Source organism: Ornithodoros turicata, chromosome 2 (assembly GCF_037126465.1).
Source record: "Ornithodoros turicata isolate Travis chromosome 2, ASM3712646v1, whole genome shotgun sequence".
Lineage (NCBI taxonomy): Eukaryota > Metazoa > Arthropoda > Arachnida > Ixodida > Argasidae > Ornithodoros > Ornithodoros turicata.
Window position 1 is genome coordinate 95,190,234 of NC_088202.1, and position 72,089 is coordinate 95,262,322.

The 72,089-nt window shown below is 46.1% G+C and overlaps 2 protein-coding genes across 3 annotated transcripts; both read left to right on the forward strand.

Moving 5' to 3' along the window:
- The first annotated feature begins 36,769 nt into the window (after positions 1-36,769).
- On the forward strand, positions 36,770-41,402 carry LOC135383853 (membrane metallo-endopeptidase-like 1). Of its 2 annotated transcripts, none has more exons than XM_064613151.1 (2): positions 36,770-36,986; positions 39,307-41,402. In XM_064613151.1, exons 1-2 carry the CDS (start codon positions 36,984-36,986, stop codon positions 41,353-41,355), a joined length of 2,052 nt encoding a protein of 683 aa, XP_064469221.1. In that variant the 5' UTR covers positions 36,770-36,983; the 3' UTR covers positions 41,356-41,402. The 2 variants fall into 2 exon arrangements, with proteins under 2 accessions (XP_064469221.1, XP_064469222.1); XM_064613152.1 differs by having other exon boundaries at positions 39,722-41,402.
- A 2,273-nt stretch (positions 41,403-43,675) lies between these two features.
- LOC135384886 (putative nuclease HARBI1) lies at positions 43,676-44,128 on the forward strand. The gene has a single exon (XM_064614067.1). It carries the CDS (start codon positions 43,676-43,678, stop codon positions 44,126-44,128), a length of 453 nt encoding a protein of 150 aa, XP_064470137.1.
- The last annotated feature ends 27,961 nt before the right edge of the window (positions 44,129-72,089 follow it).

A 72,089-nucleotide genomic window follows, 5' to 3' on the forward strand; every position in this document is an offset into this window, starting at 1 on the left:
CCGACAAAATAAGATTGCGATCACAAGAGTAATATCCGTGGCTTCTGTGCAATGTCAAAACTCACAGTAGCAGAAAGCAAACAATGACGGCGCTATTGTGGCGCCACCTGTTTGCCACTGAACCAAGTGTGCGGTGAAAACGGTCAGACAGGCTGCACACTGTCGCGAAGCACTGGAGTATCGCTGTATAACACACAGTTAGATCCGTGCTGCACCACTCGCTCTTCCCGTAGTTTCAGTGGTCCCAAAAAATCGAGGTAGTGTCGTTGACAGCCTTTAAATCCTCCGTTTTGGACATCATGCAGCCGGAGAACGCCTGGCGTCTCCGAAGCGGTAGCAGGCGCTCCGGCCTACGTGGTGTTGCTCACCTCGATCATGTGATCCCATCAGGTCCAATGAGGAGCGTCCCTACCACTCACGTCACATAGTGACGCGCGTTGCGGCGCTCATCACGTGTCTATCGTTGTAGGCGAAGGAGGGTGTTTCGCGCACAGGAGATTCGGGGGACTATTGCAGGCGTCGCATTTTCGCTGCGGTTGCTAATTGTGGGGAAAGTGTTTTCGGGTGCCTAACATTCCATACCAACCAAAAACAGAAACAAAGTTGTATGCCTCTAGGCTGCTCCTTTAAGTTGTAGCGCAAAGTAGACGTCTGCGTATCCATTACCCCAAATGATATATTTCTGTGCGAGCAAATTATGATTCATTTGGAAGCGCAGCTGAAGTAGAGCTTCAATAATGGACTACGCGAAATATGGACACGCGCGGTCGAGTGACCGTCTCGTGTCCTGGCTCCCTTGAGTAGGTACAAGTTTCATACGTTTGCGTCTACTCTGCGCTGAGCTATGTTGAGCGCATGCAAAATGCTTAGCATTTCAGTGCTTGAGTGTGCTCTTCTTTGGAAACCTCGTGTACATCAGTGTCTCGAATTGTTAAGAAATATATTCTGATTAGAAACCAAATTTTGGCGACACGTGAATTAGTTGAGGGCTATCATATCAAGAAGATAGGGGAAAATATTTCAGTGACACATGGCGCAGTGCAACGCGCTGGCGAGGTGCGGTTTCTGGACCTATGTCGTGTAGCATGTGTATACAGGATGTCCAAGAAAACGCGTCATGAAATTTTAATAAAAATTACGCCACCTAGAATCACACGGTCAACGGCGTTTCTTCTTACAAGGTTTTTGCCACCTTCTGAAGTGAACACCATATATTTTAAGTTTTATTATGTAAATTTTTACTAACTGAGCTCGGAAACGTGCCATGCAAACTCGTTTTTTTAACCCACAAATGTGAAGCGCGCGCCGAGTTTCCTTAAGTTCGTGATAATTGACAGGGATATTGATGGCCTATTCCATCGAAAAGAAAAAAAAAATAGCCGAACATCATGCGTTTCGGAGAGTCCAGACCCAAGCAGCACGCCAATATTGGTCCAACATTGGACCCATATGGGCTGCCAAGATTACCAATATTGGTCCAATGTGGGCTGCCCATCTTGATAAGCGCATTTTGCCGATATTGCGCCAACATTTCCGTGATAACGCCAACGGGGAGTCCGTGTCCGGGTGAGTGTGTCTGTGTTTTCCGGTACCTTATCCACAACTGATATTACTTCTCTCTTCTTTTTGCTTTTCCAGTTCTGCCGATCTTTGTATTGCTGACTGATTAGATGAGTCACAAAATTAGTGAGCCCATCTTCCTTATCGTTTTAGCCTACCATTCCTTATATCCTTAATTTACCGATTCGCTTTATTTGCCCCAACCAAGTCAACAACTGGGCCCAGTTCTAAAACTCTGCCGATCTTCTTATTGATCCACGTTGCATATCGTTACAAAAGCAACACTGAGTCGCCCTAAAAACGAAGCTGAAGGACTCAAGCAGTCTCACGGAACTGCCAATGCCAAACATCCCTCAGAAGCCTTCATTCGGATCATAATAGTGTATGAACCAAAAATTTCCAAGCCGCTCCTAGTAACTTGAAAGCGCCTAGCGTTACAGAATAGACAACCCTTCCTATCAAACATTGTGTTTTTTACTTGACCTGCCGCAATTCCGTTGTCATTAGAGCAACCAGCGACATTTTAGCCCGAATGAAACGTCTGATCCGAGTGTCGCGCATACGGATTAGTTGTAGGACGAGTGATTTCGCTCAAATGACCGCGTCGACCGATTGGCATTGGCATCGTGAAGCAAGATGGCGGCTGTTTGCAGCAAGTGGAAGGTTGAGCTGCAGTGAATATTACAGTAGGATTGCCACGTATTTTGACTGTTTCGAACAATGTGTATCATCTGCGGGACGTTGTTGGATGTAACGACGTACTGAATTGGGTATTACACGCGCTTAAACGTCCAGTCTTCCCGTGCTGCTTGGGCGTTTGTACAACACGGATACGTACCATTTTCTACATTTTCAGTGAATATGGGGCGTGCACTTGCAATACCGTGATATCCTGGCAAAATGGGTCCCATATTGGACCCATATCGACTTATCAATGGCGAGCCAACATGGGTCCAATATTGTGTGCTGCTTGGGGAGCCTAGCGCTCGACCACTTTGTGCGCCCTGCTTTCAGAATGACGAAAGGAGGTTGCAAAATCCAGCGCTTGAAATGGGGAAAGGGAAGGCATGAACCCAGCAGAAGTCGGATGCGACAAGCCATGCCTGTCTTATCTTTTTCTAGTATTCCTGTGTGGGCTCCACAAGGCGCTAGTGGTGGTGATGGGTGACCTCACAATTGTGATATCGCGGCACGATTGCGGCCGGTTGTTTAATGCATTCAGTCATCATGCTGCATCTTCGTGTACAGTGTTCGCCACACTTAACCGTAGCGCGCGAGCGCGTGGCCTACGTGTACGCCAGCGCCGCGAAGCGGGAACACGCTGTCATCGCGACACTCGATCATTCCACAGAAGCGCCTACTTCCGGCACGTCTGGGTCTGTTGCTTTTGAGTACCTCACTTACTCCCATTATCTACGCCAGAAGCGAGCCACAGGGTGCGCACAGGTTTCGTGCAGAGAAGTGGTGGGAACCAGGAAGATACGCTGCTAGGGTTCGTGAGCCTTTGTGTTTGATTTCGACACATCATATGTCTCCGTACTAGGTATCACGCGTCACCCTGATACGCTGCCGGTGTTTTTATCTGCAAGACAAACTTTGGAGGTATAGCAAAGAAACTGCATGTGCACCAGAGCAATCACGCGCTTTTTGCCGTGTTGTTTATTTTAAGTTTTTTTTTTTTTCGGTTTCGTGACAATGAATTAGTATCACGTGCGTCATGTGTGATGTACTTTCTGGCTTGGATCTACGGGACAAATCGCTTTTTGAACTGATTTCATTTCACTTTGCGTGTCGCAGAAATGCGGCAGAAAGGTGTTCAAACAATTGCGCGCCAAAAGCATCGTTCTCTCAAAGCTGTTTTATTTATCTCACAGCAAGCGGTGCCGTGCATCGCGTGTTTTCAACTCAATTCACGGTCAAATTCCACTCATTACTTGGAAACGGCAGTCTATTGCGCGTGCAACGACTTGCAATGTGTGCAGCATACGTAATACTATAGGCAGCACGAGCAGAAAGGGACCGATGGTGGAACCTGTCACCGCCCCAAGAGGCCGCTCGTGACCTTCGATTCGTGCGGCAACGCACTCGCGCGTTACGGTTAAGTGTGACCAACTCTGTACGAAGTGATATCACGATGTTCCGAGATTGGTTCTGTAGCTCGAAAACGGTGGGTAGCACCAGGATGCATGTGCAGTGGTTGATGTCACTGACCATAATTGGTTTTTATGCTGAATGGCGTCTTTTGGTGAAGATTGGTAGATGTGCTATACTATTTCTTTCTGTGACCACGTGCACAGGAACATTTGGAATTTTAGTATGGACTGCAGACTGAGGCAGGGAGCTAACATCAAAATATGCGACTCAGTAGATCTATAACGATGACCTTTAAAATGAATGAGGAGGTTTATGGTAGGGAAACAACGAGTCGTATGAGGTGTCTTGCGTGGCACTCGTTTTACAAGAGTGGAAGAAGATCACTGGCAGATGCCGAGAGGACAAGCCGACCTCCCACGGGAGAAAAGGACTTCCAGGCCACTTTCCAGAGGGTGGAAAAAGAGCTGGGAGCGGTGAGTCGCTGTACATGCTGACTACTTTGAGGGAGGTTAACCTCCCCCAAACGTGGCCAAACTTAAGTAAATTACGTACTTTGTTCTATACAGGGTGTTTTTTTTTTTTTGCACTATATTGTATAATCGTATGCTTTTATGAGTGATCCTCTGCAATAACGGAGGACGAAAAATGCTGCGCGACAGCTGCGTCAATCGCACACTGTACCGCATGGGACCGTACATCTGTGTCCCTCCGTAAAAGCGCCCTACCACTATTGTTGGCCGCATATTGAGATAAGGCATTTGGAAAGCAACTTACAACTTATTGCTATTGAAATAAATCAGTAATCAGTCAGTTAAGTGATCAGTGATACTTCTTTGTTCTTGATATACTTGATCTTGTGATACTTCTGTGTTGTACTTTGTTCGTATCGGGCTATCTTCTTGGAGTTGTACATACCTTTTTCGAGTGGTAACCATGTTTAATTTGTGCATGTCGAGGCAATGTTGATGCGGGCAACAAATCGAAATGCAGCTGTTTGGCGTTTTTTCGTTTCTATTGGCTGCAGCGCATCCGCGAATTGCTGCGTGAAATTCAGGACACTCTTGACGGGCCGTTCCACTTACTGCGTGAATGTTCACGCGCCTCTTCACGCAGTATGTGGGTTGGCGATTAAGATAATCCCCTTTCAGGTAAGGTCTGCTTCCCAACAACCATCACGGAGACTCCCAAGTATACAATTCACGACGAGACCTAAACGCTAGGGATGTATAGGTCATCAACTATGGAAAATACAGTTTAGGTAGTTGTGACAAATTTCTGCAGTTGTGAATCGAGGTGTACGCGTCCTTTGTGCAACAATTTGTTCGCGCGGTTCAGTCATGTGCCACCATCAAATGGAAACATTTTATAGTATAGAAGCAAATGCAACCGCTTTTATTCTGCAACAGACACTGGAGCATCAAGCAAGGTGCTGTGCAGACCGCTCGTCAATAGCCCTTTTCGCAACACAATTCCAAATACCACTTGAGTTGTAATCGACAGAGCCCCCGACCTCAAGTTTGCCCCCTGGGCATGGCTGCAGATTGCCAAATGTGCTTTCACGAGTCACTAAGCGTAAACACTGGCGCGATGAAGCGACACAAACTTGGATCGAATCGGAGTTGGCGCTACGGCGAGACTGCATCCTGCTGACTCATCGAGAATCAATTTTCTCCAAGTGCAACATGTGACGAGCAAACGCAGCGTCGTAAGGAGATAGTGCCTTCTGCTCTTCCTCGAGAAATTTGCATGCGTTCTGGTCGATGTGAAAGAGACTGCCTACGTCTTTCGGTCGACGGGTGATATTCCCTTAGCACATGACAAGAGGGATGGATGTGAATAGGAGGTGGATGGAGGGATGGAGTCCTTTCAGGGACTCGTGGCGACGGTCCTCCACCACTTTCGTGCTATTGAAATGGTCTCTTGTGTATTCTTCCGAGGAGACTGATCAAAACATGCATTTCGCATTAAGGAAGGAATGGGATTCGTTCAGACAAGAGGCTGTCGTCCGGAATTTTAAGGTCTGTCACTCGTGTTCTGCGGTTCATGCATGCGCACTTAGACATATTCCCGTCCGGCGGCGCATATGTGAAATATGTCCAGATGTTTCTTTACGCAAACGCAGTCGAGACCTTCTCTGGAGGCCCAAATAGTTTTTCCTCAGAAGTCAACCAACTTTTGGCGGAAAGAACGAAAGGCAAAAGGTTTTACGCGTGCTGTACCGTCGCAGATCCCGTCTTAATCGCGGTCGTTACATTACGAAGTGACGTAGCCGCGTTGTGTGCGGAGCGGTGAATAACAAGAAATTATGTTACTGCAATGAATTAAACTTTCAAAGTAAACTGAATGTTGTATTTTGATATTTTCAGAAATGAGCAACCGCAGCTGTAACTCAATTACGCTTTAGCTGTAACTTGTGCGAGAGGGACATCTAATTTCCGTTCTGTTTCAAACCTGTTATAGTTGTGAACTTTTTGTCTGCTGTACCGTCCGTTCTACTGCCGTTTTACTGCCGCTCAGACTTTTCTACTGCCGTTCAACGTTTACAATCTTTCATCTAGCTGCCAGTTTTGCGCATATTTTAGCGTTCATTTAGAACATAATATACTCAACAAGACATTCCAGCTATTAAACGATGTAGTATCTTAGCTCCCTTTTTCATAGCTCGATTTTTATGGATGGGTGGGGAATTTGTGCAGGATTTTCATCCCGAGGAGCTGTTGAAATTCCGTAGGGGTGCGTGTGCCAGCTGCATCTACTGACTTTTTGGGCTTTTTATCCTTTTTGGCAAGAATTTTGTGGGGTGAGAGTCATAAAATATTTGGGGGATGGGGGGTGGGGCGGAGCTATATCCAAGCTGTCTGCCTGCCGGTGTGACGGCATGTTGGTCGGGGGGATCATGCGCCCTGGGCCGACTTTGGAACTGTGCCTACATTAATCTTACAGCGTCTGAGGAAAGCTCAGGAAACCCCCTTGGTTGTAGGGGCTTTAAGGGGGGTGTATGGGTGGTTGGAGGCGACTGGAAAATCCCTGGTCTGGATGCGCCACCTTGAGGTTGAGATTATTGGAGTATTTCCACACGTAAGGTGTGTCAGCCTATTTGTGTGCCGACATGTTGCACGTGCCGCACGGTAGTGCTGCGGATAATTTCGACCACCTGGGGTTTTGTCGATGTGCGCCGGAGACCGCCGACACACCTTGATGCTGAGTAACGTGTCTAATGCATTAGAACTACTAATTTAATAACTAATCTTAGGGGGTAATATTTTGGGGGGTAGTGGTGTGCTTGTTCTAGAATTACCACCTTATGAAGAGAATGAACGGAACTTACGCTGGTAAGTAGAAAGGTGTTGTTTAATATTCCAATTTACTCAGACCAACAACAACAGCTAGGGAGAGTGGATGAAAGCACCCGGTCATTGATGGTGGCTCTAAGGACATGCTATGGCCTGGGACGTGATCGGTTCGAATCCTACCACCGGCTGTGTTGTCTTAGGTTTTCCCTGGATTTTTCGCCAGACTCTCCAGACGGATGTCCGCACAGTTCACCCTGAAGCAGGCCCAAGGGCATATACTAATCCCTCTGTCCCCCTTTCCTTTCTGCTGTCCTCTCTCCATCTGTCCTCATCTGTACGCCGAAAGTGTGAAACAGACTGCCTACGACTTTCGGCCAATGGGTGATATTCCCTTAGCACGTGACCAGAGGGATGGATGTGAATAGGAGATGGATGGAGGGATGGAGTCCTTTCAGGGACTCGTGGCGACGGTCCTCCACCCCTTTCGTGCAATTGAAATGGTCTCTTGTGTATCCCTCATCTGTCCTCATCTGTGCGTATGGCAGTTGGTTCGCTTCATTAAGAAGGAATCGAAAAAAAAACGTCGAATGCGGCGGCCATAGGTATCGACACAAATACAGAAGCTGCAGGCGATCTGAACACGCGCCGTCCTTCATCTTCATCCTGTGGTCATCACCATGGCTCCAGCACCACATCAACCAAAGGGCCGTGCCAGCACAAAGCTTAGCTGATTTGCATGCATGATGAAACTGCAACATCCTTCCTCTTCTGACAGGAAGGACGCTGCAGATACTATTCACTGTTTTCACGCTTCCAACAAACGTGTGCAACAACCAGTCTGTACGTCGATAACGAACTTCCAGTACATGTAAAACTCTAATATCAGTTATTTTGTGGGAGCCTTTATGATGTATTGCAATTTTACACGCACGCAAGCCCGATGTATACCTCACACTGTACATCGTCAGTTCTGCACAGTAAAATACCCAGAAATAGAGCTGTGGGTGAGGGTACCGAGCTTCCAGGAGGGGTGGGTGGGTATATAGGGACACAAATGTTTGTGAGTACGTCCATTGGTTGCCGAGCTGTATTGGCAATCTCACAAATTTTAGGGGGTTTGCAAAAAAACCAAGGGGGTGCCGGGAAATCTAGCTCTGCAACTGGCTACAAAATTACAGTGTAGTTTCAGCAACTTTTCTTCGTCTAATCTGACTGGGGGGGGGGGGGGAATATGTTTATTCACTACATTCACTTAACCATTTCGATGCAAGACAGGCCTATCCAAACTATCATATTTGCCAAGAGCACTTCAGGAATGGGTGGTGATGATGATGGTAGTAGAGACATACGAAGATGTTGGTGCAATGCAGTCATCTCTCTTAAAATGGTGTTAGCCGTTTGATGAACGCGGTCTTCGGTACAGCGCGAAGATTGTCCTCTGCAATCTATGTTCGTATGCCCCGAACTTCAGCCATGTCCGAAGCTGGGGTAGAAACGATGAGGTGATACGTGGTCGCCTGATTGTGATCTTGCCGCTGGCAAAGTCAACATGCGGCAACCAGAACGTTGGCTCCACTGACCGAAAAAATCCGAGCTCAGTGTTGTCTGTGCTCGGGATCCCAACCTTTGGGGTTTAACGTGAAAATACGGACATGTTGTCCGTGATGGCTTAAATCATTTTGACTCCTTTTGTAGTGGTCACGCCCGACGACGATAACCTTGTTGATGTAGTGTCGCTGTTTTGCGCGAGCGGCCTCCTTTTTCTTTCTCCGTCTATCAAGTCTATAACGTTCTGCAGCAGTGAGTGGCACCTTTTTACATTCCAGAGAGTTTGGTCTTTCCTGTAGGGCATGTTTGCTTTTATTTGGATTGTATGGGTGTAGTTCCGTATCGGGACCACTGGTTTTTGAAAAGCAGTGAAAGCGTTAGGAAAGTAAATATTGCATATAGAAGTGGAAGAAGGTCATATACTGAATCTAAAAATGTGGGAATTACAAAATTTTGTGGACTAGAAGTTTTTTTTATATGCATTCCAACAACACCCATCTGATGCACTTCTAGCGCAGGAGAAACACGGGAATGCTAAGCCTAACGGATTCGAAACTTGCATCTTGCAAAAGGTAGGGTCGTTGAATTGGGCTAAATCACCTCACTTTAGTGAGGTTAGTCCAGGTTGGGTTCTACAGATTGGAAGCGGGGGGAGTGTGGGGGTTCGCTCCCCTCCTCAGGCACGCACTAGGCAGTTCGGGCAACGAAACTGTGCCTCGGGTTAGATCAGAAGGTCATGAGTAAAGATGGCGGATCGCCTTCAAGAAACGGGCGATACCTTCGGCGCACCATTTCCTGTACAACTTCGAAGTGCACAGATTGTTGTTATGTTGACGAAATTGTTTTGACGCGGCTCCCTCGGTTATGACAAATCATACGTACTGCAAAGAAATATGTAATTCCACGTCGAAATGTCTTGGGATTTGTGTGTCATAACGCGGTTGATGAAATGTCTAGGCGCTGGAGCCAGGAACCTCCGCCGTCTGTTCGGAACGATCGCTTGTTTGTGTATACGTTTGGTATTCAGGATATATCCTCGTTCTACTACTGCTGTTGAAGTACCAGCTAGTAGAAACGCTTGATGTTCCAACCAGGGCTGCTCACAGTTTGTTTGCACTAGCGTCCCGTTCACCACTCGGGAAGAATCGGATATAAGCAGACGCGACCACTATATGAATCACCACGCTAGAAGAACAGAATGATTTACGCTGAAGGCGCGTGGGTGCAACACGACGGTTGGGGACGGGGACTGAGACGCTACAGCCTGCTTACGTGGGATTTACGCTGTTCTCACCAATGTCGATGTCTTCATGGCTCCACTGCAGGCTTATGCTGTGCCCTTTTTAACAGCTGTATTGTACGCCCCTACGATACCCTGCACAATGACGGCTAGGCAACTTGTGTCAACAAGAAGTATACCGCAGAGGAACTACGAAACGAGCTTTCCCGTTTTTGTTTGACAGAAGGGATGTTCCTGAGCATACAACATAAGTTTTGCGTTTGACAAGCGAATGGTTTTCTCCCTAGAGTATTTAAACGAAATACGCAAGTTACGCAGAGGTGACACCCCTGGTGATGCGCCACGGCGAACGGCAATGGGAGTGCCGTCGGGTGAAATTTGACTGTCACCACTGCCCGATTACGTCGTCGGCGAGGTCACCGAATCGAACACGCTGCGAGTCAGCGAGTGTGTGCGTTCGTGCCGTATGCAAGCCCAACGTAAGCAGGCACATGGAACACGGAATGCGTCTAGTTATCAGGAAACGAGAGGAGGAACATGGTGGGGAAAGAGGAATGCGGAGCTGGAGGAGTTCCTCAACAGAAAGTACCGTTTTCAGCGAAAGTTTTATGGGGTGGCTATTTCATCGTCCCATTAAGGCTTCCCGTTGAATGACTGAGTCGTCGGGTGTTGCTGCATTGGCAAAATCCAACATCCTTCTACATTCCGTAGAGTGCTCGTGCAATGGTTTAAATTATCCGTAGATTGGGAAATGTCCATCATGGCCGCCTAGGCGTGCGCTCTGAAAATGATTGCGTGACTTGTGTGGAATGCCTTGTTCACAGTTTTTTTTTAGGTAAATTAATAATAGTGCTAATGTACAGCTCCCCGCAACCTTAACTTGAACGCCGCTGCGCGTGGCGGAGAAGGAGGAGAGACACCCTAGTGGGATTCAGCAGAACTATTGGGAGAGCGCGTTTCGGGCTGTTCCACTCGCGTGTAGGGGTGTTTGGTTGTTGCTCAAACGCCTCGAAGGCAAGCGGGCGTTGCTTTCTGAAGACGCCGTTATCGGAATGGTGATTGTTTGTGTTGCTTATTTGAGATGTACGCGATATGGCGATATTGGAGGCATGGCCGCGTTGACAGCTAAGAATGACTGTGTGCACCCGAATGGACTGGCAATGATGCTGTATCAACTCGAGACGAAATAAACGAGGATAAAACAACTTTATTTTGGGATTGTCATTGGACAGTTTCATCACCTTGTGTGGCGATGTTCTACACCATTGCTGATGGTAACATGGTGAAACAAGGATAGAAGTGCATCATACATTTATTTCACTCAGTGAATAATGAAATTAAGTCAGCCGTAGTATGTGGCAGTTGAAACAGGACAACTTGTGCCTTTCCTTTTCATGTCGCTACATTTGCAAGTGTTCTTGACGGTCAATACATCCTTGTACATATTCGGACTGTCCCGGAACCAGCCCATGCCTTGAGGTGCTGCCTAGCAGTTTGGGGCGTTCACCCGTCGCCGGGTGAAGAGCTTCAAGTCCTTTGGAACAGTATGTGTTACTTTTCTCTCTGAAGTCTTATGTTAAACGTTATAGCAGTTTATGCAGACTACAGGTTATATTTATGCGGATGTTCGTTATGCAACGATGTATTGACTGTCAAAAACACTCGCAAGTCTAGCGACATGAAAATGCACAAGTTGCCCTGTTTCAATTGCCGTTTCGGTACCCTATGTCATAATGCGCAGATCACTGCTCACACCTACTACGGCTCACTTAATTTCGTTATTTCCTGAGTCAAATAAATGTATGATGCACTTCTATCCTTATTTCACCATGTTACCATCAGCAATGGTGTACAGCATCGCCATAGAAGAGGATGAATCTTCCTAATCACAATCACAAAATAAGGTTGTTTTATCCTCGTTTATTTCGTCTCAAGTTGATACAGCATCATTGCTAGTCCATTCGGGTGCACACAATCATTCTTAGCTGTCAACGCGGCCATGCCTCGCATATCGCCGATATTACCGATACCATCCAGCGTACATCTCGCATAAGCAACACAAACAGTCGCCATCCCGATAACGGCGTCTTCAGAAAGCAACGCCCGCCTGCCTTCGAGGCGTTTGAGCAACAACCAAACACCCCTACACGCGAGTGGAACAGCCCGAAACGCGCTCTCCCAATAGTTCAGCTGAATCGCACTAGGGTGTCTCTCCTCCTTCTCCGCCACGCGAAGCGGCGTTCAAGTTAAGGTTGCGGGGAGCTGTACATTGATTACAAGTTGCGAAAAAGAAGGCCAGTGACTTGTGGTAAAAGATGTGTCTATCAGTCCTTGTTTTTGCTCGACCTGTGTTTGTTACACGTATACTTTCCTGCATGGGCTCTAGCGAGTCTCCAGTACACATAAATAAATAAATACATAAAACGCGACTTTTTTCTTTTTTGCTTTTTTGTAGAAATCTGCATTGTCATATCCTGGCTTCGACTTACCCTCAAAGCGCATATAATGATCGCTCGACTGTACGTTCACCATGATCATCAGTGGTCATTGTAACACACCGGAACTTCCTTTCCAGGGCGATGCATCACTATTCCGCAGTTCCTGCTCGCTGAGACATTCCGTCCAACCACGACGTGAAGGTCGGCATTGCTCGAACGCTATTCATCTTCAATTTCGCTAATGTGAAGCACGTCGTCAGCCTTCGCTTTCGGTTAAGGCGGAAGGACAGCATACTCGTACATACGCTCGGATCCAAAGTTCGTGGAAAGCCTTAGAAAGACGTCAAAACTAATCGTACTTGGCAAGAAACACTTTTCAATGTAGCAAAGCCATTAAGCAGTACGTATCCTCTAAGGGATCAGTTGTCACTGAGTATCCTGGACGTGTCAGTGGCAATGGACAATTGCGGAAGCGTCAGTGCAAATGGACCATTCCCATCTTCGCATCTGCAGTAGCGGCGGAATGTCAAACGTAATATTTTACCCCCAAATAAACATGGCGACGCTTCTCGGACTGCCACTTATTCGCATGGGAGAGTAGCGAGAGAAGATTTCAAGAAGAATGCGGAAAGAGCGAAAGCGCATTGTAGTGATTACGAGTACAAGGTGTCTTCAAGTCTCGGCCTGAAACATCCACGTAACCTTGAAATCGATTATCTCTCCCAAGCTAACATGGCAGCCTCCTTCAGGTGGCTGTGCATGCGCATACGCTTACTCGGAAAAGGTCCATCCAGCCTCTTTTTGAGAAGCCTTTTCGTGCGTGTGCGAGTGTGCTGACGGGAATCATTGTATGTGTGAAGCAATAAGATGTCGACTGTGTGCAAGTTGTCTCAAGATCTTCAGGCTGTCGACAAGATGGCTGGCGTTACGATTGTCCCTCTTGAGGCAATACTACCAAGGAATAATGCAGTACAGTCTGAACCGGACTTAATCATGGTTGTACTGGTCGATTTTTTTTCACTGTCAGAGAGCCAAAGGATTGCCACGCGTGTACATTTTTAGCGTGTATGAGGAGGGCAGGCTTCGTCTAACTAACCGCTAATTCTGTAGCCGTTCTTTATCATCAGTAATTATGGGTCAACTGAAAGCAATCCGGAGCTGCTTCGAATGTCAGAGGCCCCATTTATTTGACCATGTTGACAGCCCTAATAACAGCCTTTCTGCCACGTAGTCTAAGAAAGAAGTCTCGACACAATCGATGTGGAGCTATCGCGCGCGAGGCCACATCCCTGCATCGACCTATTTCGCGTTAAAATGCGTAACTTTTAGTCGGAAGTAGTGATGCATGGTAAGCAGTCGCAAGTAGTATGCAGTTTTTTTAGGGCGACTCCGACGAATGGAATGCGTTAGAAATGATGCCCGTACCGACTGAATTCACTGGATGTTACGTGTTTATGAACACGATGTGCTCATTTAATATGGAACTACTCGGAACAGTTGTAAGGGAATGGCAAGGACGGAAAAACCTGAGTATGACGGTTATGAGAAAAAAATACTGCACTTTGACCCGACGTCATTTTGTATGAGTCTTTTTCTACACGTGTCTCAGTCATTCAAAACCGGCCTCGGTGGATCAGTTGGTAGCGTGTTCGCCTACTGATCCCAAGGTTGCGGGTTGGATCCCGGTCCAAGATGCTAGGTGGCAGGGTACAAGTTGCTTAGGCATGTCGACTCTCGCGAGGGTCGTTAAATACGTTGTTGCGTGTGCTGAGCTTTCGGCGCTCGTTAAAGAATCATTAGGTGGGCATCCATAGGTCGACGACTGTGGCGTCGATTATGAGTGTAGCTGTCTAGCCAATAATAATAATAATAATAATAATAATTTTCAATTAAATTAAATTAAATTAAATTCAAATTTTATTAGTCTGTTTAACAAGATCTCGATTATAACAGTACCCGCCTAAGCCTTGAGGCTTGTGGGCAGGTAACAGTCAATGGCGGGCTCAACACTTAGAGTAAAACACTAATAACAACAGTAAAGTAAAAAAGGAAAGAGCAAGCAATAAGATACAGATAATGAACCCCCAATTAAGATACACAAGAATCCTACGAACCCTCAGAAACACATGGCAAAGGGAGAGCTCAAATAGTATTTACGGTACCTATTACAGAGCACAGCAAAACCTTGAAGGCTTTAATTGAATCTAAATCAAGGGAATCATGCGGCAAAGCATTAAATATGAATGGAACATAATATTGCCGCTGTCCTTTACCATAATTCGTGAAAATTTGGGGCACGGTGTACACTTCTGGATTTCTCAATTGCCGCATGCAGTGCTTCATGACTTTAAAATCTTTAGACCAATAATGCTTTCGTACAACAGTATTGACAAATAAATCAATAAAATCAGGAAAATTATTAATAATATTATAATATAATATCTTAATAAGAATATTAATTGATAATTGATTATTAATGGCACCTTTGAGCCAGATACCCGAATCTCTTAATATCGATCGCGACCGGAACCACATTACGTGACAACGTTCCTGCTATTTTTTTTCTCGGCTTGAGTGCGGCGACGAAACACTGTGCTTCACGTGTGTATGACCAACAACGACAAAACATTTTCGGGGTATGTGGTCTGGCCACTGCCGCTAGGTTTTTCCCTGAATACGTCTCACATGCGAGAATGAAACAACAGATGAGTCCACTTTACAACAGATCACATCAAATGGACCTTTTTCACGTAAGCGTCGTATCCTAGCGGCTCTTCAGCGAACTATGCTCGGCGCGGGTCAAAACAAATCCACGTGGATAGCGCAAAGGACAAAAACCGGTCCGGAGTGGGACCGACGACCTCGCGCCGTTCGTGCCGTCTCCTCACTGGTCCCCGCTTCTGTCGTCCCCAAACTGTGCCATCTAATGAAGATGGAGATAACCCTCTCCGGGCCTCAAGATCATGCGCATGCGCATAAGCCGTGGTGAAAAATGTCCTTTGTAGCCTGTAGTAGTGTGTACTTTCGGCAACGGAAAAGAGACAGCTGCGCTCAGCACGACGGCAGAGTGAATAATCCTGTTGACACCAAGTTCGAGGTCGAGGCCGGTTTCATCATGGCGTTCAACCGTCCAGATACCAGAGACTAGGAGCTCAAGGTGAACTCAGGGGTTCTCAGGAACAGCAGGTACTGCCGTTTAACTGCGCGCGGCGTAGCCATGGTGAGGCGCACGTTCCATCTCGGAACACAGGAACTTAAGGGACGTGGGACCAACTAATACATTCAAAAAGCAGTAGATTAATGTATGTGCCCCCCGTCGCCTATAGCCCTGGCAAAGTCGGAATGACCCCTACGTTGGGCGCCTTGGTGTGAATACTTTTCTACTGTAAGGGTTGGGGGCGAACCCCCTGCCAGACAGCCAAGGGAAGGAGGACACAACAAGCTAGAGCATAATCCCAAAGCGCTGGTATAATACCTGATAACCAGTGTTCCCCGTACACAACACATAAGTCAGTCGTTCCCCAGAGTCCGGAACGCTCAGAAAAGTGTCCCAAGATGTCCGCGTCCGCTGTTCTGCATGTGACACAAGTTGCCAGCTCGAACCTTTCTACTATGGTGCCGAGCAGGGCTGCCCTTTTCTCGTGAGTTCCTGCACACCGTTCATGGGCGTTTATGTTCATTCGCTCGGAGGCGCTCGGACTCAGAGCGAATACACGGCTCGGAGCGCCTCCGAGCGAATAAACATAAACGCCCCTTGCCGGAACAAAAAAAGCAGTTTGAACAGCTGACGAATATAGGAGTAAATGCGTGACATATTTAACACCGCTAATATGTTCAAACCAATCAAAATGCGAACACATATAGAGAGATATTGTAGAGATGTCATGCCTCTTGGTCACATGACGATGGTGAAGAGCAGAAACCGAGAAACAATGAAAACAGTGAGCAAAAGAGCACTCGCGGGCCATGCAAGTTTCTTTGAGATTATTGTTGCAGGAGCTGAATAACAGCTTTCAATACCAACACCGGTATTGCGATCCGATCCTCTGTCTCGTAGAACTGCCGTACGTGCGTGTCAAATCGGTTTCCGGGTGAGCCACGGCTCAAAGTGAAGTGGCTCATTGGGAAATTTCAATAGTGGTGGTGCTTAGAGCAAAATGTTCCGCAGCACACTTGTAGCATCCTCGCACGATAAGTATCCTTGAATGGCAAAGACTCAGTTACGCAGTATCGCGGTTATGACAAGACATCGTGGCTCTCCCGAATGTCAGATCTCACGATACGTAAGATTTCTTGTTGTTCTCTTTCTCGAATCTAGCTTGCTATAACTAAACGTTGCTAGAGCCTTATTTATCCCCAGCAATGGGTATCTCAGTTACACTCAGTCCACACTCGAACTGTTCATCAAATGCCGCACATCAGCCTTGCTGCTTCGCATTGTTCGCAAGAGATAAATAAAAGAGAACAAATACTATCTCACAGACTCATTTCTGTAATACTTAGTGACTGTGCAGAATTCAAGAAGGGATGGCTCACTTCGCGCGACAAACGCAGTTTACATAGTTCCATAAAAGTGGCAACGCCTTTGTGTCACCGTCCATAAATCCTGCCTCATGATACGCGACGAAGATGATATTTTGCGGGCGAGCGGGCGGCGGAATTCTTTCCTCGAGGCAGCAGATAAACGCTGTGGGGAAAAGCGATCGATCTGCGAGTGAATCGACCGTTGAAAAAATCGCAATGTGCCGCTCAGTGGGTTCGCATTTTATCCCTGCTTTCCCACGCAATAAATTGCACCAAGCAGACACAGATCGATGTTCACGCGGCTGTCTCATCACTTGCTTCGACTTCACCAACGATGGATTTACCGGAAGAAGTTGATATGTAGCAAGCTTTTATGCACTGGGTGCTTTTTGTAAGAGCAGCAACCCCCGCCATTTGCAAGATGAAAGAGCTACGTTCATTCTATACCCTCTGTCCATCATTCCGGGGGAATGAAGCGTCTGTTGCCATCCCTTCAATAGCATAGCTTCCATTGTTTTTCCCACCCGATTAGTGTCATGTGAAACATTTCACAGCGCACACTGCCCAGTTGTGAAGTTTACATGCTGGGGTGATAATTGCATTAGGGCAATTGACTAAGGGATTTCATACAACCGGTTTCCAGTGCACTTGGTAATACACGTACCTGCCACACTGCAAATTGAATGATATTCCCAGCGAACGACATTCGCACTGAATGACATTCGTTCCGTGTCACACGGTCAAACAAAATGGCAACACATGCGAATGAGTTCGGGGAAGTCATTCGCTTTTCCCTCTCACACTGACTGCGTACTCTCGAAGTAGAGATGCAGCAAAAACAACAACGATAAACTTTTGAAGAAATCAAAGACGAACGAAATGTTGCACTCCAATATTTTTTCACGACTTTTGACACGAGGGACGAGAGGCTTAACACTGTTTTTCGGAGAAGTATCCTCATTCCCAGCCTCCTTGTTGCCAAGTGTGGTGCAGATGGGCTTCTTACTTGTCTTGGCTTGTGATACTTAGCCAACTAAATGTCGTCGAAAACGCAATGATTTTGTGAAATAATCTAATGTTTCGCTGGTTTCGAGAACAAGAAATAAAAATATAACTAATGTACCTTCATAATGCTTCACATGTTCGGCCTTGGTGTCTTAATTATTGACAGTGACATGTAGCTCGATGCAATACAAACGAGTGACATTCGGTGCGACTGTCACTTGCTGGGAATGACGTTCGGTTTGCCGCGTGGCAGGGGTATAAGTGGTGGTAACCGATCAAATGCTAGTTACCCACTTTTAGTAGTCATTTAATTGCGATTGTAGGATTGTCTCTAGTACAATTTTGTTCATGATTACACGCAGTGTTAGGGCATCCGGGGTTCAAAGTATCATCCAGCACTGGTCTTGCCGAATTAAAATAGAAGGAGAAGCAGAGGACATCATAGCCTTTACGCAAACTGACATTATCGATGTCACAACATATCGTCTCAATGATGAACTGTATCCCATATTCGGGTCAATGGCCAGAACGTTCTGCGTCTCTTCTTGCGAAGGGAGTAGTTACTCTGGAATTATCAACTAGTTATTACTTACAACTGACCGAAAGTAATATAACATTCAGAAGTCTCTAACGTCGAAATTCACCTTGTGAAATGCGAAGTTGAAAATCGGTGAAATAGCGAAAATATTCTATACTAATCACGGCCGTGAACGGCGGTGATACGACCCACCTGCGACGCGAACTGGCCGTGACATCATACACACAGGATGTCATACACAGAGGACGCGGACAGTCTTTTGCGAGCAAATTGCAAAATTGGCAAGCAAGCTTGCAAACTTCGCCATGATATGTTTTAGCTTGACCTGGAGCTAAGATCGTATCTAATCGTTGACACAGAATCCTCCCAGAAGTGTAATGTAGCCGTTGATTGTCAGCATGATTGCCGTATTGCGGAGCACGTCTTCCTCTCTGAGCTGCTCCTTCGTCAGAAAATGCCTCTATCGGTGGCCTATTGGGAGCAACTGCGTGCAGAACGATTCCTAGACGCTGTGTGCGTCGTATAATCTCTTCCTCCATCGCTGACAATTTGAGTTTCGCCATATTTCTACTGATGTAGACGGCAGGTATACGACATCGTTGTCCGAACTGAACCCATGCACTCACGTTATCCCACGGAGTGTGTGCACCCGGCCGTCCAGAATTGACTGAGAGGACTGGACGTTGATGACATAGGCCCGCTTCGAAGGCATGTATCCGGTGGTCACGCCCCGCTATTTTTGCGTGGTAACTGCGCTCCCGGTGCACTGAATACGGTTAAAGGTCGATGTGTGTATGATAGTGAAGGATCATGAGAACCGCTTCCGGCAGAGTACTCGGAATTCGCGAAAATCATTTCATGGTCCTTTTAACAGCTCTGTCGCTGTCGTTCATTTGATGTCACTGTAACTTGTATCATATCTGCCTTTTTCTTTTTCTTTTATCCCGCGATTTCAAGGAGATGCAGCACGTGCACTTTTCATGTAAACGTCTGCACTAACTTCAAATTTGTCTCTGAGAATGATAAAAACAGCTGCGAACTCCAGGTCACCTTGCTGCAGTTAATGGCTTGCACGTCTAATGAGCTATCGAGTGGCGGGAAATTCAAAAAGACGGGCACGGTGACACATTGCGCGTGACGTATGCAACGGCATTCACGTATCGCGCGAAGGGTGCCGTGCACGTGTTTTGTCACGTGCCCTTCTCGACGAGTGCGCCGCCCCTCGTTAGCTCGTTATGCAACAAGTGATCAATCGTTTTCGCCGAAACCCAGAGTTTCTGCGGCTGTATCACTCCGCTGTTTCTTCTATTCGCTGCATTCTCTGTTCTGGTTTTCGTAACAAGATGTCGGTTCCATGGCAAGATATAGCTTATGTCACGTGGCTTATGTTCACAATGCTTCTTGACATTGCTCTACTGTGTGGGTGGGAACAAACGTGACACCGTGTGTATCCGAGTTACATTTGCACAAATCAACGTACGCAGGCTCCGCGCGCAGGAGAAAATTTTGGTAATGCGATGCACTGCTGTACACTTTCCATTCCAGTGAATGTGTCGTAAAATGTAGAAGCGCACACTTAATTAGTGAGATTCATGTATCTCCGGAGGCCTAGAACGCAAACAACGGGACCAACATAATGATTGTTCTAAGCTGGCGCTGATTTCATGAACTGTTATGAGTTTCTGTTACTAGTGCGACACACGCCCCTGATTGATGTTTCTGAGAATCAAAAGGATGCCAAAAATGTTTGGGATAAACTGCGCCAACGAGACTTCCGCGGCACCTCCTAGACGCCGGGACCTAGAGCGAACCGTTGTGCCGGGGGTGGGCATAGAGAAACCTAACCTATCCTAACCTAACCTAACTTGAGGTAACCCAACATTGCACATGGTCACGTGAGCCGCCGCAGCCTCCCTGTTGCTGCCGCTGGTATATAATTGCCGTTGCCGTAGTAGCAATAAATGTTGAATATGATACCTGCTACAAGAAAAACTGGTATTTCCATACATATGGTTCAAGGATACAGCTACAGAACAGTACATCCTTGCTTTATCGGAAAGAACCTAGTCATAAATCGATTAGGGGAAGCTAATACATCACCATTCGTTCTAGCAGAGTATGTGATGAGGACGAAGGGATAATAGTACTGCCATGTTTGCAAATCTAGCGCATGAACCAGGACGAAACCAGAGCGAAAGGGAAGAAACACGTGGACTTTCTTTTACTGCCTTTTGCGGCAATAAGTGTAGTTGAGAATTTGTCCCACGACCTCAGCAGGTCAGGCTTTGTTCAGAGGCAGACCATCCATTCATCTCAGAAGAGTTGCAGCCTAATAGGCTACAAGTCATCGTTCGCTTCCGCGAAAGTGAGGACCATGTTGAGCCTAAAAGGACACCGAGAACACCAGTTAGCGGAAAAGTGTGATCTAAGCCTCCGAGTATTACACTGGGCCCGAAAGCTCCCAAGACAACAACAACTTTATTTCGAGATGATGAATGGGGAGTTTCATCGCCAGGGGCGATACTCTACCCCATTGCTGGTGGTGATGCGGGGAATGAAATAATGAGCCCCTCCACAATATGGATCGAAGTCCTACGGTATCCAGAAAGGTGAAGAGAGCTTTGAGGGCAGAGCGTTGGTGGGCTGGATGTGCCCAGGGACCAAGCAATGTTGTGAGAGAGAGGGAGCGAGAGTCCAGCTCGTTAAGGGACCCGGAGAGTATGGTTCTGGAAGGTAAGCTCCCAAGAAAAAAAAGAAAAGAAAGAACGCTCCCAAGAAAAAAAAAGTGCCACATTTGAGTCATCTACGTGTCACATTGGAGCTGTCTACACGGCCCAAAAACTGTTACGCACAAAGAGATCCTCTTCGAGAAACAGTTATAGCGTACCTTCCTCCAGTGCGGTTTCAAGCTTTGTGTGCACCATTCATGTGGAATCCGCTACCGCTGTGTGTTCGAGCAAACGTGTAGAAGATATCTACTTAACGCTGAGGTAGTTTGCAATTTGATGTAATTTAAATGTACCAGCAGGTGATCACAGCAAGCGACGCTAGCCATGGACATTACACTTTTTCTGTTACGTACATGCGTTATATGGCTTTCTAAATAACGGCAGCTTTGAACCAGGTATAGTGTTCCTGAGGATTAAGGAACACCCTTCGTCTTTGAAAATTTGAGTGCATACAATAAAGCTTTGCAATGGGAGGTCAGGAATTTTTCCTCGGAAACTGGTTTTGCATACGTGTAACGGCCGCATATACCTCCGGCGTGCAGATGGAAAGAAAGCACATCACGTAAAACATACTAATGACCTCACACAGATGGGATGCACAGCCAAGTCTGATCATCCAACAGTTTGCTTCTCCCTCCTTCCCTTTCCTTTTTTCTTCTTTCTTTCTTTTTTTTTTTTTTTTGTTGCTTGTGCTAGATCTCCCCTAGAAACCTTGGCTTAGCTATAGTACTGTAACCGAAGGAAAGTTATCTGCTGTCCATTTAAATATGTCAAGTCTACGTAAGCACTTCGACGAATTAAAATCTATTGTGGATACCGCTGAATCACGTATATCGTTTATTGCTCTCTCTCAAACCTGGTTGACAAATACCAATGATTTATTCTTTTCTGTTGAAGGTTATAATGCAGAATTTACGCATAGACAAGCTCATGCGCATGGTTGTGTTGATTTATATGTAAGAAACAACATTGCATAGCTTCCTCGATCTCACTTTGCCATAAACATGGGCTGCTGTGAAAGTTTGCAGAAATTCCACTATCTTTGTCTATAATGTCAAATCGCGACCTGTCCCATTTAGCATTCCCCAACCGTCCAGTTATGATTGGTGTGACGTACAGATCTGAATAATGGCTCCTTGATGAGTTTGATAGGATTTTTGTATACCTTTAATCACCACAAACTCGGTGTTATCTCGCTGGGTGATCTGAATATTAACCTGATGTGTAAAAGCACCACCACAATCCACAAAGAAATTTGTTCTAATTATGCTTTTTCTCAGCTACTGAACACACCGATAAGACCGGGACCCTTGGGGAATGATACCTTCACTGATCACATTGTTAGGAACCATGTAGAAGAAAAAAATACATGCGGAGCTGGCTTGTTCCGTGTGATATTAGCGACCATGGTTTAATATATGCATTATGTGCAAGTGATCACTTACATGTGCATACTCCTGAGACGTGTACATTTTTGCATCTTGACAGTGCTGAATGTCTTCTTCTTGCACACACATGGATTTGTTGTAGATTCAGCTGTGTCCAAGATAAATACAGTTCTTTCATTTGTCAGCTACGGAAGAATATATTGAAAGCTAGTAAAGTTCATCTACCAAATCAGAGGAACACTGCCCCGAAATTATGGGTAACAAAGAGTTTGTTAAAATATATAAAACCGAAGAACAATCTGCACTGCAAGAGTCGGAAGCAACCGTGTAATCTTGAGTTACACGCTCGTTACATGAAATACAGTAATAATTTAAAAACTGTATTGAGAACGGCAAAAGCACAGTATTTTTCCCATGCGCTGGATCAGTGTGTCGGGGATCAAAGGAAAATTTGGCAGATCTTCAATGGTGATTTCAAGAGGCCTTCTCCGACCTCAGACATGGTGTTCCTCGTGGATGAGCAAGGCTGTTTAGTTCACAGCAAACAGCAGATAACTAATGTATTTACCAGTATTTCTCTCATATCACGGATCACATAAGTTTCCTAGTCGCTTCCTGGACAAGACCTCGATCATCCTCATTTCGTTCATCCTGTGTCATGCTTCTTTGCTTCAGTGGTTCATGAAGTTGTTTTCTCAGTGTTAAATATGTTCCATTCTAAAAAAATCCGCTGGTCAGGACAAGATTCCAATAACTTTCTTGAAGAACTGCCGCCACCTGCTCGCTGATGTAATGTTGGTGCTTGCTAATGATATGTTCGTAGAAGGTGTGTTTCCCAAAGAATGCTGATTTTGAAGGGACGAGTTTTTTCTTTTTTTCTTTCGGGAATGCAATCTCTTTTTTTATGCTCAATTTGGGTTTGGAAATTACAGGTCAACAGAATTGGCACTTAGCAATGTATCAGAGATAAGTAGACGCAACATAGATGCAAAATTATTAACAATGGGTATTTTCATCGACCTGACAAAAACGTTTGACCTGACCGACCATGACCAATTGTTGCTGTTGTCGAGTGGTACGGTGTGCGTGGCGTGGTGCTCCAGTTAATTAAGAGCTGTTTGAGCAGTCGGGTACAAATCGTGGCCATGGGATGTTCTCGGTAGGAAAACAGTCCTTGTGCAGTCGGTGTTCCACAAGGCTCTATTTTGGGACCTCCCCTTATTTTTGTAAACCTTAATGATCTGCCCAACCACTTATCGGAAAATGGAGAAGGAGCTCGAACGGTTTTGACGTGTATCTTTCGGCTCCGAATTATTCGTATCTAATCTACTCGATTTCACGTTTCTTGACTACACAGTTACCCGGTTGGGTAAGCTCATGGAAGAGCCGGTTGCGGACTCTGAGGTCCGCGCTTCGGCTGGAACCCCGAAAACTCCCAACCTCCTTGCAGGAAACGGGGAGGACTCATCCGAGACAGCAGTGCATCCTGCTAAGCGCCGCAGGGAGGAGAGTGGTTTCACTGAGACCAACGAGATCACTGAGATTATGGAGGATGTTGAACTGGAGTTAGATGGAGATACTACGAAAGCCGGGAACGGTGGTTCTGTAGGTGATAATAATGGCGATGAAGGCGGACCCTTTCAAGTCGTGATGCGCAAGAAGAACAGAAAATCCGGTGTACTTTCGGACGGTGGATCCTCTGCAGTCGTTTTGGACAGCTAACCCAAACTCTATTGCAAAAGATATCGTCAAGGAGACGCAGGAGAAGATCCTACGTCATCAAATAACCAGGGATGGCAATCTGATAATCGTAGTTTCTTCTGAGGGATCCGCAAACAGTTTGCTTTTCATGATGTCCGTGGCAGGGGTGGAGGTAGAAGTATGTGTGCCGACTGCCTATCTGAAGACAATGGGAAGAATAACCGATGTTCCAAAGTGGTACACGGAAGATCAGCTGCTAGAGTACGTCCTTCCTTGTGGAGTAATAGCAGTGAAGAGGGAAATGTTTTTTTCTCGACAGGAGGACGGCTCCTCCATGCCGTACACCAAAATGAGCGTCATACTTTCCTTTCGTGCGGGTCAGCATCTACCTCGGGAGGTAAAGCTTCGCTTCAACTGCCTCCCAGTCACAGACTATGTTCCCCCATCAGTACGCTGCTTTAAATGTCAACGTTTTGGGCATATTGCGAGGAACTGCAGGGGGAACCAAAAGTGCAAAATTTGTTCGGGGCCTCACGATTTTAAGTCGTGCACAGCACATCGAGAGCCACGGTGTGTCAATTGTGGAGGACAGCATGTGGACTCCTATAGGGCATGTAAAGCGGCCAGGTCTGCTGCAGCAGCCATTAAAGCATGGTTGTTGAAGGGAGTGAACGCGTTAGATCTTCTGCGAGACCTAATCCAGATTATGTCAAACCAGAGGTCAAGCATCATTCACCAGTGCACAACGACCAAGAACATCAACGACGGACGGCATATGCAGATGCGGTCAAGGCAGTATCGGCTCCTAGGCCACTGCCGCGGAGAGGTGTAGCCAAGCAGATGTCCCGCCCTGCGGCTCCGGAAGACCCCGATCAAGTCAGTGGAAGCGTACATCCGAGTGTGTCCCGGGGTCCTGAGCGGACTGCACCGCACCAACCTAAAGCGAACGACGCGACATCAAGCGGGCAACATCAACGAAAGGGCCTTCTGGAGATGGTAGTCCCCATGCTTTTTGCTGCCCTTCATGCAATAGTAAGCGGAATACCGCACATGAGAAATTTACCTGAAGTTCAAGCGCTTTTGCCATTTGAGCCACTGCTTACACGTGTTGACACTGCTACTGTACTTTATAATGGTAATGGCAAATAAGTGTCCTCAAACTACGATTCTTCAATGGAACTGCAATGGGCTTTCCTCTAAGCTAGGAGATTTCAGAAATTTTGTGCATCGTCATGCCTTTCCGGTGGTAGCGTTGAACGAACCACGAGTGCCTGGCACTGTGCGTATCTCGAACTATGTTATCCATCAGTCTCAACCCCCCGGGGGCAGCGGCCGCGCGATGCTTTGCATACGGAGGAATATTGCACATGACCTCATCGAAACGTCCAACGGATGATCAGTTTGAGTACGTCGTATGTTCTGTTCTACTGGGATCCCGGAAGATAACTGTGGTAAGCTGCTACGCTGCGCCTTGTGTTGCAGTTACTGAGCAACAATTCCTGGACTTGTTTGCATCGCTACCACAGCCGTACATTGTCTGCGGAGATTTCAATGCGCATAGCGGATTATGGGGAAGTGAGCATACCAACGGATGCGGAAGGTTGTTAAAAAAGATAGTAGAATGGACATCACCGTGCTCAATGATTGGTCTCCGACATTCTTTCGCGGGCCGACATATAGCAGCTGTTTGGACGTTTCATTATACTCACGCAGTTTTCCTCGTTCAATATCCTGGATGGTGAGCTATGATGCTATGGGAAGTGACCACGTCCCTGTGCAAATTTCTGTCCCTCAGGGACAAATGCTAACGCGCAAGATTAACGTTACTGATTGGTGTCAGTTCAAAAATGGGATGGAGGCTAAGGTGCACAGGGTCACCTCATTTGATGGGCTCAGAACTACAATAACCAAATGCAAAGACCATGTCACAAAGTCAATCACCGCACCTTCGCGATATAGTGCTGTGGACAGTGAATTCGAGACTTCGCTCCATCCGTCGGCGAGCAGAAAGAATGTTCCGCAGAACAGGGGAGTACGTCCACTACAAAGAAGCCTGCAGACTTCGTGGGATCATCCGACGTCATCTAGCGCGGCTAGCTCGTCAATCGTGGAGGAGCTTATGTGCGTCACTAACTCCCTCCACACCGGCTACACGGATTTGGCAGGTGCCAAGAGTCTGGGCACCCCTGTTACTCAAGTGAACCCTTTTCAGGCCCTCGCCCTGCACAGCGGATTGCATGAACGATCTCTAGCAGACCTTCTGTCAGTTAGTTCTCAGCCCATCTGCCGCATCGTCTAGCAATGTCTGCGTGGAATCAGTGGTCAAGGAACGTCAAGAGTTAAGAGCTGCAGTTGATGAAAACCGCAATGGTCCAGTGGACACAGACTCTACGCTATGGGAGTTGGAAGCAGGAATCCGTTCATGTAGGACACGCTTTGCACCGGGCCCGGATGGGATTACCCACAAGGCGATTGCCAGCTTTGGCCTTCTGGCGTTGAAATTGTTGTTAGAATTGATCAACAAGAGCTGGCGTGAAGGCGTCCTCCCCGAATCCTGGAAGACGTCGCAGATCATTCTAGTCTTAAAACCAGGCAAGTCTCCACGAGAGCTGGGTTCCTTCCGCCCGGTCAGTCTGACAAGCTGCCTGTGCAAGATAATGGAGCGTTTAATTCTCAACAGAGTCGAATGGTACCTGGAGTCAAACAGTTTCCTCCCGGACTGCATGGCAGGGTCCCGGAAGTCCCGCTGCGCAATGGACTGCATACTCGACCTAGTTACAAGTATTGAAGAAGAACGGGCTAACGGACGCCTAACGGTCGCTGTTTTCCGTGATATTAAGAGTGCCTGTGACAGTGTCATACACGTACATGTGCTAGACTCGTTGTATAACGGTTATCGGTATAACCGTATATCGGTATAACGGTGTGTCGGTTTAACTGGTGTTCATTTCGTTGGATTGCGGCATATCTGCAGGATCGCAAGGTGTTCATGCGCACAGGCAACGGGGACAGCCACTATCATGCGCAGGAAACAGGGGTGCCTCAAGGTGGTGTTCTTAGCCCTTTGTTCTTCAATGTAGTACTCTCGTTTCTGCCACAGTTGCTGTCACGGGGAGTAAAAATCGGTTTCTATGCGGATGATATCTGCCTTTGGGCTTCAGGGAAGCAATGGCCGGCACTGCAGACCCGGCTGCAGGGCTCCCTTGACCTGATGATGAGGTTCCTCACAGAGCGGGGGATGAACGTATCTCCGGTAAAGAGAGTCTTCCTTCCGTCCACGCGGAAACGGTTGCCGAGGTTACAGCTGGAGGTAAATGGGCATGCTATGTCACGAGTTACGCATCACCGGTATCCTTGGAGTCATCGTGGATGGTTCGCTCTCATGGAGACCTGAAGTCCTAAGCCTCAAGACCAAGTCGCATGCCCGTACAAATATCCTACGATTTTTGGCAGGTTGTCGACGGGGATCATCATGTACATCAATGGTTACCCTACATACTGCATTGGTAGGGCCTCCCCTCACGTTCCACCTCCCAGTTCTTCATGATCTAGCGCCGTCGTCGGAAATGATTCTAGGACGTGCGTTGGCAAAGAGCATCAAGATCTGCCTTGGAGTTCCCAGAGCAGCGCCCAATGCGGCTGCTATAGCCGAGGCGAGACAGCCCCCACTTCCTGTGCTACGCATGGTAGAATCGCTTCGCCATTACGTTCGACTAACAACGAGACTTCGCCGGCACCCGCTCCCAGGAACTATTTCGACACGAAGTTTTTCGAGGTTCTATCAAGCTATTATGCCGTGCCGCACTTATGTCCCCCGGCATAAGCCTTTGCCATTGCACTCCAGTGATGCACTCCAGCATTGCAGTGATTCACAGACCGGATTGCGAGCATTACAATCACCGGGCGGATCAGCAGGTCTTGCTTTAATAGTACACGACGCCATTAAGACTTACAACGCGTGTGTAGTACAAGGACACGACATCATCCTTCAGTGGATCCCTGGCCATTCCTGCATACCTGGGAATGACGCGGCGGATGCAGCGGCTTCCTGGGCACATCAGTCCGGTCTGGTTCGTAAGGTGTATTTTACTCCCTCTGACACCCGCTTAATGTTGTCTGCTTTGACGAAGAGACTAAGCAGAGACCTATGGCACAGTAATTCTGGAAGGCCGCCACTGTCCAACATAGCGCCAGACTTTTCGTTCGTGGTTCCACCCTCGCTTCCTCGGTCCATGGATACCGTAATCCATCGGTTTCGTCTGATAGTCCCATACAGCAGTAGCTTTCTACACATGATCGGGAAAGCAGCCTCCCCAAACTGCTCTATGTGCGGTGTTGTGGAAGATGTAGAGCACATTTTGATGTCCTGCGTACGATACACTGAAGCTCGTCGCCTTCTACAGTCGGAGCTGGCAGCAGTGGACGGCCGGCCGCTCAGCGTTTCAAAAGTACTTGGGCCCTGGAATCACATTGTCTGACACAGGGCGTTCTCCGCCATAGTGAAATTTTTCCGGGACATTGATGCAGACAACAAGTTTTGAGCCTATGTGTGTTTTGTGGGTTTTGCTGTTCGACTGTTTGCGTGTTGCGTGTTTGCGCGTTCTGTGACATCTCAGTGTGTGTGCACTTCCTTTCTGTCGCAATCACCACCACCCCCATCACTAATCATCATCATCATCATCGACATCTTCCTGCTCACCTTCATTGGCATCATCATTGGAGGAGTTTTCCACCAAAGTAACTGGTGCAAGTGATGTGGAGTTGCGGGCCTCACATTAGTGAGGCCGAAATCTCCATTTTATTTTTTCCTTAAAACCAACCAACCAATGTATCTTGTGCGCTGACTCCACAAATATTTTCGTTGAAGCTAAAACTACAGAATAATTCTTTTGTGCTAATGTCAGTGACAGTTGCTTGCTGAGATGTGTTTTTATTCAATTCAGAGTGTATATTTGTCTAAGTTTTATAATTTTCTTCTCGTAAGACTGCGTTATAAAATCTGTAATATATTGCGTTAACTGTGGAATGCAGTACGGTCATTTCCCCGCAATCCATTTAAAATGTTGTTGTTGGCCTGAACAGTAACAATAAAAATATATTCCTATTCCAATGAAAGCACATACATATTCTAGTTATTTCTAGAATTTCTAGTTATTTCTAGTATTTCTAGTTATTTCCGCTATAAGCCGCTATTTTACTGTACTTAGACATATCACCTTTTTACCATCTTTCTGGGCCTAAGGTTCCCGCATACAGGCACCCTATCTGGGCCATGTAGCAAGCGCCATTGCGGTAAGTAAGTCAACTAAGTACGGCAAAGGTTTTCAATGGGATAATCGTGAATCTTTCTGGCCTCGCATAATACATGGAAGCCCAGGTGTGATACCCAGAAAGTTCAACAACTCATTCGCATTCAATGGAAGTGTTATATCTGTGGTTGTAATATGATTCGGGGGGATTATGACGCACCTGTACCAGTGTTGCGGATTTGAATCCACGGATTTGATTTAAATCCGGATTTAAATCCACCGAAGGGCTGGCGGATTTGATTTGCGATTTGATTTACGCAAAAAAATATGGGCAGGATTTGGATTTGGATTGAATCGCATCCTTCACTAATGATTTCGATTTGGATTCAATAGCATTTTCCAGGTATGATTTGGATTTGGATTCAATCGCATTTTCCACGAATGATTTGGATTTGGATTGAATCGCCCCTTTTTCAGCGGATTTGCGCGTGGATTTCGCCAAGCTCCCTCACAAGATGCATGGATTTGAAAATGAGCGATGTGCCGTTTCGCATTCTACGCGAATTGATGTGACCTTGTCTGAAATCTGCACACGCACTAGCGGCGTCCTTTCTCCAGAGCGACAGGAGTAGCCGTTTTGTTCCAATCACTTCCCCTCACCGCACCGAGGGATCACCAGGTGCAGTTCTCTGAACGCAGTTAACGTTATTCTGTCGATTGGACGGCACCTTTCCCGTGGACCTCTAGCTGAGTCTTCAAGCACGACCCGTTTCAAGCTTGCCAAATCATGTCGCGAAATTCTTGGTCTTCGCCATCATATTGAACGCATATAGGTATGCGTATTCACGTCAAAACAAAGTAAAAACGAACAATAAATACATGATGAAAGATGGTCTTTTGAGTACTGATGGTAGAAATCGACGCAGGCGTGTGTTTTTGGGCGTAGCTAAGCCTAGGCACGCGATAGGAGTTCCTTCACTCAGGCTTGTTCGCCCGGTGCTAAATGACAAGGAGGTTCCTGACCCAAAATCCGCTTTTGGGAAGGTGTACCATACCTACCAACTCCACACTGTTTATGCCCCGTGAAGCCCGAGTCAACACCAACACGATACATGATGATGGAGATATATGGGGGTTCTGCACCGCCCCTCCCAGAGTGAGCCAGTCATCTACGATTCAATACACTTTTATCAGTATCACTTTTTCTATTTTGGTGTAACACAAATATTTAAGGGCACTTAGCGAATTACGTATTGGCAGTGCAACAGAAAGTGCGGCTGATTTTCGATAAAGTTTTACTATTTTCTTTCTGGATGCCTTCAACTCAACTCCCATCATTCATTCATTACGTGTATTTTCGTTGGGCTTCTCTTTGCGCCCCTCTTCCACTGGCATTGCGCAATTCCGCGCGGCGGAGTGGCCAGCTGTCGGCTACGGGTCTAGGACATTTCGGTGCAGGACATTTCGGTGCGCGGACATTTCGGTGCACGGACGTTTCGGTGCACGGACAGAGCCACGACAGACCACGACAAGCCACTACAGACCACAAACACATGCAGATCAGGTCTTAAATCTATAATAGTGCACAAAAAATACGTAACGCACGTTCTTCTCTATGTAAATCAGATTTCTTCAATTTCTCTTGACAACACTACCTTCGATGCCAACCGCCCTCTTCCCTTTGTTTTATTACGGTATGTCGATATTGTGACAGCCATTCCCAGGACCATTTTTCCGGGACCTCTCAGCAACGTTTTGCACCGAAACGTCCGTGCACCGAAATGCCCGTGCACTGAAACGTCCGTGCACCGAAATGTCCGCACCAAAATGTCCTGCACCGAAATGTCCGGATCCCGTCGGCTACGCGCCGGCGAGGAGAGCCGTCTGAGCCAACGGGGAATTAAATGACGGAGGGCGAGTTTTTTTCGTGAGGAGGAATCTAATGCTATCACACTGCAGGCCGACGCAGCTCTGGGCTCGGGCGATGCTCGGTACTGCCTAGCTCTGGGGCAAGTACCCATGCCCTCCAAAACGCGGTCGGTGTTAGCTTCCAGCTAATCGTACGGCGGCTGGTCGCGCGTGAAATACAACATCCACATTCAGCGATCCCAACGATCCCAAATGGCTGCGCGTCTTCAACCTTTAAGAGGAAGCACGCTCGGCATGCCCGTTGCCCGCACGAGGAGTGCGAACGCTAGAGGTGACACAGTGAGGTGGCCTTCTGTCCACTCTTGGGTAGTTCCATTTTAAATCGACAAGGGTGGGAAATTGACAATTTTTAATTTCCATGAAAAAAATATATGTTATATTTAGATAGAATCTCGATTGATGACAAATGCAACAATTTCGAGCTCCATCCGATGAACCGTTTCCGATATGGAGAGGCGGAAGGTTGCGGCGGCGAATTTTGGTTCGAATTTTTTCCCAACCTTGACCTCATAGCAACGCGTTTCTCGTTTTACCACATCCTTCAAATTTGGCTGATAAAAACTATGGGTTCAAGACAGCACGCGGAAAAAAGTCCCTTGGCTCCTACTTTAAAGGGGCGCTACGAAAAAAATCCCCAACACAGCACTTCCGGCAAAAAAATGTACGATTTCGAACTTTTATTGTTCATGAGCGGGTACACGCATTCCCTTGAAGGTAGATTCATTAGAACCGCTAACTCAGTCTCTATCGAATGGTATAGATATCCTTTAGATAGCTCCTGTGATAGAGCGAGCAGACGGCTGTAAGTAGAAGCAACTCGCCAAATTGCTCCCCCCCAATCGCCCCCCCAAAACATCAGTTTATACACTGAATTTCCCTCTCCCCCACTACGCGCTCCGACAAAGAACCTCCCCCCCCCCCCTCCCAAACCGAGCGTCTGGATCCGCCCCTGACACAGGCTGATACGTGGTGACTGATAGTCTGGTACACGCCGAGCAGGCGTAACCGAAAATGTCTTCCTAAACTCAAAAATGTATGTCCTAAAATATGAATGAAATTTCGGCCAGCGGATTGATAAGTTGGCCCTTTATATCCTCGTCAATCGGACGAAATTTATTGCTCTTTGTGCCACGTCACACTGTTATTTAAGCGTTGTTTAGTGAATACGTGCAGTATTACTAATTTGTAGGCACGGTTATAGGTCTAGTAATGCTACTGCACGAATTTTGGCTCCCGGATTTGTCAAAAGATTCGATAAATCCGGATTTAAAAGCGGATTTGATTTAGGTCTGGAAAAACGAATCCGGATTTAAAAGGATTTGATTTAACGTGTCAAAATTAAATCCGGACTTGATTTGGATTTGATTTACTACCTTCAGAAAAAATGCGGATTTGAATTAAATCCGATTTGAGCGGCCAAATCCGCAACACTGTACATCTGGCATGCTGTCCTGACGTTGAGCACGCATCTACAGTGCATCATACGCATGTGATGTGCCATTATGTTTTACGCGGTTTGAGCACTGATAAGGGTGCATCACATGTGAGCGCGAAGCGACACGACTTCTTGCATGTTTCTATGGCGTTGATTTCAAACTTTCAAATCGTACGTTTCCCCGTTTCGCGCTGCTCCTTGCACAAGGTGTGATGACACACCCTACAGATACTTACCATACAGTACTTGGCTGGTTGACGGTTGATGTTTCAGCAACCATGTCAAACATTTTAACAGAAAAGTTGCGCCACAGAAAAATATGTAATCAACGGCATTCATCTGTAAACAACTTTCGCCACGTGTACGAGTAATTTTATCAAATTTCAACAAAATGAAATTTAAGCTCTTGACATCAGCGTAACGTTTTTCTCTTTTTTGCCAGAAACAGAAAGCGCCAATACAAGATACATTCTCACTACGATGGTAATAGGTGAAAAAAAAAAAAAAAAAAAAGCGAAATCGTTTCGACTCACGCAAATTGTCAGCAGCCCTTATAGGTCAGCCTCAAGAAGCGGCGCGAGCACGAGGGCAAGGAGGACAAGAACCTGCCCCTTTAGTTTACTTTTCGCTGCTACTGCAGATAACGCCAGCAAGGTTCAATTATGCAGTTATCCGAAACCAGAGTGAGAAGGAAACAAGAAAATAAATTCATAATTAAAAACCTGAGACTGAGGGACACACAAATGACACGACACAAGACTCAAAAAGTATTATGTCGTGTCATTTGTGTGTCCCTCAGTCTCAGTGTTTTAATTATGGATGTTCGTCACTGCCAGTTCGCCCGCTTCCTTGCCAACTTGTCTGTAAGAGGAGATTCCCCGTTTTCTTCCGACGCTTCACGAGGTACTTGCTTAACTTGACTTGACTAGGTGCTGAGCGTGATCGGCAATTTGCGCATCTCGAAACGACGGTTTTCGCAATTTTTTTGTTCAGCTATTACTATTGTAGTAGGGAATGCCCCTTGTAATGGAATGGTCTAAATCCGCATGAGCTTTCTGTTTCTGGCAAAACAACAACACACACACACACACACAAAGAAAAAATACTTTAAACTAAACCGCTTTCAATTGAAATTTAACAAAATTACTTGTAGTATATAGCGACAGAAGTTCCCTAAACATTTATCCATTTTATCGCATATTTTTCCGCAGCGTGCTTTTTGACCCTTTCACTGTTTACAAACAGAAGGCACAACCGTAAGTTGTTTAGGGTTCCCAGCGTCAGCGGCTGCATGTAGCGCAACGCCCTGTCACTCATATGAGTTAACCCATCTCACTACTTGTGAACAGTGAAAGGGTTTAACTGAAATGAGTGACACGGCGTGGCGCCACATGTAGCGCGTCATCGGCTGCATGTGGCGCCACGCCGTGTCACTCATCTCAGTCAAACCTTTTCACTGTTCACAAGTAGTGAAAGGGGTTAACTCATATGAGTGACAGGGCGTTGCGCTACATGCAGCCGCTTACGCTGGGAACCCTAAACAACTTCCTGTTGTGCCTTCTGTTTATAAACAGTGAAAGGGTGCTCCAGCTATAGGCATAGTCATAAAACGCAATAAACGCAGGCGAGTAGGGAGATGAGCTCCATGGTGAGAAAAGCCGGAGTTTGGAAGAAAAAAGGAAGAAGAAACTATACACAGAGACGGGACCGTTTTTGCGTAGTGCGTCTCTCTTTGTTTGCCTTTTCCCCCTTTTTTGGGGGGGGGGAATTATGCTGAGGTTTTTTTCATCATGCACGGGCGCAGACTTCACTCCGTGATGCTGCCTATTAGAAGCCTGCAAACGTAGCCAGTAAAGTTCAGAACTAATTGACAGCTTTGCGAGGTCGCATTTGACAGAGATTGCCGTCTACCATTGCCTTTCTTTCAATTTCGATATGCAGTCTGGCAGCATCGTACACCCACAACACATCAGAAAAGAAACTCTCCTGTATAACTTCCTACTGTTGCAACACTCAACGGTGTCTTCTTTTATGGTGCAAATAGGGTGTTGAAAAATAGTAGCATATACCCACATATCATCCGAGAAACTGGAAAAGGTGTCTTCTTCAACTGCACAGATTATGTAGACAAGTGACCTTAAGAATTTGTAGCAGAAATCGTTTTCCCAAGTTCAGATACCTCGACTACAATGAAGCTATGCAATGTATTAGCCAGTTTTAGTACATCGGAAGGTGTTCACGATAGCAGTTCCGAAAACATGATAAGACAATCGCCCTGCTTCTTTCAAGCGGGTGACGCACATTACTACGCTTCGATTTGATAACTTCCTTATCGTATCGTTTTCGTAGAGTGCGTACGATCTACTTGAACTCCCTATTGGCTCATTTTTTGTCAGTTATTATACACGTACTTTCCCTTCCCATGGCGCTACTGACAGCGTTTAAGTTATACCTTGTAATAACGCCGTATGCAACGGCGTCAATAGTTTGGAGGGGGTGTTATTGTTTGGATGTAGATACGGATACAGCTATTAAAATAACATGAAGCCTTCAGAGTGTGATATGCTTATCCTTAACTCCAGCTAGTAATGTAACATGTTATGCTTCAGCTCTCACGCCTCTGTTTATATATCATATCTATCTATCTGATACATCATACTGTTTACTGTTTCACTAATGTCATATTCGCTTGCAGAACAATGGCTTTGCTACTGCGGGACATATATGGCCTTGTGCGAGCAGTTCCGGACATTCTGCCTCAGTGACAAACAATGGATCCATCTTTGCCCCAGCGCTCACGTCCGAACCCATTCAAGCTCATGTGCATATTAATTTCCGTCATTGCACTCTTTGTATGTTTTGTCGTTGCCGTCCTACTAGCAATGTCGTCGTTCAACGAGGTCGAACGGCTCAAAATGTGTCGCTCAGCGTCGAGCGTCGACTATGCCAATCTCTTCGAGAAAGCGCTCAGCCACAACGTTGATCCACTGACTTTTGCCAATACGTTTGCAGTAATTGGGATACACAAGACGCCCAATCTGTCCTTGACGGTCACATGAGCGATTTCCTGAAACGAATAGAGTCCCATTTACTCAACCAAAATGTCATGGTTTGCAACAAACTGCCACTGAGAAAGCATTCAGATTCTACAAAAGCTGTCTGGATATAGCCACAGGGCACAGGCAGGTATTCAAGATTTCGAATACGTGTTGGCAGCGGGGCCAACGCCCGAAGAGAGAATATAATTTCTGCGTGCCATGGTATACGTGGACGTTCGCTGGAGCTGTAGTCCATCTCAACACCGACACGTTAGCGCCGTCAAATGCCATTATGGGTGTCCGTATCTGGTCGTCTCCCTTCGCTTTTTAGTGGCACAGTAGTAAGAGTGCAATGAACAATTTCTGAATGACAGCAACGTGATAGTGTGACAAGAGGGTTCACGTACACGTGGAGCCATCAAACAAATGAACGAAAGTTCTTTGCGTTGTCAATGTCCTCCTACCAAGCTGCTCTCCCTTCATTGTCCTTCTCGCCTAGTGGTTATAGCTCTCGATTCGCAAACGTTTTAAAATGCCGGAAACATGCCAATATGATAAAACATGTAAATGCCGAGAAACTCCCGCTGAACCTAACCAGGAATAAATAAACGCGGAAATCTAGTTATAAGGCCTAATAAATGAACACGAAAAGTCTCCTAACCGCGTGTGTGCCACACATGGCTCCTGTCTATCGAGGTTACGAGAAAGGCTTGAGATAAAAGCATGGAACACGGCCCACTTGCAGTGGGCAAAATGTGATGACGTCAATGTTAGGTTACATCACTTCAATAGTTACAGTAGCTGAGTTGTAGCAAAGGTACAACGCGTGTGCTCCGTGTTCTACACACACAGGTGGAGGCAGGGGCAATGAATCTCGGAAAGTCATGCTCATAGAAAGCTAACAGCAAAAATGCATTTTTTTAACCCTGAACATTAATGTAAGTCCGGGGATATTAATATTTTCGTGACAGTTTAAGGGGGGTTTAAGGGTCAGTTAAGGGTTTTTTTTAAGCGTCCCTCTTCTTCTTTTTCAACCTGGTACCCGTGTGATGCAGCACGCTCCACGCGTCACTTCGAAGGCGAGAGCAACCTTGATGCCTGTTTTTTGGAACACTGCATGCGATTACGAAGCTCCAAGGTACCTTGCACTACGTTGCCCACAACAAATCCATCATCTTCACCCAGACCTGGATCTTCTGCGGCCCTTTCAGTCTGCTGCATGGTCTATTGGTCACATCTTTACGGTTTGTTTTTGGTAGCAAGACGCCAGCCTCATGGTAAGCTTACATTCACACTGCCTCATACTGTAGTAGAGAAATTTTGCTGGTACTGGCGGATAACGTATCGCACGGTTGTTAGTGCACCCAAGCTTACATCGTTTTCTGATAGGGGCTGCTTCATAAATCCTCCTAGCGGAATACATCGCTGTTAGTATGACATGGGTGTTCCAAGATTTCTTTCGCAGTAGCCTGCCAGACGCCACATAAACGATAGGGTGAAATATTCATAAGGTGGGCTCGGACTGTAAAACAGGATCGAAGTGGTAACACTGAACATTAAATGTGCAAGCGAGAGCTGGTGTATACTTGACGCTGGCAACATGTCCCTGGGTATTCCGTACCATTTGAGCTTTCCCCAAGCTCAGGGATATTTTTTCAACGTGGTAGCGCTCACATGTGTAAAAAGACGAACGTGAAAACGACAACGGAACCCTGTTGGCAAGTTGGGCCGCATGTTTTGTGTGGGGAAATTGTCCTATAGTGGTGGGGTGCCCTTTGTGCCAGGCAAGGAAGTTAGAATTGATAAGACAACATACCCGCTTGTGGATAAATTGATTGGTGAAAGCCTGAACGTTAATCAGAAAAGTAGTTAATGGTCAACTCGTAGGGTCGCCTCCATGTGTTGAACGTCGGTCCAGAAGAGCTCTACATGAACGTTAGTCCGCACAAAACCCCGTGTTCATCACTTATCTGCTGGTGGTATATGCAGCGGAGACCATTGCAAGAACCAGAAGAACAGTCTCTGTTCGAAATACCGGGGAGCCTCGTCCTCAGGCATTTCCTTTAACATTTCCCTACCGCTTCACTGGATTTTCTGCTATTCTACGTTGCAAGAACCAGTGTTGTGCACTAAGATCAAAAGCGTCATTAGATGACGTAAAGACTAAAGGAATATATAACTAGGGTTCCGGGTTTTCGGACTGGTCCGAAAAAAACTGGAAAACGTAATCCGGTACAAGTTTAAAGCAATTGGGATTTATCCGAAAAACGCCACTTTGATGATTCCAGTAACAGAAAACTAAAAATTCGTGCCGCGACAACTAATGAGACAAAGCGACAAAGTAATGGGAGTACATGCTTTAACAACAACTTTATTACGGGATGATGGCTGGGGAGTTTCATCGCCAAGGGCGATACTCTACCCCATTGCTGGTGGTGATGCGGGGAATGAAATAACGCGCCCCTTCACAATAAGGATCGAAGTCCTATGGTGTCCAGAAAAATGAAGAGAGCCTTGAGGGCAGAGTGTTGGTGTGCTGGATGTGGCCAGGGATCAAGCAATTTTGTGAGAGAGAAGGAAGGAGTCTAGCTCGTTGAGGGATGCGGAGAGTACGGTTCGGGAAGGTTGGTAGTGTGGGCAATGGAGAAGAATGTGCTCCAGATCTTCAACAGCACCGCGGTGGCTGCAGTGGGGAAAGGCAGCTTGTCTCAAGCGGTAGCGCCACTGTGCTGTGAGGGCCACGTCGAGGCGCATTCGATGAACTAATGCGGCATCTTGACGAGAGATATGTGCAGGCATGCGGAAAGCGAGTGCTGGATCAACTCTGCTCAGCATGGCGGGGGGTAGAATGTCAGTGGTCCGTTGGCGGGTAGACAAAGGAGCCACGAGGCGTCGAAGTACGGACCGACGATTTCCTCTCAGCAGTGCAATACGCGTCCGTCTCCGAGACGAGAGACATGCTCTACATATATATGTATAATGCCAATATTCATCTTGGTTTCCTGCGAATCGGGAAACCGGTTTAAAATTGAGTCCCTGAAACGGTTGCACCGCCTCTACATGCTATGCCTAAGTGGATTCTAAGTGTATTTTAACATGTATCGTATTTATGCTTCAAGAGTTGTATTTGCTGAGAGCTTCGCAAACTCAAAGCTAGTTTTGCACTGCTAACCTTGGAAACCACTACAGTTGTCTTTCAAGCCACCGGTGGGATCATCCTGTGTGAACGGCACTGCATAAATTTAGGATTCATTTCAAACATTCATTTTTGGCCGTTGACGCAGTAGCGATGGGGCGATTGTAATCTAACAAGGTGTTCCTTCACATTTCTGCCATTCGTCTGCACTGCCTCGTTATGTTCTGCTTAGTGGCAATGTCCCAATTGGACTTTGGTTACTACGTGAACCTTCAGAAAGGCATCAGGCTATCAGAAAATACAGTAAATTTTCTCATACAAAGCACAAAAACTGTTTATACAAAGTATTCACGCAGTGCCATGGTCGCGTAACATGGCGCTCAAGCATCCTTCGACACCCATAGGAAAACAAATTATATTTTAACCGAGATGTCTTATGTAGGATCCGATTTTTGTTACAGACCAGTGCCGTTGTGTCTGGGGCACATGGAACGGTGTCTACAGTTCTCGGCGTCCGCCAATCAACGTCCTTATCAGACTCAAATTTGGCAGAGAGGTCACAACGGAACCCATTCAAGCTAATGTGCATACTAGCCTCAGTAATTACACTCTTTATTTGCCTCATCATCGTTGTGGTACTCGCAGCGTCGTCGCACACAGAGTCCGAGCGGAAACAAACATGCCAATCTGCACCATGCGTCGACTATGCTAATCTATTCAAGAAACTGCTGAATTATAACGTAGACCCCTGCATTAACTTCTACCAATACGTTTGTAGTAAATGGGATAAGCAGAGTGCGGCATCTGTTCTTGATGATCACATGGACAAGTTTCTGCGCCAAATGGAGTCACGTCTAATCACGCGAACGGTTTCAGAATTGCACCAGACAGCCGTTGAGAAATCCGCCAGGTTCTACAAAAGCTGCCTGGATATAGCAACCGGACACAAGAACGGAATTCAAGATTTCGTATCCATGCTGTCCGCAGGAAACATCTCATGGCCAACGGTGCCAGGGAGAGCAGACCTTGTGAAAGCCATGGTGTACGCAAATGTCCACTGGGGCTGCCGCCCGTTGCTTGACATCGACGTGTTGTTCATACCAAATGCCACGGTGGGTGTCCATCTCTGGTCATCTTCTTTCCCTTCCACATGGCACACTATCAGGAGTCAAATGCTGAACGATAGTAGTGAAGTGTACTATGTGTACTTTGATAGGTTTACCACCTCACTATCTGGGACCACTGCGACAAGGCACGCTTTCGCAGCGTTTGTGGCGGCCGAAGACGCCATACTAGGTCGGCTTGCCAACAGGTTGGTCTCTAAAGAGGAAAGAATTGTAATGAACGAGACAGAATTTGTGAGAAAACTAGACGAGAACAAAGCGTTCAATATCAGAAATTGGCGGACTGCTTTTGAAGATCTTCTAAACATTTCACAAAACGAAGAAATTGTGGTGAGCATGGATGCGGGATACTTCGATGCCTTCGCTTCACTTGCATCCACACTGGGCCCCAATTCAATGCTCATGTTTCTGGCATGGGGTATTGTACAAGAACTAGGAGGCTGGTTCGATGGGACTCTTGCCGCTTTGAAATACGGCGGAGAACAAAGGGCGAGCAAATCAGCGAAGAGTAGATGCAGGCTGCTCGTCCAATCGTACATGGGAATAGCAATGTCGGCACCGTACGCGTTCCACGCTATCACCAAGACCAAGGTGGGCAACGTGTCTGATATATCTCGTCGACTACAAATATCTCTGAAGGGAACGTACGGCCCCTCCATATTCAGTATCAGTGAATATCAACGGATCCTCGAGAGTACGCACGACTTAGTTGGGATATTCGGTGAAATCGGCAATGGCACTGAGCTCGATCGATCATACGTCATGTTCGCAGACATGACGAACAATCTGGCGGACAACCTCCAGAAGGCAGTGGCAGCGTTTAGAGCCCAGCCTGAGAGCAATCTTCCAGTTAGGACGCGGTATATGCGCAATGGACACTTTCCTCGTGTCTTTGACGCTGAACAACGAGAGCTTCATGTGTGGCCTCCCTTGCTTACGGATATAGTCTTCGCTGATGGTATGAATGATGGTTTGCGGTACGGAGGGCTTGCGTCGTTCATTGCGGCAGGGTTTCTGGAAGCCCTATACTCGACGGACGGCGGTCCACAATTCTTCACGGGAGCGCGAAAGTGCTTCGATGACATACCGAGGAAGCGTTCGTCGCCAATTTCTGAAAATGTATTTTATGACGCTATTTCTTTACCTATACTGTGGAAGGCCTACGTGTCAGCAGCACAAGACAGAGACGTGCGGCTCGCGTACTGGCGACAGGATTCAGAAAATCAAGTTTTCTTCCTGGTGTACTGCTACTTGCGATGCAGCGGAACGTCAACGAAGAGTAAACCGGAGACGTGCAATTTTCCAGTAAGAAATTTTCCAACGTTCTACGAAGTGTTCCTATGTGGAAAGAAGGAACCTCCAGTCGACTGCAGTGTTGCTGATTAGGCTTGGCACAATTAAGTTATAGAAGTTTCATAATTCCAACAAGAATAAACGAGTACACTAGCTGTTCTACATCGTTCTCATTTTTGTACATTTCCGTGCCGACATTTGTACGTACATCGTACGTACATTTCTACAGACTGCGCGAGAAGTTTAAATTATGCTATGCAGTGTGACTGATGTATGCCAACGGCTTACGACCCACTTGAAGACAGGAGGAGTTGTAAGATCACAAAGGACCATCCCCACGGACTGTGCACGAAGTACTAAATTTATTCTCTGAGTAAATTCAATCCTATTGGATCCATTATTTCAGGCGATTGTATCTTAATATATCTCTAGCGCACACCGGTGTCACAAATACAAAAAGGCTGGCAAAGGAGAACAGCCTCCCGGATCTGATGAGGTATCTGAATATCGTCCAATTGCCGGGAGTAGACATCTTTAACAGTTTGAAACGCACCGGCTTTCAACAAACATAACAAAATACAGTAATGTCATGTATGTGTTAGTCTGATGAGGTAGACCAGTTCTGAGCACAGTCGACATTTTGCTTCGGCGAGGCTTGTGGCGGAATCTTGACTTGGCTCAGTCTCGACGAAAAATGTGCCATCCAAAAGTATGCGACCGTATACATGCTGCAAATGCTTACAAGTGTGACTGGACGGATTGATTCAGACCACAAAGACTTTGTAAATGAAATGACGTATCCTGAGATACTCTCTCCTAGTTGGAATGCACGAGGACCTCCACTACCCCTGGTCCCCAGGTTGCCCTCTTTGAGCGAATTCGCGGTAAGTGCCTACTAGGGGCCTTGTTTGTTAAAAAACATTTATGGGAGACAAGAAAATTATTCATAAAGTGCAGCGCTGACACCCCGCATGACGAACTTCTTCTCCCTCATGGGATGTGAAGTAGCCTAAGCTCTTTGGCTGCACCTAGAGCATGTGCTGATAAGTCCCAAACGTCGCCACACCAGCACTGGACTGTTTCGGCTGTTTCGGCCTTATTGGGCCGTCGTCAACAGTGCGCAGGTGGGGGCGACGTTTAGGAGAGCGGCGTCGGAAGGTGACGTGGAACGTGATGTCCTCCCATCAGGATGAGAGACTCACCTCTGAAAGCCCAGTAAGCAAAGCCAGTGAAGTAGTATGGAATGAAAAGTAGCCTAAGCTCTTTGGCTGCACGTAGAACATGTGTTTATAAGTCCCAAACGTCGTCACACCAGCACTGGACAGCTGTGTCGGCCTTACTGGGCCATCGTCAGCAGTGCGCAGGCGGGCGACGTTTAGGAGAGTGGCGTCAGAAGAACACGTCGAACGTGGTGATGTTCCGTCCGGATGAGAGACTCACCTCTGAAAGCCTCAGTATTATGCGTTACAATGTGTTGTACGGACGCATTATAATAGAGATACAAATCCAAACAGAAAGTTCTGACACACATTAATAACCCATGAGAACGGGGATATAGTCACGTTGCAGTTGTGTCAAACGCTATGGCGCTCGGTTAGGCACGGTAGGTACTGTACGGCGAATTTCCGGTGAACTACCGGCTCTGCACAAGGCAGCAGAAGGTAGAACTTCCGCAACACGCCTCAACAATTCTTATTTTTCGTAACATTTTCACGTAGGCTTCCGGTGTTAATATTGGGCGCGTTAGGCAGGCTCCCGAGCGCCATATCCCGGGTTCTCAAGCGAACGTACCCTTGGTGTCTCCACTTAATGGTGTTTGTGAGGCTATCCGGAAGCCGAGCGCCAGAGCTGCTGAGCGCGCGCCACCTATCGAGCTTTCTTCTGTCGTCTGCTTTTAAGTAGACATGGCGGAGGGCCGGATAATTGAAGCCGCAATTGCAATGTTACTTGACGACGACTATCTCGAGGATTACTTGAGCCGCTGTCGTAAAAAAAAATTGACATGCTCACTACTGCAGCCCAGGATATTCTCACCAGAGGTGACCGAGCGGCTGGGGCTTTGGCATTCGTGCCTGTCTTGGATTTATCTCATCGATATTACTGTAAACATTCTAGGCTGGCCGGATACGGAGCACCAGGTGCCAGTAACAAACGGAGTTGAAACGTTTGTATCCATGACAGTTCCAAGTTTTACATGCGACCAGTTCAGTCAGCATTTTCGTATGACGAGAGCCACAGTTGAGGTACGTAACAGCCAGCAGTTGCGCAGAAACAGAATGGTGTTGATTGGAATAAAATGTTCCAAGTCTTGTATAGTCACACTAGATGTTTAGGAAGGTAGCATATTTTCAGATGCTTTCCAGAGAAACAGCTGCACAAATGAGGAAGCTCATCACCATATAAAATACGACTTATGACAAAGATTTTGATGGCACTGTGGATCCTCGGGAATGAAGAGTCATATAGGGAAGTAGGAAACCTCTTTGGTTGCAACAGAGGCCTGGTGTTCCACATCGTTGAAGAAATGGTAACAGTGTGGAGCAAGCTAGGTACACAAAGAATTTCGTGGCCAACAAACCTTGCCCTGGTCTCTGCGGAGTTTCAACAAAAATGGGGATTTCCCGGTGCAATTGGTGCCGGTGATGGGTGCCATATTGCCGTTGAAGCCCCTGTTGTTGAGCAGGGTGCGTACTACAATAGGAAAGACTTTCACTCGGTGATCCTCCAAGGATGCTGTGACGCAAACCTAATTTTCACGCACGTGTACATTGGGTCTCCTGAGAGGATGCACGACGCTAGAGTGTACACCAACTCTGGTCTCGAGGAATTGCTCAAAAAGCTACCAGGAGAGATGCACGTGCTTTGAGACTCTGCTTACCCCTTGCGAACATATTTGATGAGACCTTTCAAAGACAACGGGCGTCTCTGAAGTAGGCAGCAGAACTTCAACACCAAGTTCAGCAGACCACGCAGCGTTATCGAACGTGCTTTTGGCAGGCTGAAAGCTAAATTTCGTGTACTAAAACATTGCTGGACATAGATCGCCGGCAAAAAATTCGTGAAGGAACGCCATATTTTTTCTTTATTTTGTTCATTGTGCTTCTTAGAAGACGCGTCTTTCCTTCATCCCCAATGTGAGAGAGAGAAAGAGCACACTATCGCCTTTCGCGTCCTGGAAAAAGATTAAAAGGAAACAGAACATGCAACCCAAGATAAGGTCAGTTCCGATAGAGTCACCGGATACATTTGTTTTTGTTTTGTTTCCGCAAGTTAAAGCTCATCTTTGACGCATGAGGCGGCACTGTGCTCCTTCCCTCTCTCACGTTGGGGATGAAGGAAATACGCTTCTGCGAAGATGAACAATTTTTTTTTTTGCGGGCGATCTATGGAACGGATTTTTGTTCTGAAAACGGCTACGATATGAGGTGACCGAAAGGAACAGATGTTCTCATTGGGACAACCTTGTAGCTTTTATAATTAACAAGTTAATTAATGAAAGTTAATTAAGACATTGCCTTTGGACTTTGCTAATGCCCTATATACAAGGGCTATATACACGGTGTCCAAGCAAAGTGTGAACATGTTTTTTAAATATATATATATCACTTTTCCCGAGATGAAATCAATTGCAATATAGCATTTGCATATAGAAGGGCACACCTTAGGAGGGAATTAGCAAACTCCTAAGACAATGTCTTAATTAACTTTTTAATTATAAAAGCTACGAAGTTGTCCCAATGACAACATCTGTTCCTTTCGGTCACCTGATATCGTAGCCGTTTTCAGAACAAAAATCCGTTCGGTAGATCGTCCGCAAAAAATTCGTGAAGGAACACCGTTTCTTTTTCTTTATTTTGTTCATTGCGCATCTTCGGAGACGTGTATTTCCTTCATCCTAAATGTGAGAGGGTGAAGGGGCATAGTGCAGTAGTATTCACAAACGGCGGGCACAAAGGCATTTACTTGTTCCTTTAATGGCTTCTTTTCCCCTTCATTATAATTCACTGGCTTGCACAGTGACATGGAGGATGGAGGAGTGCTCAGTCACCCTCCCAGCTGTATATCGCTCGCTGAGCGACCTCTGGTTTGCCAATTCAGAACGATGCGCGGATACTCAGGGCTGACGAGCCGCAAACACGGCGAAACACGTGTCCTCTGGTGCTCTTGCATCGTTCTATGCGTATCTCTTTCTCTGCGTGCAGCCATAGAAGCCACCTTAATCTGTAATTTTGAATTTCAAACACGTCTATAGTGCCATTTACTTCTTTCTTTAATGATTTTTTTCCCCTTCATTATAATTCACTGGCTTGCACTGTGGCATTGAGGAGTGCTCAGTCACCCTCCCAGGTGTATATCGCTCGCTGAGCGACCCCTGGTTTGCCAGTTCCGAATGATGCGCAGCTACCCAGACCTGACGAGTCGCAAACACGGCGAAATACGTGACCTCTGGTGCTGTCGCATCGTTCCATTAGTATCTCTTTCTCTGCGTGCAGCCATAGAAGCCATCTTAATCTGTAATTTTGGATTTCAAACACGTCTAGTGCCATTTACTTGTTTCTTTAATGGCTTTTTTCCCCTTCATTATAATTCACTGGCTTGCACTGTGGCATTGAGGCGTGCTCAGTCACCCTCACAGGTGTATATCGCTCGCTGAGCGACCCCTGGTTTGCTAGTTCCGAATGATGCGCAGCTACCCAGACCTGACGAGTCGCAAACACGGCGAAACACGTGACCTCTGGTGCTGTCGCATCGTTCCATGAGTATCTGTTTCTCTACGTGCAGCCATAGAAGCCATTATTCATCTGTAATTTTGAATTTGAAACACGTCTAGTGCCATTTACTTGTTCCTTTAATGGCTTTTTTCCCCTTCATTATAATTCACTGGCTTGCTCTGTGACATTGAGGAGTGCTCAGTCACTCTCCCAGGTGTATATCGCTCGCTGAGCGACCCCTGGTTTGCCAGTTCCGAATGATGCGCAGCTACCCAGACCTGACGAGTCGCAAACACGGCGAAACACGTGACCTCTGGTGCTGTCGCATCGTTCCATGAGTATCTGTTTCTCTACGTGCAGCCATAGAAGCCATTCTTAATCTGTAATTTTGAATTTCAAACACGTCTAGTGCCATTTACTTGTTTCTTTAATGGCTTTTTTCCCCTTCATTATAATTCACTGGCTTGCACTGTGGCATTGAGGAGTGCTCAGTCACCCTCACAGGTGTGTATCGCTCGATGAGCGACCCCTGGTTTGCCAATTCCGAACGATGCGCAGCTACCCAGAGCTGACGAGCCGCAAACACGGCGAAACACGTGTCCTCTGGTTCTGTCGCATCGTTCCATGAGTATCTGTTTCTCTGCGTGCAGCCATAGAAGCCATCTTAATCTGTAATTTTGAATTTCAAACGCGTCTAGTGCTATTTATTTGTTTCTTTAATGGCTTTTCCCCCTTCATTATATATATTTATATATATATATATATATGTGAACAAGTCTTATAAATCAGGATGCCAAATTAAAAAGTTGAGCGTCACGAAAATGGGGCAGATATTAAAAGGGTATAAAATATAAACGGCGCACAGTGCAGTCGAGTTGCGTATACACGTAAGTTACGAGTTTACGCGTTCGCAAATAAGAACGTTTGTCGAAAATATTCAAGTTGATGACCGCAACGTCGATGTCGATACCTACAATAGAACGATAGATAGAAGAAGAATAGTTCCGAATGATGCGCAGCTACCCAGACCTGACGAGTCGCAAACACGGCGAAACACGTGACCTACACGTGGCAGCATAGTCGATGCTGCCAGATGTGTTATGCGTGGTTCGGGATAGAATTGTCGGCTACGTATGGTAAGAAAGAAGAAGCTAGTGCATAGCGTTGAGCCTTTTTCTACCTCAGACACTCGCCGTCATCTACCAAGGGAGATTGGCCAGAGCTAAACTATTAGTTAAACGTACCTATGCTACCTATCTCTGGATGATGAGGGTGATGAATTTCTGTGTTCAGAGACGCAGTACAGTGTGTGTGAATGTGCGAGACAGCACGTGAAAAAAATAATGAATGACGTCACTTAGACTATGTTACCTTGAAGCGGTGAAAGCGATGAACAAATGACATGAAAGAAACCACGGACCGACTCGACTTTTCCGTGTGAACTGCCCCAAATCGTAGTAGCGAAGTCAGTAAGAATGGAACTCCGGAGAAAGGCACCACCAAACAACTTTGATGGAGGCGATCAATTACTCGACAATGTAGAAGGAAATGTACTACAGTTTGATTCTGCACGCAGTTGGTGCACTTTAGGAATGTGCACGCTCCTGTACGATGCATATATAAATTGAGTGGAGGGGCGAGGCACCGAAGGCGCGGGAAACACACCTCGGTACGTCGGGAGTCACAGCAATCCGGCTACCAGGAGAAGGACAGATGCTCGTAACCGGGTACAGGAATACGATGCCAAGGTAACTCCAGGAGCCGCCTATGTCAGGCTCGAGTGATTTCTCCAAGTGCAGACAAGACCTGAATTATCTTTCCAGACAGGGATATTTTTGCAACGCTGTCCGCTGTTTCACTGGGTGAAAGCCCACGGTTACCAGGAATCCCTATGGCTACAAGCTTGGAAATGTGACTGGTTACGAGGGAGAAAAATGTACGTATTAACAAGTTAGAGGTGGTGACCAGAGCAGATATGACTGATAAGGATTCTGATAATAAGAATACCTTCTCGAACTTTCCAGGAACTTTCCCGAGAGCCACAATCATGGCCAGAAACTCGCTTTCGTAAGGATATGTGTAATCTGGAAGGCATAGAGGAAACTGATAGTCCAACTGTGGAATGAAGAGGCGGACACGAGCACGCTTCTCTGAGACGGACGCGTCTGTTGCGATGACAAGGCGATTGGGGAAATGATGTAGGTGATCCGTCAACATCACCTGAGGAATCCTCAGCGGAACATTTTTAACGTTGAGGTGAAATATATTAATAACATTCACCGTGGTGGGTGTAACTGGGAAAACAGGTGGAGAACAGTCCGCGAGCGACATATTCAGGTGTGTCACTAGTTGTGACATGCATGTTCAATTCTCACTCACAACCGCCTGCTAGCCAAACGGAAATAGCCGTGAAACAGAACATTGTTTCTGACCACAAGAGAGATCCGACACTGGGAGAGAAAGGTACTCACGGTGAGCGATAGACATCTACCGAAGAAACGTCATGGTGACGCAAACTTGTGCGTAACGGGTAACTGCGTTACTAGTAATCAATTACTTTTTGAGTAATGCAATTACGATTTTCAGTAATCAATTACCAAGCAATAGATTACTTTGAGACTAAAGAATCCACATTGTTCGGAGAGACAAACCCAACTGCGCTCTGCAAATTCCAAGACAGCCGTATTATCTCTAGGATTTTTTCCTCAACAATTACCTACCGGAGATCAATTAGCCACAGGGCTCCGCACGCGTGGTGCACTTTTGAGTCCAGTAAGGATTTCTAAGCCGCTGGCATCCAAGCCCTCGTGAAACGCTGCGGGACAAGTGCATTAGTGCCAGCTGGAGATTACGTTGAAAAATAAAACTAATTTCTCGACTGTAAGTTCATTTTACTTTTGCGAAAAATGAAAAGTCCCGGTTTGACTTGAGCACCCCTCGTATTTCTCGGTGCCCTGCGGCTTGCAGTACGCTCGCGGATAAACACGACGGTATTCAGACACTTCTCTTTGTACTTTTTCTCTCAGATTACAAAAGTAATTGGCGAAGTAACGCCTTACTTTTCTAGACGTTACCTGAATACTTTTTCGGGTGAGCAATTTGTAACCGTAAAAAATTACTTTTTGGTACAGAGTAACGGTAAGGGTAATCAATTCTTTGTTTAGTAACGTGTAGAAGTCTGCCGTGGCTTAATCATCACGTTGTAAGACAGACATAGCATAACCGAAACGGCGCGGATGGATAACACCACCGCTTCAGAAAGCCGTACTCCTTCACGAAGGTCAAGGATCGCTTCTTTGTACTAATGGTATGCACAAATGGGGTCACGTCACTTTGGTGTCTTCATTGGCCTTCCCAGTCCACCGCGGAAAGAAATGAAGGCGGCGCTCTACCCAAGTCTCGAAGGTCACCGTCTCGAAGGTCAATCTCGTAATCCTGAGCGGAATGTTCGTGCTTGCTTTGTATAGAGATACCAAGTGCAGTCCGACAGAAACTCGTACCTTTCAGGCTCTTGAAGACGCAATTGCCCGGTAGCCATCTTTAGAAAGGGCTACCGAAAAGATAGGGCAAACGGTAGAATGGAGCGGAACAAGGCCATACAACTAATAATACATAAGGAATTGCATAAGAACCTTTCAACGTGAAAGGGTATATTTCATTGAGTTTTTGCTTTGCAGTTAAAGTCTGCTAAGTTGGAGGCGCTGTTGTACCATCTGACATCATTTGTTTGTAAACAGGGAGGGGTCTATTGAATCCGGGCTGCAAGAGGGCCCGTACGGGCCTCAAGTATAGGGTCGCCACGTGGCCGGTGCTTGACCGGCGCGGCCGCTTCTTTGCTTCTCTTGCTGGCTCCCGGTTAAAAGGCAATACCGGCAGAGTTTTGCTGGTATTTTGCAGCAGAAGGAATTTCGTGGGGAAATTCCTTCAAAATTCCTGCGTTTCAGGACGCGGTTTTTGACGATTTCGACACTTTCTAGTCCTCACAACCTGTTTTCTGTGCACATTCAACCACGCACAGACACAACAGGAGCGCGGACACTGTATGCTTATGTGCACACTGTTAAAAGTGCGATGTCTCTCCTGAAGAGTTTACCTTAACCTCTTCCAACCTCTCTATTTCCCTCGGCCAATCTCAAATTTTCTCATGTCCCCTTCTACCTCACTCGCTCAGTCGGTATATTTGACCGTTGACGAAAAAAAAAGTGGCAGCTCGAACCTCAAGATATATAGCGCATCATTTGCAGTGCAGAGACGGGTGCCACTGTGACCAATGCTTCTCTCGGTCTCACTTTTACACTCAACATCAGCGTCGAATGCCTCAATTACATCAACTTCTCCTACGGCTTGGGACGACTGTTTACGGAACACAGCTATAGCATATTTCTTTCGGCAGCCTGCTAGCTATTCGAAAGAGACCGAATAAGAAACGGGTGACCGGCTATTCTATCCATCTCTCAGTATGCGACTTCGCTCCTGTTTGCTACCAAGGTGTCGCTCCAATAGAGAAATGCGACACTTGGGTGTTCCGTAAACTTTTGTCCCGAGCTATGCCATCGTCCGGTGTTGAACAGAGTAGTGCGACGACTCTCCGGCCTGCCGCCCATTATAGCGTCCTGTCCTAATCAACACGATAGACTGTAGCTGTAACGTTCACTCACCGACTTGTTTTAGCAACCACAGTATAATATAAAACTATTTCTTTTCCTTCCATTTACTGTGATAAATATGTGCTAAACTCGAACAAAAGTAAGATTGTCATTATGAAATTATACACAGTTCATTCAAACTACCAGCTTTATTCGAGCTCTCGCCATTCACACCACGTATTCCCGTTAAAAACTTGCGGCGGATTCCCAACGCAGCCTACCCCCATTTTTTTGTATTGCCAATCCTCCACCTTGAGATTTGCATTATGGTGACCTCTGTCGTGAACGTGAAGCTTTGCATTGAGACGTAATGACAGCAGATCAGAGTGAGCCGAGCGCGGTATCCCATGCTTAGGGTTGTGGGTACTCACTTTGGAAGACGCAACACAGAGAATATCGGATAATCTCCCACAGACCTGACACATGGGCACGTTTAAACCCCCTTCCATTAGGGGTCCTTTATAGCTGCAAAGGACAGCTTCGCGAAAGGAGTTCGTGCTGGTGACACACGGCAAGAGCGAACTCCTTTTGCTGTTTCTTTTGAAAAATATACCCAACGATGCCGAGCTAGACACCTCCATTAGAACCAACCTAGACGTACGACATGGTAACGGCTAGCATAATACGACCAATGAATTCAAAGTACGTACTGCAACTGCAGTATCTGCGCGCAGACTAGTACTTGAAAAATAAAATCACGGTCTAGCCTTCGTCCGAGGGTATGGTCGTCGTATTGCCCTTCGTTCGAGGCCACGCCATACGCCTTTACAGAGGAAAACGAGATCGACGACATCAGCTTCCCAAAAGGACCGCTTCGTGAAAGGAGATCCTCCTTTGCCGTGTGTCACGTCACGCAGCGCCTTTCCGTTAGGTGTCCCTTCGTGTAAAGGAGTTGAAACGTGTGCGTGTGTCAGGGCTATCAGTGGCACTCACATGGATGCTCGCATGTTGACCATGTAATGGTCCGGCGGGACTATACGGGAAACACACAACAAAGAACGAAGCGTCCATAAAAGAATACATACGAGGCGTAGAAGGTTCATACCATGTAACGAAATTAACCAATCTACATGCGAACCTATATGAACGTTCATTACAAGTGACTTTCTTCTAGCGGAGTGTGCATGCATCGATCCATGTGCGTGCCCAGTCATTCAGTGCTGTCTCCCCCCGCCGTTCGCCCGATCGAAATCAATTATAATAACCTTCCATCGATTGCCGCGTGTAATACATCAAATACATCATTTACTTTCTTTATGTTTTCCAGAACTTCCAATAACCTGTTTCGTCTTTTGTACGCAGTACAGTTACCCTTATTGATGAAAGATTAAAAGTTGGACAGGTAACATTAGAATCTATAAAATCTCAAGTGCTGGCTAATGCTAAAAACAACGAAAGAAGGCCCTCGAAATATCGACATTTCCTTCGGCTTTGTCGAGTGCTGCTGTTCGTGTGTATAATGTGCTGTTCATGTTGCTGCACAGAGGAGGCCCATAGTAGGACATTTTGGATGTGTTGTTTTCATAGTGTGCTGCCCGTCACTTCACATCGTATGTAATTTCATGCTCATCCTCTCTCACACAGAACCCGAAATGTTACACAAAGGAAGACCAGTGGAGAACGTTACACAGCAAGTAGTGTTCCGAACAGTGTTAAAGATTTGAAGCCCTGGAGTTGATTAAAATCTGAATTCAAATGAAAGGCATGTGGATTTGATATGGATTTGATTGACAGCCGGTTAATACGTGAGGTTTCGATTTGAATCGAATAATGTTTTGCGGAGAGACTTGTACTCGGATTGAAACATTTGTTGAAAGAGGTATTCGGATTCAAATTCAATCCGTTTTTGCACGTGCAAACATGATTTACTCGTGCCTACGGCGGGCCGTCACTAAAAGAAGATCGCCTTCCGAGAGCATGTAACACGTATCGGCAAGGCCTGAGCGTTCCATGGGGTCAGCCACACCTGTGGAAGCTGCAGCAGAAAGAGATAGCACAGGCACGGCTTATCGCATACGGCATCTGCTGGGATCATGCCTTCCCTTTCTCCATTTTAGGAACTGTGGCTTTTTTTACTATCACTTTGTGGGCTGGGTTTGCCACCTCCTTTCGTCGTACTGGCAACGATTGCGCTTAAAAAGTCATCAAGCGCTATGCTCTTGGTGCCCCGAAAAGCATGATGTACGGCTATTTTTTCCGATAGGATAGCTCCTCAATATTCCTGTCAATTATCATGAATTTGAGTAAACTCGGCACGGTCTTCACATTGGTGGGGTAAAACAGTGACCTGTACTTGGGAAATTTCCGAGTTCTGTTCGCAAAAATTTACGTAATTTTAATTTACATAATTAAAGTTATGTTACAAGATATTGACATTAGGAGGTGGCGAAAACCTAGTAAGAAGAAATGCCGTTGACCGCATGATTCTACGTGGTGTCGTTTTTTTAAATTATAATTCAATGACCCGTTTTCTGGGACACCATGTATACTTGGGAGTCATCCGCGCAGCGCAGGGAATTGGTGCGATAGTGGGTCGTTGCATGCGCTGTATCTCGGCAAGACATCCATGTTCCACGGCGTCTGCGACATCTGTGAAGGCCGCAGCGCAAGCCAAAAACAGCATATACAAAAGGAACGTAGCCAAACCTCTATGGCTGCACGTCAAGAATATGTCTGAATTGCAAACTGTAGGACGAGACAAGTGCAATGCTTGCCCACATCACGCATTAAAATTAGTACTGCCCTGTCCCTAAAAACGAAAAGCAGGCGCCCACAGCTTCGTCTCCCTCCGCGGCGAACATTAGAACGCATATACAGGGTGTTCAAAATTAAGCTTGCATTAGCAATTTATAAATAGGCGAACAAAAGAAAACTGGCTGCTATTTTTCTGTTCCTTGAGTAAGAAACAGGTGCTACATAATTAGCAGCACCTGTTTCTTAGACAAGTAGCGTAAAGTTATCATTCGGTTTCCTCTCATCGCTGTGTTTGCGTAGCGCTCGTGAAAGCTTAATTTTGAACACCCTGTACGAAGGGAGACAGCAACAGCTGTTTCAGCCTTTTTTGGCCTCATAAGCCGAACTTACAAGTTACTTATATACTGTATAGAAGGTGTGTTTATACATAAACGAAGCCGAAGCTCTTTGGTTGCACGTACTGCATGTGTTTGTAAGTGTGCAAACGTCGCCATTCCAGCGCTGGACAGCTGTTTCGGCTTTGTTGAGCCATCAGCAGCAGTGCACACGCAGGCCACGTTTGTGTGGGTGGCAACAGAAGGTCACGTAGAACGTGATATCCTCCCGTCAGGGCGACAGACTCACCACTGAAAGCCCATGGGCGCATTAAAGGGACATGGAAGGTCTCGAAAAAATATGTCAGGAGGGGTGGAAATTAGGATTGCAATCCCTGGAACGCAGGTTCGCACAAAAGTACGAGTGGTGCGCGCAATCCTGGTGCGCAAGAAAGCTTTCAATCTTGCGGGTCAGAAAAGCTGCTTCTCTCCGCTGCCAGTCTGCAACGTCACGTCAGTTGTCCAATGGGAAAGCACGCGCCTTCTTTTCCCTTTCTTTCTGTTTGCGGTTATATTTGTGGTGAAGGGCTATAGGTAAGGGCTAAGATCACTGAGGGTTTGCATAGGGTGGGACGGACGCGCTCACGAACGATTGTGCTCTTCGATGACCTTTCGTAAACTAACGGTAGTAATCACATAACCAGATTCCGCCAGTCAATGCCATTCCGTCTTTGTAGTTCAGTAAAGTAGTTACCAGTCAGTTCAGTTAGTAGTTAAGTTAGTAAAGTAGAACCAGCTAGAACAGTACGGCCGCTTAAAGTGCGACTACGGACTAAATCTCGTCTCTTCATGATCCTACTAAAGTTATGTTACTGAAATCGTCTTGTCTCGTTTTACATTCCTGCAAAATATTTTGGCTCTACGTGACGCGAAAGCTAGAGAAAATTTAATTATTTTTTTTTAGAACTGTGACGTCATGTTAGGCTCCGATGAAGCGCCCAGCTTTCTTCTGGCAACGCTATTGCCCTTCGCATTTTCCGGGGGGCTCACTTCTTGTACTCCGTTAGCGGAGCCCCACATGACATATCATCCGACCGCTCCGACCTTGGAGAAAACACAAAGGAGGGAGAAGACAACTCTCCCATCTTCCCCTCTTTCGATCAGCCTCACATGACTTCACCACCACGTGACCCTCCCCGGATGCCTGCATCGTTGCTAGGAGACGAGTGCCCTCTCCAGAACATGACATCATTGGAATATGTGGGCTTATGATTACGTCACCCGCTTCTCGCGACATTGAAACTTGTAGAGGCTCAGCAGATCTTCAAAAATTGGCAGAGATGCACAGCACTCGTAAACAGGATTGAAATTTCTTTATTTATTTATTTATTTGCCCTCAAGTCACAAGGAATTACAGAGGGGAGTGGAAATAACAATGATGCACACACATAAAAGTTACATCTACAAAGTTACATATCAAAGACGTCATAGAGTAACGCACGGAACCTTGTTGAGTCCCGGACCAATGCGATGGTCGCAGATAAGTCATTCCAGTCACCAGCTGTCTTGGGTACGAATGAGTTCTGGAAGTGATTAGTTCGGCTAAAAGCAATCAGCACTTTTTCAGAATGATCCAAGTACCTAGATATACGGTGAGGAGGAGAAAAAGAGAATACCTGGGAAGAGTGTCATTATAGTATATTTTATGAAATAGCAACGGACGAAAGATTTTACGGCGTAGAGAAAGAGGTGGTAGAGAGGCGCGACATTTGAGCTCGCTAACACTGGAATGACGTGAATAATGTGAAAAAATGAAGCGAGCAGCCCTGTTCTGTACCGATGCTAATTTCCGAATGAGGTGATCCTGGTAAGGATCCCAAGTAGACGCCGCGTATTCAATTTTAGAGCGAACTAGTGTGGTGTACAGTTGAAGCTTTAGTTCGATAAGTGCTTTGGAGTAGTTACGTTTGATGAAGCCTAGCATCTGGTTAGATTTTGAGTATACATGATTAATGCATGATTAATGTGAAGATCCCCCGTGAGGTTGTTAGTTATATGAACACCCAAATATATTTATATGAACTTACAGTGTCAAGTATAATATTATCGAGAGAATAAGTGTTGAGCGTATGATTAGTGCGAGATGGTGACATGTGTTTGCACTTTTTAGTGTTCAGTGGCATAAGCCCAGTGTTACACCAGGGAGAAATGGCATGGTGATCACTTTGCAAGGCAGATTTATCAGATGGGGTTGTAACTACGTGATAGATCACGCAGTCGTCTGCAAAGCGTCTAATGGTTGATGAAATGGCATGCGGTAAGTCATTAATGTAAATTAAGAACAGTAGTGGGCCGACAACAGAACCTTGTGGAACTCCTGATAAGACAGACGTAATGGAGGAAGTGGTGTTATTTGCATAGACAAATTGAGTTCTGTTGTGAAGAAAGTCGCCAATCCATGCAACTAGATTTGGGTCAATTGTTTTAAGAGACAGTTTATGAAGGAGAAAGTGATGAGGAACGTTATCGAAGGCTTTGCGGAAGTCAATGAATATGGGGTCTATCTGGGAACCAGCATGGATAGATGAAAATAAGTCATAGGTGAAGTAAGCTAGTTGCGTTTCGCAAGACAGACCACGGCGAAAACCGTGTTGTACGTTAAAGAAGAATGAATTGGATTCAAGGAATTTAATGAGGTTAGAGTAAACTACATGCTCGAGTGACTTGCAAGGAACCGATGTTAATGAAATGGGCCTGTAGTTACCTGGGTCGTGTTTGCTACTTGACTTGTGAACTGGAATGACCTTCGCAACCCTCCAGTAGTCCGGGACTCTAAAAGAGAGCAAGCTTTACGAAAATAGTTTAAACAGCAAAACACTAGATATATCCTTTGTGCTTTTGAAGAACTTGGTTGTACTATTATCGATCCCGCAACTGGACGATAGTTTTGAATTGTCGATAAGTTTGTGAATACCCATTACATCAAGGGCCAGAGGATCCATGGGGAATTTTATACCAGGGGATGTAACATTAACAAGTGGTGTCCCTAGATAATCGGAAACAGTAAACGATTTTGTGAACTCGTCGTTTAAGACAACTGGACGCAAGGTAGCAGGTATCGTCAAGAACTAAATTTACTGTTCGGGCCTCATGTGGCTTAACAGCATGCCAGAATCGTTTCGGGTTGGAACGAAGGCGGCTAGGCAGAGTTGAACTGAAAAAAGCGGTCTTTGCCGATAGCAAGGACTGCTTGAACTGATTAGCAACGTAATAGTAAGAAGCCCAATGTATGGAATTACTGGTCCTACGGGCTCTGCGAAATAGGCGCTTTTTCTTATTACGGAGACGCTTAAGCTCACGATTGAACCATTGCGTATTACTCGAGACAGGGATGGAAATCCGTGGTATATACAGGTCGATAAGACGGTTGAACTCATTCTTCAGAAGAGGCCAGTTCTCCTCTAAGGACCTGAAGTAAATTTGGGAAGGTAGCTTTCAGAAAAGGTGTGGAGGGCTGCGTTAATGGCCTCAAAGTTGGCTCTTGCATAGCAAGTGATGGCTTTGGCAGTCGTGTGCTGTTTAACAACGGGTGTATGAATTGTCCCAACAATAATGGAGTGGTCGCTAATGCCAGGTAAGACCTGAACGGACTTTACAGAGCCCTGATGAAAACTGAACAGCGCATTTTGAACAGCAACATTGAACATCATGAACAGCAATATTTCGCGTACAGAATACTTGAGGTACATTCTTTTCATGAACTGAATAAAATATACGCTGTTTTCTGAGTCCGGAGTGGCACGTTATACAATATGGAATTACATGGCACTGCGGTCACTGTTCAACAGAATCTTTGAAAGAAAGCGAATGCAATTACCACATGTGCAGTATTGCAGGTTCGTCCACTTAAGAAAGCTATACGGAGGCAGTTCATTGCCCGCCCAACAAAAAGTAATCGTCAAGTTTGTAAACCGGAATTATATGGACTCGTGGCTGAAAAGTCGTAGTAAACTGAGAACGAACGAATCTACAAAGGCAATGTACATTCAGGAGCACCTGACTGATATGCATTATGCCTTATTTTAGCAGGGACGAGGTAGGGCTCGCGAAAAATCTTACGCTTTTGTGTGGAAGAATCATAGCATAGCTTTTGTTAGAAAAGCTCAACGCTGTAGTGCCATCCGCATTGAGTCAAGTGCTGATTCGTCTAAAATTGTGTAACCACGTTGGATACTTCCTTTTCACTTGTTTCACATGTATAATATCCAAATATTGCCCGACGAACTACCGGGAACTGTACGCAACCGTGGATTAAATGTATTTCATTTAAACCTTCAATCGGCTGGTAACAAAAGTGAGGAAATTGAGTGCATGTTGGAAAAGCGTAATAGCTGTCTCTATTAAACATAAAAGCTCTATTAAACATATCCCCTCTGTCCAGACGTCCTCATGTTCACAGAAACATGGTGTCGCAATGAAAAAGATGTTGTTAGCTTATCTGGCTATCAAACATACTTTCTAAAACGTTCACAGAAAAATGGACGCGGTGTCTCACTCCATGTTAAAAAACAAATATTGTGCAGTCCTCCCTCAGTTTAGTGGCTGCAATAGAGAATACGAAGTGGTTTCATTGTTGTCCGGAAATGATGTGTTCTGTGCGATTGCGTTCCAGACGGAAACGCTCTTGCATTCTTGCTCTTCTTGGAAGGTCTGTTGGCTTATATTTTAAACAACAAACTGACATTATTTCTTTGTGGAGACAATAACTTAGACATGTCAAAGACCTCTGCGGTGCAAGTAACTCTGACACAACTGCTTGAAACAAACGGATATCCCAACTTAATTTGCTCTCCTACAAGAATCACGCCCAATACTTGTACTACAGTTGATGTGTTTGTATCAAATTATTCTTCATATGATGTAACTAGCGGGACACTACTCACCGATGTCAGTGATCATTTGCCTTTTTTTTATTTCAGGTGTCGTGAACTAGGGCGCAGATATGAACCTTATGTGGAGAAACAAAGGTTAATGATGCGAGAACCCTTACATTTAGAGAGAAGCTGCACTCTATGGACTGCAGTCATGTCTTGTTGTGTCGAAAATCAGAGGACGCGTACAATGATTTCTTTACTACCAAAATTTACAGTCAATGTATTTCTTTTGTGAAGAAGAAAAGGCCTAGACGTGCGCGCAAGCCTTGGATAACACGCGATAGTTTGAAAACTATGAGGTAGGGCGACAAGGTCTTTCGTAATACTTCGCAATTAAAAAAAAAAAAAGGAAAAGACCCTGAAGTTCTCACTACTTTGAAAAGGGGGGGAAACCATGTAAACATGCTGGTAGAAAAAGCCATGCAAAATTATAACGGAAATGATTTTCTCTCCTGCAAAGGCGATGTAACTTATGTACGGCGTAATGTTAACGATCTTTGATCTTATCACCATATTTGAATCCGGGTACGCTAATGACATCAAACGCAAAAATCGAGAATCCTTTTTCATTTCGAACTTTGCAACGTTACAGCCGCACGGCATCAACGTGTACGGCGGTCCATTACAGTCCTTTACACTATGAGTCTATTTATTGTATTATCACTTGTCTGCCATTTTTCACATCATACACGATGATACACAACTCCGCGTTACTCTCCCAGAGTCTGGAAGCTCTTAGCCATCAAGGTGCTGTGTGTCCTCAATCCTTCGCCCTTGAGCCCTAATTCCCCGTACGCATTCTAAAGCCTTTTGTGCCAACTGGCTGCTGTGCCTATTCATGTGCTGTTCACTGGTTTCCTCCACGTACAACTCCGACTCGTCTGTATGTCTGTCTGACCTTGTCGAGCCACCTCCTACTGATTGCGTTTTGTTTTTCATTTTCATTTTTTTTTGTTGATATTTGTATCGCGTTTGTATTTCTCTTCACCCTTACCCTTTTCTCTTGTACCATGTGACTGGTTTTTGATATATGCTTCACCACTTGTAACAGGTCCTCAAACCTGAAGAAGTGCAGCCTACTGCACGAAAGTCTTGTTTTTAATGTATATAGTAAACAGCTGATGCTCTTAACCGTCTTTGTTATTTTTGATCTTTGAAACAGTAGAAAACCTTGCCAACCCCTACAGCAGATAAGGGTAGACGGTACCGTAGTAATGAAGTAGCTCAAACTTTTAATAGCCATCGGATCTCTCTTTCCCACCTGTGTAACAATGCTGATGCTGAGGTCAACGAAGCCTGTAGATATGTATACGCGGTCAGAAGAAACTCTGTTTCTTTTCCCTACTGATGACGTAGAACTTTTTAGCAGCTTCCTAAAAATAAAGCATAGCAATATGTTAGACGCATACGATATGCAAATAGGTTCCATTAAGGCAACAATCGATTTGATAACACCTTGGTTAGTCCATACCTTTAATCTTTGCATGCTCGAAGGATGCTTTCCAAAAGGCATGCAAGTCGCTAGAGTTATTATGATCCTTAAATCCAGTGATATAAATCGCCCATCCAACTATCGCCCAAATTAAATTTTACCCGTTCCGCCGAAGGTCCTTGAGCGGATCATTAATGACCACGTCTCTTCCTACCTGGAAGAGTATAACTGTCTCTCAAAATGGCAGTTCGGGTTCCGAAAGAACAACAACAACAACTTTATTTTCGGCCTTGGAGAGTGGGGAGTTTCATCGCAACAGGCGATACTCTACCCCAGTGCTTGGTGGAATGGGGGGAATAAAATAACGTGCCCCTTCACAATAACGATCGAAGTCCGATGGTGTCCAGAAATGTCAGAAGACCTTTGAGCGCAGAGCGTTGCTGGGCTGGATTGGGCCAGGGACCAAGCAATTTCGGTAGGGAGAAAGGGCGAGAGTCCAGCTGACGAAGAGACTCGGAGAGTGTGGTTCGGGAAGGTTCGTAGTGAGGGCAATGAAGAAGAATGTGCTCCAGATCCTCAAGAGCACCACAGTGGCAGCAGGTGGGAGAATCAATTTGTCTCAAGCGGTAACGCCACTGAGCTGTAAAGGCCACATCGAGGCGCATGCGGTGGATTAATGCAGCATCCTGACGAGATGTGTTTCGTGGCATGCGGAAAGCGAGCGTGGGATCAACTCTGTTCAACATAGAGGGGGGAAGAATGTCGGTTGTCCGTTGGCGGGAAGCCAGGGGTGTCACTAGACGTCGCAGAATTGAACGGCGGTCTCCTCTAAGCAGAACAATACGGGTCCGGTTCCGAGACGAGAGTGCTGCTTCTGCGGCGCTGTCGGCCTGCTCGTTCCCCACGACACCACAATGGGCTGGAACCCACTGGAGAACTAGCCTGTGGCCTGCGGCGTAGATAGTGTGGTAAGCCATTAACACGTCTGTGACTAGGGGTGCGGATGGGCCTCGTATGCCGGAAGTTTCAATTGCTTGAAGTGCAGATTTGGAGCTGGGGCTTTTAGTGCAACAAGAAAGTATACAAAAAAGAGATTGAAAATAAATTCACTACTCTGGGGATTTTCATTGACTGAAGCAAAGCATTTGATTTGCCATTACATAAGGTGCTACTACTCAAACCACTGCGTTATGGAATCTCGACCCGGCACTTTCGCTGTTATCGTCATATTTAGATAATAGGTACCAGAAAGTTGTCATAAATGGCTACTCTTCTGCACTAAATAAGATTTACCGTGGTATTCCACAAGGTAGCTTGCTTGGCCATTTGTTCTTCAGTGTCTGCATTAATGATATCGTGATGATCACCAAGGAAGCTTATTATTTATGTCGACGACACGACTTTGGTTTTTAACGGTTCATACCCTCATGGGATAATTACACGTGTATGTTACACATATATTGGGCTGATCTCTACTGTTAGAAAATTAACGCCGTAAAAATAAGGCGATTTTCTTCAACACAAAAAAAAGGGACAAGCTTAGCCCTCAGTAAATCATCTAATAGATAATACAGTTGCTGACATAGTAGGCAATGCCAAAACTCTTGCTGTAACTTTTTCCTCTACACTTACTTGGTCATTACACGTTTATGACGGTCATTCCAAGGCATCGCGAATCCTTGTATTTCTGTATAGATATCGTACGCACATAACCAGACAAGCAATTATGCTACTTTACTACTCATTAATGTATTCACACTTGAACTATTGTTTCTTGGTGTGGGGTGGGACCAAAATGTCTAATTTGGATAAGTTACTTCTGTTGCAAACGAAATTCCTTCGAATTTTTGACTGTCTACCGTATAACCACACCGCAACTGGTCTGTTTGAACGGCTCTCTTATATTAATTAAAATTAATTAACTTATATTAATTAATTAATATTAATGAATTAATATCCATAATGTACACAGACATAAACGTTTGTCCTATACTAGAGAACTGCTCATAGAACGTCGCTAACGTTTGATTTCAAAGGGCTTAGTTATCTTTATCATCGCGCCAAGAGTTTTTGGCATCTTCCCCACTGTAGATATGGTGAATAGAGCGTTGCATGTATATTACCATGTATCTTGAACGAATCTTCCATTGATCCACTAACAGCGTCAAAGACAGACATTCATACTGCATGCGTTTAGTCCACATGAAACGGATGCTTTTCGCAGTGCTTCACTAATGCCATTTTGTATGTGGGAGCTCTGAGCCAGACAAGTCCTTGCTGCGAGTGTTTTTCACGGCACCCACCACAATATGAAGTGAAAATAACCTATTTCATTCATTGTAGGAATATTAAATTCATGCATTGTAGGAAACTACAGATTTTTTAATTTTTTTAGTGGAGTGTTGAACTTTCTAGCTTCATCACGTTAGATACTACTGAAGCGCCCCAAGCTCCTATGGTGTTCCTGGAGTCTATTCAGCGCAAAAGATGGCGTTTCTCTCTTGGCGCATGCATTCCTTCATTGCTGGTATCCATCCTATGTTGTTACTCGTCTCAGCTCCACACTCCATAAGATTAAGCCTCCGCATACTGTCTATGGTGGTTTAGGTTTGGTAAGTACAGATACTTCAGTTTACTACTCCCATTCCTAAAGGTAATGAGATTAGTAGCGGGACTTTATGCTGTCATCTCAAATATCATATATATTTCACTGAGCGAAGTATATTCACGCCAGAGCTATGGCGCAATATACCGGTGAATGTTCCTAGGCCCGCTACGGGTGTCCAACATGCCGAGGCCCTCTACTATAGCTGCTTGACCAGTCACACTTTCTGTCAAGAACGCTGCCATAAAAAGGTATATGCAGCGTCGTGGAAGATTAATGCTTTTCCGGGCAGGCACGGGAGAGCGCCAAAGCGGTTTTTAGTGGGCTATTAATCTGAGAGGCGCTTAATTGCAAATGCCAGATTAGTTATCGCGTGTCACGCGTGTATGAAAATCACTTTTTATTTCCAAGTGTGCTCACCATGTGGAAGGATAACATACGCTTGATGAGTTCGTGTCTCAGTACTCTTGAAGTCTGAAATACAACGAAATGAGGAACCTGAGCATAAACTGCGAGCGTACCTTGAACAACTGAATGAATCACACACTCACACAATGGTTGATGGCTCAGCAGCAGAAAAATGACACAGTAAAAACAGGTGAATTATTTACAATTGTCTAATGGCTACATTTTGTTTTCTGTTTTTGCAATATAATTAAGAGTTGATTTGCGGCTGTACGTATAGCCCCGTGCATCTTTCTTTAACTTGACTATGTTAGTTGGTAGCAAGTAACATCGGAACGAGATTAGAAACACACCCTGAAACCAGCACTTCACCTCATAACACGAACATGCCAACCAGCGTTTAAAATGACACCGGTTTGTCTCCTGGGGCGTGTTCCTTGCCACTTCTTAGCTTCGCAAGTTCGCGTTTGCTCCGCCCTCGTCAGCGTTATGCCAGGGTTGGCCCAATGGTCAAGGTGCAAGTGAACAAAAGAGAATATCTTTATACTGGCTCAATCGCCGTCGCCAACAATCGTGGTGCACGAGAGCGCGTGCAGAATAAAGCATTATGTTATACATTATCGCTCATGGTCTGCTTGTGTTTTCGCGATCTCTAAAGCTTCAGATCCATTACTCCCTCCCCCCCGTAAAGCTTTATGAAAATAGCATTGCATGGAAGTTGTGGTACAGGTTCAGACTGATATTCAAATCGCGCCATTTGTCAGGATATGCCACGATACATAGCTTCCTTCTATTTTGATATGATCACGATTCGATTTTGTTGTTAATTTCGTCACCATGCCCTCTTTGTTCATTTTCCCCGACATGATACCGACACACATTTACACACATAAATGGGATGATGATGTGATGGGTCATTCAAAGCCGTTGTGGTGGTATATTACCCCCTTGCGCCTCGTGATAGCGAAGGCATCCCATGAGTTCGGTATTTGCGCACTGGGTCGTCATCAGCGATGCCTTCGTTATTTAAGCGCACATAAATATTTCCAATGCGAACGTCGAATATCGAACATACTTTCGTCGTTCAATCTCCTCTATCAACGCCGACGACCGTAGGCGCACTTGCTGGCACGAAACGGACCTTTAGCGTTCACCCCGTCTGTTGCTATGGTGATGGCCGAACTTAACTGAGACTTCAGAGTCAGCGATGCGGCTGTGAACACGCCCTTGACCATGCAACGACCTCCCACGCAGCACAGGCGAAGACGGAGCAATAGCGAACTTCCAAAGGTACGAAATGGCGAGGAACGCGCCTCTGATCTGCTGAGTAAGAGCGAAATACGCCAGAAAAGTCGTACGTACGCGTTTCATTTTCAACAAATTGAGAGTGAGATCGGTACCATTCTGAATGATAATTGGACTCGAGCGTCTTATGCGGTTTTTCTTTAAACTGTACTCTGGCAGCCACGCTTCACGCTCATCGTCCTAAAATGAAGCTCGATTTTCGACAATTCGTGGCTTTACGGCGCGTGACCACTATGATCACGAGCGACGCCACACTGGTCGGTCTGTGGATTAATTTTGCCCACATGAGGGTTCTCTAACGTGCGCCGAACGCTCAGCGCACGACATGTACCGCATTGAACGTCTGTTGTGCGAGACGGCGTGTCTAAGCGACTAAGCTACCAGCTGCCTAAGTTTTTGGCGTCCTCGTCCGGGGTCGAACGCGCAATTTTGTCAAGTAACGTAAGGTTACCACGTGCCACACATTCCTATAGCACACATATGTTCTATAGCTCAGAGAAGTTGATTCCAGCAACCGGCAGGCCTTCAAAGGGTGCTCCAGTACCTTGATCAGCAAGGGATGGCAGTCAGCATGCTCATAACCGATAGGCACAATGAGGTGAAGTCCTTCATGAAAAACACTCATCCAGCTGTGAATCATCGCTTCGACGTGTGACACCTTGCAATAGGTAATAATCCACATTTCTTTTGTAGTGCACACCGTCATAACCCAGGTAGCACAATCTACTGAAAGTTGAGTGCAATGGGGGTGGACGGTTTGTGTCTTATCAATGTTCTTTAGTTTCACGGGTCTGTTCAAGGCCTTCCACCTACCCGTCCACCACCACTGCACTCGACTTTCAGTACATTGTGTTGCCTAGGAGCACACATGTGCAGTCCAGGTTGTGTATGTTGGTTGACAAAATATTTTCTATTAAAGGGGTACAGTTGGGGGCAAGCTTTGCTGTTACATTGTTGATCACACACATCATGTTGGTAGCTTAAATGTGTATATGCTTTTTGCAATTTTTTTGTCAATGTTAGCCTTAAAGGGGCCGTAAACAGGCCACCAAACATTTCTGAAATAATGATACCCCATGAAAGAACGCAGATCATAATACCCAAATATACATTTCGTTCGGCTCGTGCCAGCTCATTGACCCATATAACTGCTTTCAAAGATGAGTAACCAGCGAGCCTCTCTCCACCACGCATACGTCACATGGCTACGTAGCGTTTTGCCGTCCAATCGGGGGGCCGAGCTGCGCACATGACGTTCCAAATTACCAGCCAATAAACATACTTCGTTATCAGCTGTGAGTCGGAGCGCTCAGTTTGTTTGTGTGAAACGACGTCTTGCTCTCGTGGCTCCGAAATTCAACGTCATGACATCTTCAACATTTCCGGCTGGCGCAAACGTCAACAGATGAGCTGCTATCACATGACGCGATTCGAACCCGGGTTCCTCCTAGGCACGACGTGACATGGCCAGCACGCTATCCACTGTACCACGCGAGCTGGTGACGCGATGCCGCGTGGCTCAAACCAAAGTACGGCAGCCCAGTTGTCCGAACCATTCGAAGATGACGAAGATGTCCCATCGCACACCTACCTAAGATTCCGGAACTGTAGTCCCGGATATTCATTCGCGCTCGTGGTGTGCTGCGTGTTACTGCCCAGAAAACGTAGTGCGGGTATGATACCTAAATTAAACGCATTTCTTTTTCAGTTTGAGACTGTAACTGTTTAGATTTTGAATAGAATAAGATTCACGTTCATCTAGTCCAATTCCGCATTTGAAATAAAATCATACGTGGAACACTAGATCGTAATTGGTGAGCAAAGGGCTACGTCAAAATGACGTAAAGTTAGAGCGCGGGGCGGAGCTAACATGCGAAAGAGTGCAGTGAATATTTCATCCGTATGCAAGCGCCTTTTGTTTTTGAGTGTTAGTAATTTCAAGGAGTTTTCACTGCCTAAGTTTCAATAATATAACACAAAGAAATGTGCACCTTTTGTACCTGTTTACGGCCCCTTTAACACGCATAATTGTAATCTCTGCTTCTCTTTGCTTAGGCCTCAGGAAAAAGATACATGCAGCAGCACTGGTGAAGCAACATCCAGTGCTACAAAAATGGTGCCACAGCATTGTAACCACATCTACTTGCGTGCATGGACAAGCAACGGTAATGGGAAGCTGGTCCTGGTAAAGTGGCTCACGATACTATCATCGATATTTAGATCATGGAGTTGCTTCACATATTCATGAGAATCAAGGCCTTCATGTAAGATGTGCACATCGAGACACTGCAGAGCTGCTTTGGCTCCATCAAGGTGATTTACAATATTTCAAGTTAGCAGGAGTTACTAAGCAATTGTCCTGCATTCCTCACGTACAGGGATTCAAACATTCGCACAACTGGAGGAGATAGTGGATGCACCTCCTCTTCTGAAAGACATCTCGTCATTGTGTGCACTACAAGTTTCCTTGCCTCAAGGCTGTTTCTCGATCACGTATCTAAGATATCAGAGCACCATTTCTACTGTATCTGTGTGCCAAATATTCTATCTACACATGAGAAATGCATGCTGCATCGTTCCTTTACCGTGCAGGCCAGTTGTGTCTGTCTTAGGCATTCTAATAATGCAAATTTTCATGTCAGGCTATGTCCAGGAGCTTGCTGGCACTGTGCGCAGTCTCTGTGTGGGGTGGCTGTTCATGAGAACCTGAGAAGAAGGAAGAGGGGGCTACACAAGCTCACCGCAAGAGATACAGCGAATGAGTCCCTAAAACACTGGCAACTTCGCAAAGCATTAACTTCAAGTGGACAAGAGAAGGGCGAACGTGTACAAGCAGTCTCATACATAGGATTTTTTATTTTTTGTGTGTGTGTGTGTTTTGTATTCATTCACCATTAATCGGTGGCTTCTGTAGAAGCGTAGGGATGTGGAAACAAACACGAGGTTTCTGTGCACACGGTAAACAGTACTCCAGGTTTTTCATGCATTTGAACTATATGAAGTGTCAGGGAACGATTAAAGGGGTTGGGACGATTTTATCAATGTGGTTCGTTGGCATCATGGGTGCGTGTATTCCATAACACAATACTGATTTTTTTTTTACGTGTCACACTTTGCGCGAGATAAAAGCCCTCGAACAGATGCCCGACTAATGCGCAGATGTCACACATCTCAGAGCTACAACAAATTCCAGTGGTAGCCGTCAGGGCTGTGACATGAGAGCTGCAGGGGTTTCGGTATACTCACGGTGCGCATTTATATAGTTCTATCCTCGTCTTGGTTGTAAAACGCACATACAAAGAAGCTTCTTTTACGTTTATGTGGTATGATAGTGTTACAACCCTTCTCACTGCTTAATGGGGAAAGACCCCATTTTGGCAATAAGACTGACCCCAGAACACCTCAACTGCGCAGGGGATTTGCCCATGTTGCCGTGTACTTCTTCACCCATGGTAAGCATTACGCAGATCAGTCAGGCAGTATAATATCTGTGTATGCAATAAAATTATGATCTCTTCGATGTAACCTGTAAAGTTATAGTACATGTGGATTGTGTGGAAATGTACATTGAAACTAGAAGTAACCTGGCTGCTGAAACCAACATCCAGATCCAGATGTAATAATGACGTAGCCAGATGATGTATGCAAGCAACTCAACATCATCTCTTTTTAGTGGTTGATTAATGTGTTGCGGCATGACTGCATTGGTCTTGTGAGCCAGAGATGCAAAGATATCCTTGATAATTACACTTTCACTGCGTACTTGTACTGTGCAATGTATTACGCCTATATTTTTTCCTTCTTTCTTTCTTTCTTTTTGTCCTGCTCTTGAGCTCTCATTAGCCATGTATGCCCTCGTGTAAGTATCTTGCTAGTTCTTGTATCTGGTGCTTGCTCTCTCGACAGTGCGTAATTTCGGCAAATACGTTCATCAGGAATGTGCCGCTAGAGTTGTCATTCATGCCTAATTTTTACGTACGTGCGTACAGTATGTATACAATACCATGGCGTTGCCAAATACGTTTCATTCGCACGATTGTAGTGCAATTAAAGAAGTGTAATTACTGTTCCTGGAACGCCAAACCCCGTGCATTCGAGAGAGCTATATATGCGCATTGCGTGAGTTCCCGAGCAGCGAGTGATACGAGAGTAAAGCATTGTAATTAGGCAATTGACTTACTTTATCAAAGAAAACTACATTTCCAACAAAAATATATTTCCTATGTAGGCTTAGCACAGCTCGCTTGACAATACGTGACGTTCGTTGTGCTCTTCGCCAGTTAGCCACAGGCCGGCAACGCAACAGCATAATTGCACAAATCCTAAGTGCACCGGTGGTATCAGCAATGTGTTTTGACATTTGCAAACCGTCCCACAAATAAAAATACTACAATCACGAAGCCTACGTCTATCGAGCAGACACTCCCTGCCAGCATTGCCTGTCTATATTCCCGTATGCTAGGTAGAAAAGGACGGATGTCCAAAAGAACACTGATACCACTTACGTCACCGGTATAGATCGCCTAAACCACTGCAGTCATAATCAATGGTGGTCCCCATGTCTCTTACGGGATAGTTAATTTACGATTATTTAAAATAAGGGCCCATCTTTTATAAATGAAGGGTGCTTTCAGACACAGTTCGATATGTGCTACCAGAATATCGTTACAGTTTCAAAAGGTCAGGGTACCCCCGGGGCTGACCTTTAAAGGAGTACAGGGGGCCATCGAAGTAATTTTCAGGTTAAGACGTCTCATGAAAGCGCGTGTGATTTTACCGAATAGCGCGAAAGGTTTCGTTGTGTGCAATTTGTTTCCCAGCAAAAAAAAATCACATTAACATGCCTCTGCCCGTTCACCCTTAACTCCCCACTCCGAGTATAACGAGGAGGAGAAGTATGATGCCACGTTACCGGTGACGTTACAGGGGCAACTTGTTCTGGTTCGCTGGTCAGTGGAGTTCAGCGCCCTGTCCCTTTGCCGCCGTAAACCAGTTTTGCCAGTTCCCCCCAAAGAATGAGGATAGAAGGAGCGGCCGAATCATGACCGAGCCAAGAGCAATGCTCTTTCAGAATCCCGAACAGCCGAGAAGCAGACACCATTTCTCTGGACCAATCAGCGAGCGTGGCCCCTGTAGCGTCAGCGCGGGTTCCCTGGCAGATCACAGGCTGGTACTGCTCTCCACGCCGTTTCGCACGGTCGCTTTTTGCGGCATACTTTAAATTCAGTTTCTGCGATAATTATGACTCTATGGGGTGAATTAATTCTGATGGTGCATTTTACTGACCTGCTTGGCAGTTGTATACAAAGAAAAACAGGGTGTTAAAAATTACTTCTGTGCCACTCTAAGGGATCTTATGAAGATGTTGGCTTAGCTTGTCGTATTTTACACAAACGCGACTCGCGTTGCTATGAAGTCTGCCTGGAATGCAGTCGTGGATGCCCCTCGACATGCTTACGGTTAAACTAGAGAAGTTCCTCAGCCGACAACCGCTTGCGATGGTGTGGCGTCGTTGCGCCCACGGTGTGACATCTGCAGGTGCGCCCTCTCTCATGGCGGTGGTGGAGGTGGTGATACAGCTGCTTGTCGTGGTCGGCACGCTCGGGCAAGCAACGTCACTGCTATCGCAGGGGGAATCGTGCTTCCTGGGCCGACATCACAAGGAACTGGGCCGACGTTTGTCTCAGGAAACCCCAGCGAAAACACAAAGACAGCACAGCACAGCCGAGACCCAGATTCGAACTTGGACCGCCCTCAAGTCTCGCCGTGGAGTGCCGTCATCGTAATCACTAGGCCACAGGAGCTGGCCATAGGAGCTGTATTGAAAACTGTTCAAGCGCGCCCGTCGGAGTCCGACCATATACTAAGAACGCATTGCGCGGCATAAAATAAAATGCATCGGACGTGTAAGAACCAGCGCGAAAGAGAGACTTGATGGTGAAGAAACACACAATACAAAGACTAGCACCGACTACCAACTGACTATCAACAATAACTTTAGTGCAAAAAAAAAACAAAAAAACTGCTTTAATACGTTCCTCCCCTTCCCACCACCCTGGCAATCGCCGAGCGCATTGGTGCGTGAAACAGAGCTTCCACACGTTGCACTAGTATAACGATGTTATGACGAATTCGGGTAGTCATTTCGTGGCAACAGCCTAGCGCTCGGAAATTGCGAGGTCGGAGCCCACGCTGGATCACGTGACCTTTGCCACTCGAACATCAGTGCCAGAAATCTAGCGGTTTCAATCGCCTGGATTACGCTAGGGGCATTGCGGTCGCTCGTCTTCGCGTTTCCTCGTCTGCTAACCCTCGTGAACTTCGGACCAATTCGCGGACCAATGCGGGCCCTCGCCATCCTTGCAGTGGGGATGTGGCGGCACCGGATATAGTGAGGCAACCCGCTGCTATCGATGCCGGACGAAAAAAGCGCTAGCTGGCAAAGTCCTGGCGCTCGGAAAGCTTCACGCGAACATGCGAGATGCTTCGCTTTGACCAAGGGAACATGACTGCTCGGGATCTAGCAAAAAAGTTGCCACGACATCACCACACGAATTCGCCGTTAGTACCTCAACTTGCTCGTCTGATAACCAGACGGACGCCAGGCGGTTCCTTCTTGCAGGATGTGAACAGCTTGCACTATTTGCTCTTGAACGGGACTTTTTGGCTTGTGTAACACTTCCACCTGTTCTAACACCGCCTTCCATCCGCATCTACTTACAGGCTCCTGTGTGGCCAAGGGCACATTTCCTTTCATATTCTTCTGATGTTCACGCAACCTTTGATTAATACAACGACAAGTCTGACCTGTATAAACCCGACCGCACGAAAACCTAAATCTGTACACCATGCACTCCCATGGAACATGGGCAAAAGCGTTTATTGTGCTCAGCCTCACACTCAGTGCACGTGTTGTCGGCTCGCGCTGTCGATGAGGCCACTGAGACTCCCTGCTGATTTGAATACCACTGGAACTTGGTACCGATGAAATTGTTTCTTTAAATGGTGGGAAGCCGCATGTACGTGAGGAATTACAGCTGGTCTCCCTTTTTCTTCCATACTCCTTGCTCGGACGAAACTTTTGGTAAAGGCCTACGGGCCGTCGGCATCAGGACGTCTGGGGACAATTAGATATACTTGCGGTCGGGTTCATACAGTCCAGACGGGTCGTTGTAATAATCAAAGGTTGCGTGAACATTACAGGAATATGGAAGGAAATGTGTCCTTGGTCACAGGAGCAAGATACCGATGCAAGGGGTTATTGGAACCGCAAGGGTTGTCACAAGGTTAAGATTTTGCCAGCACCCTCAAGCGGTCGCTTGTGGCAAAATGTCCATCTTGTCCTAGCCCCACGTCATGGAAAATGTCAGCTTGAAGTCTTATGACCTTGTTTAAGTTCCGTTTTCGCGCTTGCCAACATTTCCCTACCATGCTACGACAGTGGTTCCCAACCGGGGAGGAATTTCATGGCTCCAGAGGAGGAATTAGTCCCGCTTAGAACTCTGATCCGGCTTCGAGCACATATAACAGCTAGTAGTTTGTTCCCGAGGAGAGCAATCGGCGACGTGATCCACACACACCTCAGTACACGCAGCGCACGTCGCACCATAGGTCGAAGGCATGCCCCACGCCCTGAACGTACTGTTGCAGTCTCTTTGAAGCCTTGCATGCAGCGAGTGCGCACGCTAGAATGACTGGAATGGACATGTTTCTGCGGGCCAGGTGGCGCGAGCGAGCAGCAGCATCAGCGCCCCGAAATATGCAACGCGTGTTCACTTGC

Coding starts and splice junctions, on each gene's coding strand:
- LOC135384886 (XM_064614067.1), top strand. CDS start 43,676: ATGACAAAGATTTTGATGGCACTGTGGATCCTCGGGAATGAAGAGTCA.